Source organism: Adiantum capillus-veneris, chromosome 23 (assembly GCF_014529385.1).
Source record: "Adiantum capillus-veneris isolate H3 chromosome 23, ASM1452938v2, whole genome shotgun sequence".
In the NCBI taxonomy this organism is placed as follows: domain Eukaryota; kingdom Viridiplantae; phylum Streptophyta; class Polypodiopsida; order Polypodiales; family Pteridaceae; genus Adiantum; species Adiantum capillus-veneris.
Genome location: NC_140953.1, coordinates 73,215,447 through 73,287,535, shown reverse-complemented (window position 1 = coordinate 73,287,535; position 72,089 = coordinate 73,215,447). Strand labels below are relative to the sequence as shown.

Sequence of the window (72,089 nt, the reverse complement as noted above, 5' to 3'; positions counted from 1 at the left end):
ACCCAATATTTTTTTATAAAAAGGATGCCAAGAGTGTGGTACAGTTATTGGCTAGGGCCGCTGGATAATAAAAAACACTATCATTTCTTTGCTAAAATGGTATAAAGGATATAATCCAAAGGGTAAGAAAGCCTAAAAAATCCTTGTGCGGATCGGGGTTGACCTTCGTGACACTCTAGTTGAGTTCTACCCTTGAGTCAAACATGTTGGAGCTCAATTGGGAAGGGTTTTGATCCCATTGTCAACAATTTTTTTGTCATTTTTACTATATATAATAGGGCCTTCACCCTATGCAAAAAACAAGAGTGAGGTGGAAAAAATTGCAAGGAGTCTCAACAGGTTCATTTGAACCCGCCCTAATAATCACTCCATTTAGTCACACGTGCTCATGGACTACCAACATCCATAGTATCCACCAACAGAGATCCAAGAATGACTAGTAACTTTTGAAAGGGTCTCTTTAAGAATTTGGGTACAAAGTTGACTTTTTCCTCTACTTGTCACCCAAAAATGAATGACCAAAGTGAAATTGTGAATTCAACTATTATTGATCTACTCAAAGCCTATGTTATGGAAGTAGATCAAAGAGATCAATGGGAAAAATATTTTCCCTTAGTAGAGTATGTGTACAATAACACTATCCACACTTCTACATGAAAGACACCCTTCAAGGTAATTAAAGGAAGACCCAAACTCCCATCTATAGTAAAGACACTTGGGAAGATATTTGCTACTCATGAGTATAGTACAAACCTTAAAAGAATGGTTAATAAAATTAAGAAAAATATATCCATCATGCAATAGAAGCAAAGGCTACTATTAATAAGCATAGACGAGCCTTGACCTCCAAATAGAATAATTGGGTATTGCATAAGTTTCCCAAGGCATGCTCAAGCCATACTATGGGAAAAAGGACACAAGGACGTCCAATGGCTTTTAAAAATATTTATGCTAATCTAGTAAAAAGATATTATGGCCTTTACAAGATCATTTAGCCAATTAATAAATTGGCTTACAACTTAAGGTTACCTAGCACATGGGTCATTCATAACCCTTTTCATGTAAGCCTTTCGAATTCTTATAAGAGCGAGCCATCCAAAGACCTAGTGATTGAAGATCCACCCGAGTTTGAATGTCAAGAAGAGATCCTGCAGCCAAAGAGTATCCTATAACATGAAGACAAGGCATTAAGAAGTGGTAAGACTACCTGGTGATATCGCATTAAGTTTAAGAATTATCCTTTCGAAGATACAAGGTGCATGCAAGACATCCAATTAAAGGAGTATGCAAACCTTGGAAATGCTTACAATGACTCATGTCAAAGGTAAGAACCAAGTATGAACAAATATGTTTTATAAATTTTTTTGTCTTCTTTTGACTCTAAAATTTCTTTTAAATTTCATAATTTTTTAAGTCTATGCATACAATAAATGATGCTTATGATGGCAACATAGTCTCTCAAGCACCAAGTAGACTTTGCCAATCTACTCTCAAAGATGTAAGGACTAAGTAACAACATAACTATGACAACTAAGTCTTCCAGGCACCAAGTGGAATTAGTCTCTGTTGTGGAAGGATGTTGACATGTAAAAAGGATCCTCTACCCAAAGTAGACTAGCTATGAATTTAATTTCCCTACTCCATAGTCCAGAATGGCTATGAGTTCAAGGGAGAGATAAGGTCATGAAAATTAATTTCTAACTTTTCTAAAGTAATTTTCATCTCAATTTGGCCACTTACGTTCAAGGAAAATAAAAGATAATAAGAGGAAATGGTTCAAGTGCTTATAGACTAAGTTAGGTCAAAGCCTTGGGACCAAAGGAAAGAAGTCTATAATGGAGTAAGGATAATTGGAATTTAATTAACTCAGATCGAAGGTACAAATTAAGGAAGTAAAAATCTATCCCAAGCAACCTTGATCAAAGGTATAGGACAAAGGGGGTTAATTAGAGTAGTTATAGGAGTCAAAAAAATAGAAACTAACTATGTAAATATCAAGTAACAAGTTTACTCATTAAAATCCAACTATGAGCATGCAAAAGTCATTTTGAAACATTTCTTTTGTTGATAAATTTTTTCCCTTTAATTTGCTGATTTGTGTCGTGCTAGAGGCTTGCCTCTTCACACACAAAATTAGTTTGCAGGCATGTAGACCTATTTCAAGGTTGTGTAGACCTACAAATCATAGCCCTAGAAAGATAGAGACTAGCACTCATTCTTGTGGTTGTGTAGACCTATCTGTGACACTCCAAAGAGGGCTATAGGGAGTGTAAAATCCCACTCATGATGTGAAGAGGTTACTTCCTCGCACTTTAGATATGGGGTAGGGTTTGTCACTTTGTGTTGTGTATGAGAGCTCTCTCACACTTCAAAAGTTGACAAGAAATGTGCACATATCGAGCATTTCGCTACCAACTTTAGCTTGCTATACACATTAGCGACATAGAGCTAGACTATAGTGTAAATAAAGTATACACATTGACAAAGTTAAAGAGGGAAGAGTTGAGTTTACCTTTCTCTTTATTTGCTTCTTTTTTTATCATTGTCTGCTGCTTATAATAGGTGAGGAAATATACATATTCTCCTTGTGTTTATAGCTTCTCTAATATGTAGCTCTTTCTAGATGTGTTGATCAATGGGTTGACTACCGTGTTGTGTTAGAGGCTTGGTTCTAACACTTCAATAGTGACCATATTAATAGTTCAACCTTTCAATCATTTAATAGTAGTGTCCACTTTTGTGTTAGAGCTATTAGATCACATAGATGGGTGATGTTTACATGACGTAGTTTGAGTTCGAGAAATTTATCTCACACTCCATTAGAGATTTAATTGATTGTACATTTATTGATGATAATTTTTTATTATCAAGAATCACATTTTGCTGAAAATTGTACATTTCTTTTTTTTTTTGGTGCAACAAATCTTTAAACTTAAGGTTATCTATCATCTAAATGTGTCTAACTATTAAATACTGATATTAGGGAACATGTTGCATATTGGCAATGTGTGGATATAAGGGAACATGTCTGCATATTGGCAATGTGTAGATTATTTATCTTTTGTTAATATACTTTTATTTGTTTTAATAGACATGTCAAAAACAAAGTCATGACATGAGCGCATAAAAAATCCTCCACTAAAGCTATTGTTCATTGTCTACATGGTGCTAAGGAGTAAGGAGAAGTACTTATGCCGATGTTTGAGTCCGCAAAGCCTTTCATTTTCAATGATTTTGTCAATAATTTGAAAAAACATTGCTTTGAGCGATTGGAGCAATCATTCCCCAAAATATCATGTGGCATTGCAATTTCCACTAGAGCACAAATGTAGGGACTTGCCAATAAAACTTTGGGGAAAATATCGATTTCCTTTGATGATTTACAAAACCTTGATGTACACACACTCTCTCTAGTGTGCAAAAGGATTCAGATAATTCATCAATTGGACATATACTTGAAAGGAAAGAGCAATCTAGAAGGCCCTAGCAAAAGACAAAGGGTGGACAATGCTATCAATCTAGTCACTGAAGTAGAAGCAACAAGTACCACTCAAGCCTCCACCATTGCTATAGAGCCTAGTTGTGCAAAAGTAGGAGCACTAGACCAAAGATTTGATCCTCTAGTGTTACATCTTTTACAAGATCTCCATGTTTTCCATCGCAACTTCCCCTGCTTGAAGAAGGTAGGTGGGCGTACGCAAGTTCGTGTACTACATCTTGATTTCATAGAACTTGTGTACATAGCTAAGGTATTCAAGATCTAGCCATGTGGGCCAATTGTAGCACAACAAGCCATGGAAGAATTCATGACTTTAAATATCCAACATCAAGGCATGATTCTTCCACCTGGAATCGTGTGACACTCTCCTTGGCCAATGCTTATTTTTAAGTACTAGAATGGTGGCCATGTGGAGTAATGGAAACAAGCATGTCACTTGATGGAAGCAAGCTTTTCATTAAGGAGTTTTTGTAGATAATTGGTAGTATAGAGCATTTCCAAGAGAATATTTTACACATTGTCAATATGCTTATACAAACTTTGAAGTATCTACATAATCATTGTTTTGCACAATGACCTTCACACTCACAACATTATGTTGCATTTTTTTGACAAGGGTGTTTACTGCATGAAATTACATATTGCGGCACTTCTAGCTTGTTTCCAGCTAGAATTTTGAAACAATCAAATTTGAGACTATGTTCGGGCTCTCCAGTGCATCTCTAGCATGTTTGGAACAGAGAGCCTTTGTAAAAAAATACGTAGAACCTTAGATTTAGGAAAATTTTTTTTCCCAAAAACCGACTTTCTGCCTTTGATTTGTCGCTATGTATGAGACCGCATAGTTGGCTTGAATGTTTTAGCTTCCTATGTCAACAGCCAAAAGATGAATGAATACAAGCCTCTTTTTTTGAGTTGAAGTTGTGTTAATTTAAGTGTCACATCATCGTTTGATAGTTTAAGATATTGTCTTTAAGTTGGTTTTAGTGACATTTGTGTCATTTTGTTTAAATTGATTTAATTGACAATTTTAATTGTTTGAATGTTCACCATTGCGTTTACTTATGATAAATTTTGGTGGTTAGTTTGTAGATATGGCCGAAGACCTTGACTATGATGAGGCACAATGGATTGTCAGTGAGGAGAAAGTTTGATGTGCACAAATGGACTTTTTAGTCATTTTCAACATCCAAGAGGATGAAGCAATGCTAGAATGTGAACCCTTAAGTCACCAATAGTGCAAGGAATTTTGTACGAACTACTTTGTTTGACATACTCTCTTTAGATTTGCAACATGCTGGCTTGGTGAGAGTTCTTCGCGAGCGAGCGATTTATCTGCCAACAACAAGTTGTTCCCAACAATAACCAGGTTGTTATCTACTTCATTCAATAACGATATGTCCATTATATATTGGGCAAAAGGATTAGCAAGGATGATAAGCCTCCTAATGTGGGCATTGGACTTGGCAACATTGCCAACAAGATTTCATAACAGAACAAGCAAATGAGGGCACCATCACCAAAGCTTCCAATCTTACTTTTACCAAAAGAGCATGATATCATTGTGAAGATGGGAAGCTAGGAAGTTGACCTAGCAAACTAAGGTGAAACTCTTGTCATGCTTGAGACACAATTTAACACCACCAAAAGAGAGCTCGTCAAGCTCGCAAAGTAGAAAAAAAAGTTTGACCCTCTTCCAAAAGAAGACGTTGCAGCTGACACAGCCAACCTCAATACCTTTTTGACTACATCTTCAACTCTGCATCCCTTGGCCCTAATGAGTTTTGCTTGAATGAGACTTTGGTAGATCTCACTCAACATGTTGAGTAGTAGACACTTTTCTTTTATTGTTGTAATCATTCATGTAATCTTTTGAAATCATTCTACATAATCAACTCAAATCTTATTGCTTTGTTTCTTTTTCAACCATGTAAATGAATTGTACAAGATGTGTAACAAAAAGATGATAGCATAGCAAAGAGTGGCATAGAGAAAAGAGAGACATCATCATGACAAGAACTAGATCATAACACTTGGCTAGAAAAACAAAGGGGATTTTAACTACATTGTACCAAAAGTTATTTTAAACAATATCATCACAATCAAACACCGGAACCATGTCATCAATTCCTTCCATATCTAAACATCCTGAAGCAGCCTCCCACTCTAACTTACCATCACTTTGCAACAATAGCCTCATGTGTTTTCTTTATGCATGTATTTTGTGCAATATGAGAGTGAACAAAATGTAGATAGACACACTTAAAACACACAATTAGAACACCGGTACCATGTCGTCAATTCCTTCCACATCTAAACTTTCTAAAGCAGCCTCCCACTCTGACTTACCATCACTTTGTAACAATAACCTCATGTGTTTTCTTTATGCATGTGTTTTGTGCAATATGAGAGTGAACAATATGTAGTGAGACACAGTTAAACACACAGTTAGCACAAGAAACTTACCTTAAAGACATCAATATCCATTTAACACTTGGAAAGAACTAAGCCTAGTAGTAGCAATCTATTTTTAGTAGGTTGGTTTGAATGCCAAAAGCACTTGATAACTTCCTCTAAGCATGTTGTATCCAATACTATGCTCAAAATTTGATTTTTGTATGTGCTTTGTGCAATATGAGCCTGGACAAAATGTAGATAGACACACACAATAAGCACAAGAATCTTACATTAAATAGAAGAGCTTTCACCCACGAACATGTAGCAAGTTTTAGAATAAAAATTCCACAATTTATACGGGAGATACAAGCAAAAGAAGCAAGAGAGAAGACTCTATAGAAAGAACAATTTTATGCTCACTTCATTATTCAAAAATTCATTAGTTTCCTTCACAACAAGAATGCAAGAGTTGTTTGACAAGTGAGTGAGATAAGAATTTTTTTTGCCATAGTTCAATTCACATGGTCTTTGCTGCAAGAAAGAAGCACACCATCCTTCTTTTCCAAAATGCTACACGCCCACACACACATATTTTTATTGTTGCCATATTTATGTATGAAATGGTTTAGGGTTTTCAATTTTTACATCCTTGGATTAGGACAAGTTTTTTGTTTTGATTGTAAGTATTTTGAATTAACAACCAAAAGGTTCACTATCTTCTAGGATGGGGAGGACACCAATAGACTTACAAAAACCAGAGTATGCACCAAGTGTCATCAAAGAAATACCCCATCGGCTCAGAAGAAGTTTTTTTGCATTGTTTAGGACTTTCAAGATGAGCCTATCACTTCATGATGTTAATCCTCATAACCTACATACAAAGAATGACATCATTGACAAAAATTGGAGCAATGTATTTTGTTGTTTAGAGCTATCTGTGGGAAGCAATTAAAATTGCAGTGATGTATTTTTTTGTTTAGAGCCAGCTGTGGAAATTAATAAAAAAGTGAAGGCCTATCTTTTCAAATGTGAATTTACTGAACATTTTGTTCAATGAATTCAGCATTGGGATGTTTACTAGGAAGGCATATTCTTCTACAAGGTCACCCAATCTTTTGCCAAAGGTTTTGCATTAGAAAATTGTGCTACCACAAAAAGACCAGCAAAGAAAGACAACTACATATGAAGAGTAGCAGATACAAGCACCACTTGTAGAGCATACAATGAAGATCTATGGAGAGCACCACAACTTGGAAATAAGCACTAGAGGTGGGAGGAGATAATAATAAGGGGTGATGCCTAAAATTGGTTGGAATTCAAAAAGCTAGGGAGACTTGAGGATGTTTTCTATTCCAAATGACTATTTGACCCTTTCCATTTGTCAAAGGTGGTTGCATTATATCTAGAAGCCAAAACATAGTGATCATAGCTAGAAGATAGTTGAGAATTCAATGTTGGGTGTTAAAGATGGTACTAAGTATCTCCATAAGCTTTAAGGTCACCTTAAAACCCACTAATAGGAAGAGATCAAGACATTGAATGAGGAGTCTGATTGTCAACATAGGTTGGACTAGCTAGAAACATCATTGATCACAACAAAAATTTTGAATGGGCCATTAAAACAAGGAGCAAGTTTAACAAAAACATTAGTATCAACACTTTTGATCCTTCGTTTTCAATGCGAAGCATAACAAAATAACCTTCCTTAAATTAGTGTGCCTTGTAGTGTTTGTTAGCATGCTTAGTGTAAAGTTCTTTGAGTGTTTAATGGCAGCATGCACACTTGCATAAATATCATGAAAATTAGCAGTAAAATCATTAGCGACAGACACAACATTAGAAAGACGTGAAGCAGGAGTAGGCAGAGAATGACCATACACATTACTTATTGCATGACCCGCTTAGGGTGAGTTCTCACTGTCCTATTTACAAAGTAACCATAGTGACTTATTTATAAAAGATCTAAAATACTTTGCAAGAATAAAATGATCGAGAGGATTATTATTTGCTGGCACCTCTTCCTCAACTCCTAGAATTCCAATCTACAAATCATCATGCACTCACTGTTAGTAAAATCAAATAGAAAGCACATAATTAACCATTAAGCCAGCTATCCCAATTGCAGTTAACCACATGCAACAGGAAGGTGCCCAATCTCATAACATCTTTTGTTGCTAATTTTTTTTATTTGCTAATTTGTGTTGTGCTAGAGGCTTGCCTCACACACAAAATTATCTTGCAGGCATGTAGACCTATTTCAAGGTTGTGTAGACCTACAAATCACACTTCTAGAATAGATAGGAAATAGCACTAGTTCTTGTGGTTATGTAGACCTTTTGGTCACACTCCATAGAAGTCTATAGGGAGTGTAGAATCCCACTCATGATGTGTAGATGTTACTTCCTTGCACTTTAGATATGGGGTAAAGTTTGTCACTTTGTGTTGTGTATGAGAGTTCTCTCACACTTCAAAAGTTGACAAGAAATGCACATATCCAAAAATGTGTACATCTCTAGAATGTCGCTACCAACTTTAGTTTGCTATACACATTAGCGACATAGAACTAGACTATAGTGCATATAAAGTACACGCATTGACAAACTTGAAGAGTGAAGAGTTAGTTTCCATTTCTCTACATTTGCACTTGTGTTAATTTGTATATTTTATTTACACTATATTATCTATGCTTTAGTTCTACATATACAAATCACCTAGATAATAGCAACATATAGTGAGTAATAAGTTGAGGCTATTATTTTTATGATTACTCTTAGGACATGCTATGGTTAAGACTAGGTATACACCTACCATTTGGAGTTTGTGCAACTTGTTAATGAATCTCTACCTTGCATCTCAATTCTGATCATCTACTTATCCTACCTCAATTTCATAGATGGGCCATGTTTTCTTTCAGTTATCACAAAGATGATGGCACTTTATCAACAATTTTAAGTTACAATCTTGTTAGTCATTGGAATATATTTATTTAAATGCAATATTTAGTACTTTGCAAAGATTTGTTGCTGCCAGATATCTAAAATGTTGATTTTTTTAAATAAGTAGATAGTATGGTTGATTATTGAAAAATCTCCTCTCACACTGCAATATTGCAAGTTTGTGTGCTTATTCTGTGCAATTGTGAAACTCTTACATGGCACACATGCTGCACACTCTAATAGGGCATTAAAAATTATTTCTTCAGTTGCCTAGAAAGTTACATGGATGATGTTTGTACATAACTTGTTCCTGAGGTAGTATGTTTCACTCGTCCATTCATTCTTAATACTTCTGAAGATAAAATGGGTTGTTGACCTTGTCATTTCAAGTGTGTACCGAGAAAAAAATGACGCTAGCAAAAGGTGCTTGCAAGGATAGAATTTCAAGTAGTATGAGAGATACATTGCTAACCACATGAGTTGAGGTACTACAAGAGCCTCACGGTATGGATTTTGTTAACTTTTCTTCTAAACAAACTATTCTGTTCCTCATTAAATTTTTCTAATTCTCACTTTTGTTACTAATTGAATCCAATACTCCCTCTTCGTATACTTAAATGATTAGATGGTGCTTCCCATTTTTCTTCAAAATATTCTCATAGCTCGCAAAATTTTCATATGAACTACTTACTTGATCCTCAATTTCCATTGACCCAACGCTCTAAAACCCTTTATATTTTATGGTTATTGACATTCTAAGTCACTTATCACATTCACTTACTACTCTATAAAATTCTTGAATGAAATTAATTGTTTGCCAACTTACTCATCTTGGCTACCTTAAGCTTATTGTTTTGATTAATACCTATTTTAAGTACCAAATTTCCCAGCATAGTCTACACTTTAGGAAAATATTTACAGTTTCTTTGATGCGTCAATTTCTATTGCAAATTTATTTACCAGTATATTCAATCCTTTCATTATGTCATACATTGCGTTTAGAAAGGCAAGTCCTCCATGTGTAATTAAACTCACTATTTAGTCTTGACTCTCTTGTATACTAATATCGCTTTGTAGATTACATGACACTGCTACTCTATTTCAACACTTTTTGGATGTATAATGATTTCCATCTCACACCAGGGCATATTGTATTGCTCCCTACGTTGGTATATTCTAACATCATTACATACACTTTGGTGCAAGTTACTAACTACATATCTCTTTACCCCATATACGAATGTTGTTTGCGAGGACCCCTGATTCACCTTGTGTTTTTTTCCATTATAGCTCGGCACACACACAAAGGGTACCTACATTTTCATATGCAAAATATCCTTCAGGTTAACACATCAAATACGTCACTCCTCTTTTCATATTTCATTTCTTTGCATTGTCTTCTAGCTCAATACTCAAACACTGCTAAGGTCATGGCTTCCAACTATATTGAAAGGAATTTTCATTGAGATACTTTGCCATTAAGCTCTGTAGTTACTCAAATGAGCCAAGGTGCTTTGGAATAGTGAACAACAATTGTAAGTGTTTTTCTACTCAAACATATTCCAATTTGGTACCCGATAAATGTTTTGTAATTTTTGTTTCTTGTCTAGTCCATTGGTCACATGCACACATATTCACTTATTTAGAAAGTGTATAAATGATCATCTTCGTGTAGATTTTCCAATTTGGGTAACACCAATTGTGGGTACAAATCCACCGATTTAGTTAGCACGAGTGCAGATTTGCCGATTTACTTAGCACGCTAATATATAAGACATTTACTATTTCCAACAATATTAAGTTCAGATTTGTCGATTTAGGCAGCAATAGTACGTGTATATTTGCTGATTTAGGCAGCATGTCTCATTGGTGTAGATTTGTTGGTTGAGGCAACAAAAATCACAAAATCATGTTGTAGTGGCTGGCCACCACTGTCCTTAGTATGATTTTGTTACTCGGGTATATGTTGGCAGATATTTGCATTTGGATTTAGAATTGGGTTTGGAATCAGTATACGATGATTTTCTATCACAGAAGTGTTTAAAGAATTAAACTTGAAATTGATGAGAATTGGTTTATATAATGATGAGTGTGACCAACGATTTACTTAGCACGCTAATATATAAGACATTTACTATTTCCAACAATATTAAGTTCAAATTTGTCGATTTAGGCAGCAGTAGTACGTGTATATTTGCTGATTTAGGCAGCATGTCTCATTGGTGTAGATTTGTTGGTTGAGGCAACAAAAATCACAAAATCATGTTGTAGTGGCTGGCCACCACTGTCCTTAGTATGATTTTGTTACTCGGGTATATGTTGGCAGATATTTGCATTTGGATTTAGAATTGGGTTTGGAATCAGTATACGATGATTTTCTATCACAGAAGTGTTTAAAGAATTAAACTTGAAATTGATGAGAATTGGTTTATATAATGATGAGTGTGACCAATGATATCCTGAATCATCATGGTATGACATATAATGCTTATTCTAGTGGTATGGGACACTAGAATAGGTAGTATGTGGATGACGATGGACATAAGAAATGTTATTTAATTTTTAGATCTTTTCTTTATTATGTGATACTTCTGATGCCAAATACTAATTATTGTTTTTGAAAAGTATGGTTTTTTAGATTCTTCAGTTGCTTTGCAATGGAGATGTATATAATGGAAATGGTAAATCGTATTTATTGCAGCTGCCAGGTGGAAAATGCATAGTTGCTCTATGGAATGTGCAAAGGACAACATATTCGTTATCATTGTATTATAAAAGAACTCTTTGTGAGCTATAGTCACTTTATGTTTGGGCGGACAATGTGTATTCATTTTTGAGCATTCAAAAATCTATAAGTAAATAAGTGCAAGAGAAAAATCCTCACCTTTGGGGGAGATTTCACCCAGGTGTCTTTCCTCCTCGTGTCTTTCTTCTCTCCTCTCCTCTCCTCTCTCTTGTCGTACCGGTGTAGCACTCCGCTCTAGGAGGTGCACGTGCACATGATTTCTCGCTCTCTATCTCTCTGTGCTTGCATATAGCTTTGATTATGTGCTACAAGATTTTCCAGGTAATGTAAATTAGTCAATTTTATGGCGTGCAACATGTAAGTTTTTCTATTTTGCAAGATCTTCCATGCCTCCGTTTGTAGCAGCAAGGCTCTACGGCCATAGACGCCACACCTTGAGCCCTCTCCACCTCCTCGTTAATCACATGGTGCCCCATGATGTAGTACATATACCCCTCACTTCTTGGCACAATTTGTGCATATGGTTTCTACAACTGCCATGCGGCATGTCGTGGTCAATTGGACCCTCAAAGTCCCCCATAGCCTCATACAAATTCCAAAAAAAAAGTTTTTTTTCCTCCACCTTCCATTGCATGCCAACCTCTGCCTGGTGATCCAACTGTTGAGCTGCAAAATGCCACCAGAAGCTCCCTTAGTTGGCTACAAATTGTGTGAACCTTACTGCATTTTGGATTTTCCGTGCACTCAAATAGTGCACCTAAAAATGGCAAAAAATCATCTGATGCTGCCCCGGCTATCGCCATTTTCAAAATCTAGTATCTTGCCCGTCCGGACTTTGTTTGACACATTGTCACTTCGTATGGACTTCATACACCGTATAATTTGCATGCAACCCTGACAAGGCTCCAAAAACCTCAAATGGCACACTAACCAAGGCGACCCAACCGACTTAGGATTGGCCCCTAGCAAAACTTCATATGGAAATAACTCAACATCTAGGACTCCAATCATCGATTTGAAAAGATTGACATGCTCCAGATAATGAGCTCTTCACATCCATATGCTAAAACCTATTGTGACCACATGACATCACCTATACCATGTCCGTCTAAATTTTGCAATGCACTTTAGCTTTAAACATCCATATCTTCCCCCCTATAGCTCCATTTGATGAGCCGTCTGGACCATCTCATTTAGCTCCAAGCTCTTCATCTCTAAGTAAAATGTGCCCTTTTGACATCCTTCACATGCCATCCCATTTGGCCCTTTCTAGAGTCCTTTTGGCCTTAAAAACCACATAAATCATACATCTTTTCTGCCACTTGCCTGCCCAGGCCTTCCACATCTTCTTTGGCACTCTGCCATGCACTTGTTAGCATACACTTCATTGCTTGTGCCCTCTGCTAGGGTTGACAAACTTTGACTACACCAACGTAATAGATTTGGTGCAGATAGCTCATACAAAACCCGGGAAATTAACACCCTTGAAAATTATGTATATTTTCAAGATAAAGGAGAAGGGTGGAACAATGAGCCTTCGTGTACACCTCCTTAGGAATTTCTACAACAATAACTTTGTTATGATGACTCCAAAAGAGGTTGAACAAACCAAATGTCAGGGCTACATGATCATGTATATGGAACCTAACATGGACCAACAAATTGGACCAACAAAAATATCTGTTGGTGGCATGGCCAATCAACGTGGCAATGGAGCCCAAGAAACCCACATACATGATGAGAGGTGGGTGAGAGGGGTGGAAACCACCACAAACCAAGGAAGATCGCACCAGGACCTAAAGAGGACCAAATGAGTCACCATTACCTAAAAATTGTTTTGAAGGTCTAGACGAAGGATCACCAGCTAGAAGAGCATGTGTTGAGCATAACTAGAGAGTGAGATCGGCCACTTTTTAGAAATGGGTCAAAACATACAGTGAAATCTGGGGATCCATATGAACATTTAACAAGATTCATGAAAGTATTGAGATAAAAAAGGATAGTAGGCTTCCATACTGAGTTTGAAGGATTTGGAATGACCTTAAAAGATAAGGATTTGACATGGTTTGGTTCCACTACAAATCTACCAACATTGGCTAAAAGATCTGTTGTTGCTTTTGCAAATATGGGAATCAAGTATAGTACAATAGCACAAATCTATAACTTTAAACAAAAACAAGGGGAATCAGTAAGGGACTGCATATGTAGAATGAGACAATATATTGATAGATGATTAGAGTTGGAAGTTACAAACAAGAAGATGCTTGTCTCATTGTTCCCCGAAGGATTACTCAACACGGAGTTTCATGCTATACTATACAGCAAGAAACACACAACCCTAGAAGCATGCATCTTGGATGCTTTAGACTTGGGGAACAACTAAAAAAGTTTTAGTGAAGAAAGCACCGTGAACAAAACACAAAGCAAGCGAACCACATCTATAGTCCCAACACAAGTAGGACCTACTATGGCACTGCAATGATGCCATAGAGAATATGCTCAAACGTATGACATGATGAGCAATATGCAAAGGATGCTAGGACAAGATGCACCACAAAAAAAACCCATGGGACAAACCAGGCCATCTAAGTGGTGTTCCATTGAAGATAAATGGACAAATCATGAGACCAATGATATGCTATTATCAACCAAAGTACAATGAAAATGTCCAGTACATGCCTATGAGATAGGAGGGACAATGTATGTATATGTATCCACCTAACATGGGACAAGTACAAAAGCCACGCATGGCTATGGAGAGACCACAACTAGTGCTAGGTCATCACCCACCCCTGCCAAGAATTAATGCAATAACTATCAAGTACATGCATCCTGAAGGATAAGTAAAAGAACATGCAATAGTACCAATCACACCTTATAATGAGCTAATTCATCAACTCTGGTAGCTGAGGAAGAATGTGTTAGGCAATAGTTGTAGCATAGGATAACTCCAAAAAAATCATCAATCCAGAGAGCGCATCACCTGGCTACGGCATGGAAACATCACACAACTAAGTGTGAGAGTGTCATTGAACGAAATGAATAAGAGGATTAAAGAGAATTCCTCTCCAATGAAAGTAGAGATTAGCCATGGTGAGACTAACTCTAATCATACTCTAATCACTAATCAATCAACTCCTACTCACACCAAGTCCACAAAAGTCTGACTTGTCAATCTTATCGAGTCATGAGAGCACAATCAAAACAAGCATCCACGACCAAAGCGCACACTAATTGCGTTGAAGTTGGTCTCCCCAATCATCGCATGCCAACCAAGGTACTCTTATCATATCACATAGAAGTGGCATTAAGCTCAAGGCTCTTAAACCTCCACCCACATAAGCACACAAGTAGGCACGAACTCTTATCACATGACCAAGAGTGCGCACACACACTACACAAATCAAGAGAATTAGAGAAATCATCAACTAATTGAAAGGCTCATAGTAAAAGAGAGTTAGATCAAAGAAAAACTACTTTATGAAATTAAGAAAATGTAGAGAGAATACAAGATTCATGAGAAAAATAGAGATTAGATTAACCAAGAAGAGATACTTTAATTACAAAGTATTAGCACTATCCTTCTACGGATGGGCATTAAGATCAAGGCTAGGCCATCCATATGGTGAGCACACAAGAATGAGCTCTCAAGAATGACTACTCAAGAATGGAGCCTCTTTTCATAAAAGGGATTCTTATAAAGGCATACACTCCAAGCCCCTGAAGACCCTCCTCTTGCATAGCATATTGTTTTGCAATGCATTAACATCATCATAGACATAGCCAATCCGAGCTATGCATAGACACGACTTCTCAACCCATGCACTATATTATCTAGGATACACATTGTCATCTTGTAGGACTCCAATTTAAGGGGGGGGGGGGTGGCGCATTTTGAATGCAAATAGTTCAAGTAAGCCAAATAGAGTCTCATTCTCACTAGTGACTTTTGGGGGAGAGCTCTTGAGACTTCTTTTGGGGGTGTGCTATGGGACTTCTAGCAACCTCTATGCTACATAGTCTCGCACAAGACATGAGGAGTGAGTTCCTAGCCTACTAGCAAGCATGTTTGAACATGCATAAGATGTAGGATAGCTAAAAAAAACCATAGGTTAGCAGATACTTCCCGAGAGAAGATGAATGAAGAAATGACTATAGAGGCCGTCTTAACACACCAAAGTTGAACAAAATCAAAGAAATCCATAGCATAGGCATATAGAACAATCCCATAAGACTAGATGACTATTTCATCAGAGTCCAAAGGGGTCTATAGATAATTACTCAAATTTTTTCGTATCAAAATCAAGTTCTGACTTCACAAGAAGTTCCCACATGGGGTTATAACCAATGTACCTCGGTGGGAATGAAAGAAAACACCATTTGGGGCCAATGGAAATAGAAAACAACATGCAGGGCCACAGGTGTAAATTTTGATGTACGGCCATAAATATACTCCGAATGGAACCAAACTTGGTAGGGTAGATTCCTACAATCTGTGGGACATGCTCATAAACTCTGGCATGGAGATAATAACCACCACAAAAGGTCGGGGGTAAAATCACCCAAGTGAGAGGACCAAGTGGGGAGAAAAGCTCAAGGGGACCAATATAAATTCAAAAAGGGGCTAAGGGTTACTTATTAGGGCTATACAAAAATTGTATAGCTAGATAATAAGCATGCTTATTATATCCAAGATCGAAAATGACCCAAACTTGAAATTATATCCATCAGCTTTATCATGTTATCTCAAGCCTGCATCAATTTTGGAAGAAATTGGACCTCCCATGAATTTTCACCAATAATTAGAAGCCTCCAAGAAAAAAATAACCCTAACCTGGCATTTATGCATCCAAATCTCTCCAAAACCCAAATCTACTTATTTTCAATGCCTACAACCCATGTATAGAGCCAAAGTTCATTTTGTTGCCAAAATCAAGCCCTACATAATAAACGTGCTTATTATGTAGCACGCTTATTATGTAGGTCTTTCTTATTATCCTAGATGTATTTTTTGGTTAATGTACTTTGTTTTTATGTCTCTAAGTAGTAACTTTTTGGCGAAGAGTTCATTAGAGTGGCTAAGAAGACTTATGATACAAAGGCACAACTAGAAAAGCACAATATGGCCATATTCTATGGCAGATTCCAAAGTGCAGATACTCATATAGTGGAGTTATAGATGCTTTTGAAAGAAATATAAGATGTGGCTCAAACTTGAAAAGGAAAAGAATTGCACTGTAAACTTAGTCTACTACCTTTCTATCAAATGAAGCCCTACTAAGTTGATCTACAAAGATCTTATGAGCTACTTGGCTCTATTCAAGAGGATGGCATGACAAGAATCACAGATTCCATAGGCCAAACCACAACATCCAACATCACAAAAGATATAGTGAAAGAAGCACTAAAGCTACCCACAAAAGGGAATCTAAGAGATACAAAGAGAAAAATAGGACATACATTTTTACAAGGAACATTGTCACGACTACCTTTTAGGACATGATCCATAAGCTGAAAAATGATCCCACCTACCCCTTCCATCAACACTTCCACTTCTTAGTGAAGAATATCAAAGAGGCTTAATGTATCTCCACCTGTGATAATTGATGAGCCTACCCAAAGAGCCACAAGGCAAGAGAGAGAAAAAGAGGCTTTTGATAGAGAAAGAAGGCTATAAAGTGTCTTTGAGGAGTTTGGCAACCAATCCCTCACAAGATTCAAACCAAGAACCCTATGTATAGGCAAGGTGAAGAAACTCTTTTTGACCAACAAGTTTGAAGTTGAGGGCACCTCCATGGCTACACCTACTCCATAAACCACTACAAAACCTCTCTCTCCCATCCAAGAAGACTCATAGGAACACATGCAAGAAGAACCTACATAGAAGCTTACGACTACCAAGATGAATGTACCAAAAACTACATGAGATAGATCACAATCAAGTGTATTGTGATTAGGGTTAAAAGTCCTTATTGTTTTATGTAGAATGAATTGTCAATGTTAGTTCCTAGTTAGTATTTAGGCGCCCAACACTTAGGCACGGAACATTGGGCTTTAACGCCCCAACAACCTCCCACTTTAAAAGGTCAATTCAGAGTGACAATGTATATATACATACAATAGAGGTAGAAAATGACCATGATCATCTACACAATTCCCATGAGTGCCTGATATTGTGCACAAATTGCTCTAAAGGTAAGCCCTTTATTAGGAGCTCAGTAGGATTCTCACTAGTGTGAGACTTGGCAAGATACAATTGCTTGTCCTTGAGCACCTCATTCATGAAGTGATACTTCACATCCACATGCTTTGTCTTTGAATTAAGTACTGGGTCCTTTGCCAATTGTATAACATTTTGGCTATCACAATGTAACACATGAATCTCAACACTAATTCCCAAGTCTCCCACTAGACGAGCAATCCATATAACTTCCTTACAAGGTTCCCAAGAAGAAACATATTTAGCCTATGTAGTAGACAAGGTAATGCAATTTTGAAAATGAGATCTCCATGAAACTATACCTCAATTAATTTAAATACATAGCCTAAAGTGGACCTCCCCTTGTCCAAGTCTGCTACATGATTTGCATTCATGTAGCCCATTACACACGATTTCTTTCTTCTAACTTAAAAGCACATAAGTTTGTACCATCCAAATATCTAATAACCCCTTTCACTACCTTCCAATGTTTCTTGCCTAGATTTGACATATATCTACTTACTACTTCCATTACAAAAGCAATGACAAGACGTGTAGCAATCATAGAATACATCAAACTCCCAATTGCATATAATAAGGCACTCTATTCATTTCAGCATTTTCATGTTTAGAATTAGGGAGATCCTTGCTAGAAAGTTTCACATATGGAGTACTCAATGCCTTCAGCCTCTCCATATTGAAATGCTTGAGCACTTTATCAATGTAGTCTAACTAAGATAGAATACCAACTTCTTGTGTCTATTGTGCCTAATGCACATGCCAAGGATATGGCTTGCTTCACCCATGTCTTTCATTTCAAATTTCACATATGTAACTCTGACTTCAAGGATAAAATATCATCCATACCTTTACTGGAAATTAACATATCATCCACATAAAGGAACAAAATCAGCAAACTACCATCTTCAAGTTGCGTAGTGTAGAAAAAGTGGTCTATACTGCTTCATTTGTAGCCTTGAGAGAGCATAAATGAGTAGAATTTACAATACCACTTCCTTGATGATTGTTTTAGACCATAAAGGATATTTTTTAACTAGTGACACACCAAGTCTTCTTTGAACTTCTAAATAAAACCTTCTAGTTGCTGCATATAAACTTCCTCTTGAAGATCACCGAGCAAGAATGCTGTCTTGGTATCAATCTGGTCAAGTTCCATGTTCTCTTTAGCAACAAATGTAAGTACTCATTGCATAGTAGTCATCTTGACAACGGGAGAAAATCTCTCATCAAAGTCAATACCTTGTTGTTTCTTAAATCCTTTAGCAATAACAAGTTGTGCCTTGTATTGGGATTATTATCATGAGGTGTGATCTTCAGATTGTAGAGAAATTGTACATCTATTTTTATGGTAATGGCTTTTTACTTTTAGGAAATCAAACCAACTTCTAATTTTGATTCTTATGCAGCAAGTCCATTTCTAATTGCATAGCTTTCTCCCATTTCACCTTGTCTTCCACTAACATGGCTTCCTTATAGTGAGAGCTCTCTCTACAATCTGCCAACATAATGTAGTTTAATGAGGGAACATATCTATCAGGAGGCATTGAAATTGTGCATACCTTGTAATAATTGGTTGAGCTTGTTGTCCCTTAAAACAACATCTTATACTACATTAGGATTATGGCCTTGTTGTCAAACATTAGGCATTTCAACCCTATTGTAAAAAACTCCAAAGTTCTAGGAAGATAACTCTCTTGACCTCCACTGTAAGCACCAACTTCTTATGCACCTTCTTTTCATTGAAGTATACATCATTGTTGTTGAAAAGAATCCTTTTAGTTTCAAGATCCCATGTTCAATATCCCATCTCACCCAAGAATGCCATAGCCAAGAAATATGCATTTCTTTGACTTGGGAGATAGCTTGTTCCTAAAATCCTTTGGAACATGGAAATATGCTTCACAACTAAAGACTCTAAGATGCTTGTAAGTTGGTGGCTTGCTAGATCAAAGATCTTCAGGTACCTTCTCATCTAGATCCCTGTTGGGAGATCTATTAAGAAGATGGATGGTCTAGCACTTCTATCCAAAATCCATTAAGCAACATTCCATTAGACAACATAATACAAAGCTTCTCTTGTATGGTATGGTTCATGCTCTCACCAACACCATTTTGTGGAGGGTTATGTGGAACACTCAGCATACTAACATACTCACCACCATTGTCCATCCTTAAGCACTTGACTTTCATGCTAGACTCAATAAAACCTTACCACGACCCTCAACAATAGGCTCTGCATGATAATTTCTATCAATGTATAAATTTCATAAGATCTTACATCAACAATAGAAACTCTTTTCTTTAATTCACTGATGGAGACGGCTTTCGAAAGCTTCGGCCGTGGGCAGTAACCCCAAAGACGAGGAGCATTATGAAAATAAAAAATAAATGAAAAAACCGTTTCTTAATGTAGAGGTTTCCGCCACCACCCCCTCCCTTGTCCTTGTGTTCACAGAGGGGCCCCCACCCTTGGCACCACCCTCACTCTCTCCCTCTTGCTTAGCACCACCCTCTCTCTCTCTCTCTCTCTCTCTCTCTCTCTCTCTCTCGTTCGCCATCAGTCAAAACAGCATATCTCTCTCTCTCTCTCATCCATTATCCAAGGCGAAAAAAGTCTTTCTCTCTCCATCTCTTAACACACACACACACACACACCTCTCACCATCTCTCTCTCTCTCTATCTCTCTCTCTCTCTCTCTCTCTTTCTCTCTTTCTCTCTCTTTGTGTTGGCAAGGAGGAAATTCAACTCTCTCTCTCTCTCTCTCTCTCTCTCTCTTTCCACACACACACACACACACACACACACACACACACACACACACACACACACACACACACACACACACACACACACACACACACACACACACACACACACACACGTGCACACACACACATACACACACACACACGCGCGCACACAGAGACACAGACACACACACACACACACACACACACACACACACACACACACACACACACACACACACACACACACACTATTATACTCTTATGGTTATATAAAACAAACCACCTCCACACACACCCCTAATACCCACACAACCACCCCCCCCCCCCCCCCCCCCCCCCCCCCCCCTCCACCACTTGGATCTAGCCCGGATCTTACTAGGTCACTTTAGTGATAAATACTCAAAATGTGCCATTATGTGTTAAGACCATGGGGACTAGCCCTTGAATAAAATATGATATTCCAAAAACCCCCTGGAGAGCTGAGTGTGTTCAATGTTTTCTTTCCTCATTATGCCGTGAAGGCGGCCTTTCCTGCCTGGCTTTGGATCTCCCCATTCATGGGCATCTGCTTTGTGCAACCATACACTCACAAGGGAGTGCGGCCCGACTCACTCATTATTCCAACTCAGAGGACGTGCGGACCTTCCTCCTCCTGCTATTTAAACAGGTGAGGGCGCATCTCTGCCCCTCGCTTAGCTAGTGTGTTTCTGTTGTGATTTTCTGAGAAGTCTTACTGCCTGCTTTACAAAAAAGAGCTATGGAGCTCACCACTCAGGTGTCTCAAGTATTTTCCTCTACCCGAGTTCCCTTCGTTACTGGTTATATTGGAATTTTGTACTGTAAGCTTTCTTCTGACATTGTAAAGCTAACAATATATGTTTTAGCATAGTGAAGGTTGATTTACCTTAGGCATATTCGGCATACGTTCATAATGGGATTTTACAAATATCGAGGACTGTTGGATTTCACACTGTGTACAACTGGTGTTTTTATTTATTGTATCACTATACTCTGCATAGAAATTGTGGGTTAAAAACCTAGGGGATTCACTATTAGTAATGGGGGGATGTCACCTGTGTGCATCAAAATTAGAGAAACCCCCCTATGTACGGTATCTGACTTGCTAACCTACCCCCTACATACAGACAAGATACGGACGTTCTCGCAATGAGCCATCCCCCCTTATACGGATTTCGTACGGAATGTAATGACCCACTATTTTATGTATCCTAGTAACATAACATTTTTAGAAACACATGCTTTTGCAAAAATACATGTTGAACTGCAAATGAACAGAAGTGTACATTGTACTGTGTTTTCATTTGCAATAGATGTTAAGAGAACAAACCATGAAAAGCAACAAATATAATGAATACTAAATTAAAATAAACCAATTGTTTCAATGTAATTTGTCAAAAAAAAAAAAAGCATTTGCCTTGTAAACTGATACAAATCTCAATCTCAAAACATATGATACTAGCCACGTACTTAGGCTTCCCACATGGGATTTAAGGCACACATATGAAATAGATTGTTCTCTAAATATCAAATAATGCATACTCTTAAAGAACCATGAAAAACTTCACTCATCCAATCAAAACACATTACAAACAATCCATTAAAAGATTAATCTTTTTGAACAAAAACAATTATATGTGGTATGAATGCACGTCTATGCTTAAGCAAAATGCAACTTTTAAAAAGACACCATCTGTATTTAATTTTGAGTTTGTACATAAATATAAACCTTAAAAATTTCACCAGAGTCTCCTTTATACGGAGACCTCTTTCTCAAAAAAAATCAATATACCCTTTCTTGGGCTCTCACATGGGATTTCCATCACATAATTTCTTTTTCCATAAAAAACCTCCACCTCATCTTGGGCTCCCACTTGGGATTTAAGGATTATCTTACACATTAAAATCAAACATATTTTCAATAGAGTCAAAATAATCTAACTTCGAAGTGGTGGTATGACACATAGACCCAACTTCCAAGGTATGCTAGACGTGTCTTGGCAAGAAACTATAGCACACCTGGTCAAGACATATGACCATGTGGGAAATTGAGACTATAGAATTTGTAACTACATGTAAAAGAAACTAACGATCTTAAAATCTTTAACGCTTTTTATCATAAAAAGAGGCACAACTACACATTTGGTAAGAATGGATAGCTCAAGAGACCCGGTCAAGCTATATGTATAGCTAGAAGAACTGAAGGTAAAAATCGATAGCTCAGGATGGCACACCCGGTCAAGCCATATGACCATGTGACAAATTGAGACTATAGTTGTAATTATATACAAAATAAGGATATTGTATATGTGTGACACATAGACCCAAGGTATGCTAGACGTGTCTATATTTGTAATTATATACAAAATAAAAACATTGTGTATGTGTGACACATAGACCCAAGGTATGCTAGACGTGTCTTGGCAAGAAACTATAGCTCAAGATAACACACCCCGTCAAGCCATATGACCACGTGAGAAATTGAGACTATAGAATTTGTAACTTCATGTAAAAGAAACTAACGATCTTAAAATCTTTAATGCTATGATGTCACACATCCAGTTTGAGATTAAGTACATTCTTTATTGAGTTAATACAACACTACCACCCAAAATTGTGAGTATCACTAACTTGCAAAATCTAGGCTAGATTTTGAGCTTGCCTTGAAAAAATTTGACAAAATGTGACAAGATTTAGTGTAACTACCGGTAGATGCTTCAAACTATGATCTAAAAGCTGATTTAGTGCATCAGACAGGCAACGAGATGCTCAAGGAGTCAACAACGTTGGTGGCTGTAGTGGAAGAAGTCGGGACTCGGACGCCAGCTCCAGCAGGTCGGGACGTCAAGACTAAGTGTCACTGATCAGTAGATCAAGACTCGGACGACATAGCTAAAGCCTAAGGGCATTGAGCAGGCGAAAATAAGTCACGACTAAAGTGAACTGATAACTCACTCTACGTCTGGCAATCGCTTCGCTTGCAAGGTGATGGCCTCCCATCGTGAGTGTCAGCACAAACTCCTCTCCGCATCGTCATCATCCTTGCTGAAGAAGTCTGAAAAGAGGAAGCTTAATAAGATGAGGCCCAAGGAAGCCGTTGAGAATGCGAACTTGCTGCGGGAGGCACATCTCAAAACTACAAAACAACTACAAAACAAAGGCCTCAAAGCAAGCAATCACAGATTTAACTGATCAGTAGAGAAAAGCAAGATTTTTTATAAGATGTAGCTATAGCAGAAAGAAGAAAACCGCCATTCCAGGTATACAAGACACCATCAACCAATTCGGTAGGATTAATGACACAATGTTGAAGACACTACCACTACAGAAGCTTGCATCATAGTGTATAGACAAACATTTGAAGCATAGAAACAGTATACAGTTTACAGATCAACATTAATTGAAGAAAGATTTTGTGGAGAAGCCTTGCTAACTTGAAACAAATTTGGAATCAAGCACTGGCTGGGAGTGGTGAGCGTAGATCTAAAGCCAATGTCTACCGAGTGAGAGAGGATACAAGGAAGCTAGAGAAGTTAGAACAACAGCGCGGTGAAAATTTCACTTAAAGAAATCTGACAACCTTCACTGAAGACAGATCTGAATATTGTTTTCAAACCTTCATTGAGGACATATCTGAACATTGTTTTCAAACAAGATGATTGCACAGGCTAGCTACACTGTCAAATGTAAACAAAACTGACAACAAAATCATTATAACAGACATAAATGGAACTGTAACATCGGACAAATGGCAAAGAAGGCATGAAGAAACAGCATTTCACATAATAAAATAGAATAAAGAACGATAGAAGGAGATCTTAAAGGCACTCACCTTGAAGGAAGTCGCAGTTTTCAGCCTCTTTGTGGACAACGTCAAGGACAGAATCAATGAGCTCCGCGCCTTCCGTGTAGTGACCCTTGGCCCTGTTGTTGTTGCCAGCTCCGGACTGGCCAAAGATGAAGTTATCTGGGCGGAAGATCTGCCCATTGGGGCTTATTCAAACACTGTCCATAATACCTGGCTCCAGATCCATGAGCACGGCGCAAAGCACGTAGCACCCGCAACTTGCCTTGTTGTAGTACACATTCACTCTCTCCATCTACACGTTAGCATCACCGATGTATGACCCCGTGGGATCAATGCCGAGCTCTATGCATACCACCTCCCAAAACTTGGCGTCGATTTTGCTGCCTTTTGCACCTGTTTGTGCATTCACAACTTTTGTGACGAGGAGGTATCCACCTCATAAACTCAATCCAAGCAATGAGCCAACTGAAGTCGCTCGATTGCCTCCCCACATTATAGAGCGACTCTTCGCCCCATTGCCTTGTTGGTCGCGATACGAATATCGTTCATCTGCTGCCCCGCTGCACGGTGTCTAGTAATTCCATCTTAGCCAGAATCGGTTAATGTCACGTGACACATCCAACCCTATGTGTCCGTGGACAAACTACACCATAACAAGATTTCCATCAAGTCCATTCAGTCTAGATTAGAAGTGATCTGGCACTTTTGTGAGTCCTATTCATAGACCGTGCATGCCCAGTTACTTAGTGTAGATGCATATCCTCTGGTTGCACACCGCATAAGCATAAGCATTTCCATCAGATTCCATCAGAGTCAGTTTGGGGATTTTTCCAGTGACTTTATTCTATTTTCCCTATTTTTGACATTTTTCACTTATTAATTTGACTTCCCAACAAAAGTAGGTAGGGCAAATTGGGTAAGAAAATATATAAACAAACCCAAGCTAGCACTCTTGGGCAGATGAGCAAGGAGCACAACATGCCCCCAGGTAGCAGGTACTCCCCCTCTCTCAGCAAGACCCTCTCCAAGCATTCCTTGGCGAGCCCCTCCCCATTCAGCCCAACGTTTTTGTGGCGCCATCCTCTCTTGTAACCTGGCGTTTCCACAAGAAACACAGCAGTAGGAGAAGTCCCCAACCTAGCATTTTTGCTATCGTCATCCACCCCCAATCCCTAGCATTTTGGGATCGCCCTCAAGGGACTACAGCCAACTAGAGTTTTCAGCAATAAAGGGCTGTAGATATGAGCATTCTCAGCCAGCATTAGCAGCCTACAAAACGCAGCCATAGACCTGCAATTGGGCAGCGTTTTCAGCCTTCAGTTGCCGCATCAAACCAACGTTTTCGGAGTCAAGGACAGAGTCATTTTCAGCATTAAAAAAGCAGACAAACCTGCATTTTCAGTCGCACAAACAACCCCTAGTTTTGGTAGATTTCAGCCCTAAAGTCATCATCGTCGTCACCGACATAGACATGAGTTGCATAAGTCCATGCATCGTCATTGTACACCTTTGTGCAATCAGTAAGTAGACCACTCTCACCGACGAGAGTGGGGCCTTCGGAGGAGGGTTTGACAACGTCTCTGGTGTCGTATCTCTCTTCTCTCTTTCTCTCAGTCTCGTACACTTGCACACACAATATCCACTCACTTTGTTCGTGATCACAGTACTCTCCATAAAGAACGGAAGGCTCTCCCTTCCATAAGAAAAAAAGGAACCTTGAGCAAAATATGGATCACTCATCTTGAGAAAGAACAACATTCATTCCGCTGCACCTGACAGATAATGAGTAGGAACATGTGCATAATCACTTGCCAAGCAAAGCAACTCTAATGAAATGCGGGCTGGTGATTATCGAAGCCCGCCCTCTTGCAATGTGGTGCGTGTATCACATTTGCCATCTCTTCCTTCCATGCCTTCTTGAGCGCCATCGCACTTGGTTTGCAAAAACCACCGAAAATTATGCCACCCTTTTCATTGCATCGCCTTGTCGTAGTGATCTGGTCTCTACTACCCTGGCTATTCTCATGCGCACTCATGTTGCGCTCCCACTCGGTGGACAACCCACTTTGTCGAGGGGGAACCCATCAGCCATCCATAGACTGCCCCAACATGCTGTTCCACGCATGCCGACATATCTCACCACACGTTGTCAAGAGTTTTTTAGAGCAAGGGATTGCGCATATGTACATACACATGCATGGTGCATCAAATAAAGGATTGCCCATTTTCTAGAGCCAGGTGGTTACGTGGGGCCCACATGTGTACATGAATGACAACATGTACATAGTGCATCGATTTTCACTATTACCAATACCAGTGTGTTTTTTCTATAATAATGAGGAGTTGGTACCGCGTAAAACTTCTCAAGGAAGCTATCCGCGGGCCGATGACATGAGGTAGGCAGGTGCGTCAGATGGCATCTAGTGGCGTCAGGAGGTCGAATGGGGTCAATACTTGCACGTGGATAAGTACGGACACAACGTGGATGTTTTCTTGTGATAATTATGCAAAAAAGTCATCATGAGGACCATATTTTGGGGCCACTTCACGTGGTGGTGGGATGCATTATTGGGAAAAAGCTGAGTGCCAGGTGTGCGGATGATGCAAAAGGTGACAACTATGCACTGCGAGGTCAACTTTTGGCCTGTTCGGGGTCCGTTAGAGGTCAACTAAAAGGCCAAGGGTGCCCAATTAATAAAGCAAAGTGTGGGAGCTGAAAAAACAGAAAGAAGACAAAAAAAAAAACGTGGAGAGAAGAGGAGGAACAGCCGCCACTGTGTTTTTGCTCATTTTGGAGCCTGTTTTGGCCGTAAACTGCTCATCCAAGGTCGGATTTGAGCACTTTGACACTGTAGACTAGGGTTTTGGGCCGTTCCGGACGCAATGGCGCTGTCCATTTTGCCAAATTCCTCACTTTTTTTTTTCTGTTTTGGCTGTGTAAGTTTCTCCTATGAGCGAAGCTTCTTCTCCAATTTGTGATTGTATCTGGCATATTTTACCCATATTGTGTGAGTTATTTGCCCCATTGGTGTTGGCCCAAGCTCAATTGTATCTAAACATAAAAAATTCTCCTCTTTTGAGCTGAGTTTTTTGGGTGTGTGTGTGTGTGTATGTGTGTGTGGAGTGGGCAAGTGGGTAGTCTCTCTCCTCTCACTCCATCGATGTGTTCCCTGTCTCGGCCAGGTGGGTTGTGTAAGCCGAGTGGTGCCCCATAGTGTGTGTGTATATCATCCCAAGAGTGTGTGTCGGGTTGTTATAGAGGTGTTCTATCTGTTTCCATTCCGCTCACATTCTTTTGGCGTCCCCACGGAGGATCTTGGTCACCTTTTGCTTCGAGCTTCAAGCTTCGAGATTCGGGATTACAGGTTGCAGACTATAGGTTATAGGTTATAGGGACATGTACATGTAGCTGGAGTACAGTGATATAGTAGCAGTGGTGTCACTTGCAGTTGTTGTGGGTATGCATCATTTGGCACCTGTTTGAGCGCATTGTCTGCTGGATTGTACGTTACTTGTGGAAACTGCCATTGTACGCCTTTGTGGAGCCATATTTGGTTTTATTTGGTAGTCCCAGCCATTTCTGAGACTTGGTTTGGAAGATAGTCATTTCTGAGACTTGACTATAAGCGATTTGCATCAGCCTTCGTGAGAAGGTCGATACGTGAGGTTTTATTGAGCTGGGGGATTCTCAAATGTGGAGATCCTTTCGGTGATACAGGTAGCTGGACCACCCTTTTCATGACCTCGCCATAGGCTATGTACTAGTGGTTCCTACTTGACGCTCGGGTTCTATTGTTGGCAGTTTATGCATACATACACAGTCTATATTTGGGGTTCTTACTGCTCTACTTCTAGGGAAACTCTGCCAAAATTTTTCCAAGTTATGATGGTTGGTTTTTTAGTCTTTTAAGCCATTTATACTGTTATGCTGTTGAAATTTTGGCAAAACCAGAGGATAAGTGAGGTGTGCCTTCTTGGAAGCTTCATGGTTGGCTGTAATGGATGATCAAAATGGACCTCAATTCACTCCTTTTCATTTAACTCAAAGAATCCAGATAAATGTTCATGTGTCCAGGAAGATTTTTTTCCAGCAGCGCATAGTCTTTATGTTCGGGCCAAGAAGATTACGAGAGATCCTGGAATGTCCTTTGCCTGTTGTAATTCCGATGAAAACTCATTTGATGTGCATGTGTTTGTCCTTATCTAAAGTTGAGCTCCATTGAAGTTTCTGGGAATTCAGTCAGTCAAAAGTTTTTGGATTCTTGCGTGTGTTCGAAGGGGTTCTCAAAGCATTAAACTTGGGTCCCCATGGATTTCTCTTATCCGGAGTTTCATGGAAGAAGTGATGAAGATGTGGAAGACTTTTTGGAAAATATGGAGGTTGCCTGCATTAGCAACCAAATTCATGACCCAACGCAGATGTTACGTCTTCTCCAGATTTGTTTGAAGAGTGATGCACGAGTTTGGTCCAAAGCATTTGAAGAGGAGTCGCGTATGGTTGATCCACCTGTAAGATTGAGTTGGGACAATCTAAGGCATGGATTGGAAGTGGAGTTTGTGAAGATAGAAGATCCTGACAAAGTGTGGCAAGAAGTACAGGCTTTAGTGCAGAAGGAAGGTGAGCCAGTAGATGCGTACATACGTAAGTGTTCATTGGCATGGGAGCGGATGTGCAAGGCCTTAGCACCACAAGTACCCCCGCCTGACATGATGAAGAAGGACAGGTTCTTGGATGGTCTTTGGGAGAATATACATTGGAGAGTGGAGCTAAAGAAGCCTAGGACATATGAAGATGCACTAGAGGTAGCAAGGAAAGGAGTCTTTGCCCATGAGATCTGAATTTCAGCCTATGGACTCTTTACAAGGTCGCATGCCAGGGGTTCATCATGAACCAGTGGTTTCTGTTACTCCTCAGGTTATGCCAACAGTGGTCACTACAACAGTGCAAGATGATGGGCTAAGGCAAGACATGAGACAAGTGGTAGATTTAATAAGAATCTCAGCCTAAACATGCTAGGTCAAGTGGGAAATAATCGAGGTCGAGGGAGGTTTGCAAATCAGCCAGGAGGTGAGGAAAGACCCAAGAATGGTGGTGGACAAAGCAATGGTAGGTTCTGGAGGCAGACGCCCACATGTTATAATTGTGGAGAGTTGGGCCACATCAGCCCGCAATGTGATAAGCCACCAAGGATGGGGGGAGACATGTATCCATTGCCAAGATAGGTACTAACTAGGTCAAATGATTATGGCATTGAAATTAAGGGAGATGAAGGAACCAGTGGATTAACCTAGGAGGAAAAGGGAAAGACAAAAGTGATAAGTGTGGTTACCTTGGAGAAGGCATCAAAGCTAGAGGATACATTAGTGATGCCTATTGGGAAGAGGACCACAGAGGAAAATGAAGGAAGAAGTGCCCCAGGTCCTAGTAAGAAGAAGGGAAAGAGCCATGAAGGCGAGGATATCAAGGCCAAGAGGAAAAGTAGGGCTCGTCGCAAGTTTCATGTTTCAGATTTTCCACTAGGGGATGGGCAATTAAGATATGACTTGAAGGAGGATCTGAAAAGCAGGAAGGCAGACGTTACTTTTGGGCAGCATATAGAGATGGTGCCTAAGCTAAAGCGACAGTTGAAGAGGATGGTTAACCCAATGGAGAAAGAGCCAGAGAGAGGTTCAGTAAAGGTGTTGGCGATGGATGAGCTACCAGACATTTGTCCAATAGTAGATGTGTGGCACAAAAGAAAAAATATGGGACAAGGTTATGTGGATGGTGGAGCCCAAATATGTGTCATAACACACTCATGCGTTGAGAAGATGGGTCTTACAGTGACTGGGGTTCGGGGTTTCGGATCAGATTGGCCAACCATCAAAAAGTAAAATGTTTGGGTGTTGTAAAGAGCTTAGAAGTGGAGGCATATGATGCAAAGGCATTGGTTAATTTTCATGTGATGCCAGCGAGATTGGGAGCATATCCTATTATACTTGGTAGACCATGGTTACGTGCAGTGGGAGTTGTTCAAGATTGGCGACGTGGTACGATTAGCCTCTATGGAAAGACAGGTGCCAAGAAGCTTTATAATATGGACACAAGCAAAGTATTGGAAGAGATTTATGAAGATGAAGATGAGTCTAGTGATGAAGACTATTCCACAGTGACTGATGAGGACAGTGATAGTACTACCAGCAATGATGAGGATGCTGATGTTTCATTTCTTTTGATAGACAAGAAATCCATGAGTCTGGTTTAGTTGCATTTGCGAATGAAGTTGAAGATGAAAGTGAAGGGCCTTATGAAGTGATTGAAGGGCTGATGCAAACCAAGGTTGAATCGTCAAAGAAGAAAGAATTGATGACACAAATGATCATTGGAGACCTCTCAACTATGGAGAAGGAGATATTTTTGCACATGCATGTCTATGCCAAAGCAATTGATGGTTTTCTTGATGCAAAGTTGATATATGGCATCTCTACGGGTTCTCCTTGGGAACTAGGTGGAACCTTGATAAAGCTTTTGATGCAAGGAATGCCAAGTGTTTTTGTGTGGGATCCAAGTGGGATGAACATCTACTAGTGTTGTTGCTGCTGATCATGAATGATCTAGCAGGCTAGGGGATGGGCAAATTATGTCAGGAGTTTTTTGGAGTAAGGGATTGCGCATATGTACATACACATGCATGGTGCATCAAATAAAGGATTGCCCATTTTCGAGAGCCAGGTGGTTACGTGGGGCCCACATGTGTACAGGTAGGACAACATGTACATAGTGCATCCATTTTCACTATTACCAGTACCAGTGTGTTTTTTCTATAATAATGAGGAGTTGGTAGCACGTAAAACTTCTCAAGGAAGCTATCCGCGGGCCGAGGACGTGAGGTAAGCAGGTGCGTCATATGGCATCTAGTGGCGTCAGGAGATCGAATGGGGTCAATACTTGCATGTGGATAAGTACGGACACAACATGGATGTTTTCTTGTGATAATTATGCAAAAAGGTCATCATGAGGACCATATTTTGGGGCCACTTGACGTGGTGGTGGGATGCATTATTGGGAAAAAGCTGAGTGCCAGGTGTGCGGATGATGCAAAAAGGTGACAACTATGCACTGCGAGGTTAGTTTTTGGCCTGTTCGGGGTCCGTTTGAGGTCAACTAAAAGGCCAAGGGTGCCCAAGTAATAAAGAAAAGTGTGTGAGATGAAAAAACAGAGAGAAGACAAAAAAAAAACGTGGAGAGAAGAGGAGGAACAGCCGCCACTGTGTTTTTGCTCATTTTGGAGCCTGGTTTGGCCGTAAACTGCTCATCCGAGGTCGGATTTGAGCACTTTGACATTGTAGACTGGGGTTTTGGGCCGTTCCAGACGCGATGGCGCTGTCCATTTTGCCAAATTCCTCACTGTTTTTTCTGCTATTTTGGCTGTGTAAGTTTCTTCTATGAGCGAAGCTTCTTCTCCAATTTGTGATTGTATCTGACATATTTTACCCATATTGTGTGAGTTATTTGCCCCATTGGTGTTGGCCCAAGCTCAATTGTATCTAAACATCAGAAATTATCCTCTTTTGAGCCGATTTTTTTGGGTGTGTATGTGTGGGTGTCTCTCTCTCTGTGTGGAGTGGGCAAGTGGGTAGTCTCTCTCCTCTCACTCCATCGGTGTGTTCCCTGTCTCGGCCAGGTGGGTTGTATAAGTCGAGTGGTGCCCCATAGTATGTGTGTATATCATCCCAAGAGTGTGTGTCGGGTTGTTATAGAGGCGTTCTATGTTAAGAAATAAGACGTAGCTAAATAGATAATTGAGTAGATTACTTAATGGAGAGAGACAAATTTCACACACACGAGATTATAGAGTAGAGAGAGAGAGAGAGTACACACGATATACGTGGTTCACCCAATGTGGGCTACGTCCACGGGAAAGCAGCCACTCAATGGCTTTAGTACTTCAAAACAAGAAGTAGTTTACAAAGGGATTATACTTTTAATAGAGCTCCCGCCTTGCTTCACTCTCACCACCTCACACTGACCTTGTTGCATCAACTTCACACTATGAAATGTGTGTAGAAATGGCCTCCTTTTATAGGCCAAAAGGGCTGCCCTCTCTTATGAGAGGCAGCCATGTGTAGCCGCCCTTGTGCGAATAAGTCCAAATCGGACCCTCCAATCCGCTCATGTGTGGCCTCCCTTGAGAAGACAAGTCCACTTTTGAATTCGGCCACGGGCCACCGGCCATTGACTTCCGACCACCGGCCACCAGCCATTGACTACCGACCACCGGCCAACCGACGACTGTTGTCCGACCATTTTCCGGCCGCCGTCTGGCCATAATATTCCGGCGAAAAGAAAAAAGTATCGGGGGCTTCTGCCCCCGAGGCCCCTAAATTTGCCCTTGATTCTTGGCCATGAAAATTTTGGTTTCCGGTGAGTGATTTTCCTTCACGCACGATGGCTTCTCCTCATAATGGGGGCCTTACAAATGTGCGCTTTAACCATAGAAAATTACAAGGGTAAATCAGGTTCCATACTTAATAATCTCCCACTTGGAGACTGATCTCCAAACCAAACCTGTGACTGCTTTCCATTCTAGCTTCTTATCCTTGAATGCCAATTGAAGATGAGAAAAAGCTCAACTTCTCCTTGTTGACCACCTTTGTAAACATGTCTGCAGGATTTTCAGTTGTATGCACCTTTCCTAGCTTTAGCTGTCCCTCTTCCAAAAGAGTGCGTATGAAGTGATATCTCACCTCAATATGCTTTGTCCTTGAATGAAAGTCTGGTTCTTCGCAAGATGGATAGCGCTTTGGCTATCACTGTACAAGACACAATTGTCTTGTTTGAATCCAAGCTCTTCTAAGAATTTGTGAAGCCACAGAATTTCTTTGCTTGCCTCCGTCATTACTACATACTCTGCTTCTGTGGTAGAAAGTGAAACCACTTTCTGCAGCTTTGAAGCCCAGCTTACTGCTGTGCCTCCAACCATGAACACATAGCCAGTAGTGCTCCTTCGAGTATCTTTGTCACCTGCCATATCTGCATCAACATACCCTTCTAGAAAAATATCAATTCCTCCAAAATACAAAGCATTTGTTGTTGTCCCTTTTAGATACCTAAGTATCCACTTCACAACTTGCCAATGCTCTTTACCTGGGTTGTCCATGAACCTACTCACAACTCCCACTGCATGTGCAATGTCTGGCCTTGTCTAGACCATAGCATACATTAGAGAACCTACCGCTGCAGCATATGGAACTTTAGACATATAGGCTATCTCCTCTTGTGTCTTTGGACACATATCCTTCGTTAGTTTAAAATGACCAGCCAAAGGTGTAGAAACTGGTTTTGCATTTTGCATTGCAAACCTTTCTAGTACCTTCTTGATGTAATCTTCTTGAGATAGCTTTATTGTCTTCTTCGTCCCGTCCCTTGATATTTTCATACCAAGTATCCTCTTTGCAGCACCTAAATCTTTCATTGAAAAAGATTTAGACAGCTCCTCTTTTAGGTCTTTGATGTCTTGCATGTTAGCACTTGCAATCAGCATGTCATCAACATACAATATTAGGATGATGAACTTCCCATCTCCCAAATTCTTCGTGTAGACGCAGTGATCCGAGTTGCATCTTGTGAATCCATGATCCAACATCCATCGATCAAACTTCAAGTACCATTGTCTTGATGCTTGCTAAACCATACAAGCTCTTCTTTAATCTGCAAACCATTTTCTCCTTACCTTTTACTTCATACCCCTTTGGTTGAAGCATGTAGATTTCCTCCTCTAAGTCACCATGAGGAAATGCCGTATTTACATCCATTTGCTCGAGATTTAAATCATGAGCAGCCACAAGGCTTAAGAGAAGCCGAATTGAGTTCATTTTTACAACAGGAGAAAATATTTCATTGAAGTCAATACCTTTCTTTTGAGAAAACCCTTTTACCACAAGCCTAGACTTGTACCTTTTTTTTTCCACCTTCTTCTTCCTTCAGCTTGTACACCCATTTGTTTTGAAGTGCCCGCTTACCTTTAGGCAACTCAACCAACTCCCATGTTTGGTTGCGATGTAGTGAGTCTATCTCCACTTGCATGCTCTTCGTCCATTCTTCTTTGGATTCATGTTGCATAGCTTCTTCGTATGATTCTGGCTATCCAGAATCTGAGATCAAGAGATGGTTGAAGGAAGGAACAAACCTTTCTGGATGTCTACTTGCTCTTGTAGATCTTCTGGGAATAGGTTGAGGCTCCTCATTTGGTTGACGTTGTTGCACATTGTCACCGTTTGCAGTCCTTGAGTCTTCACCGTCCTCAAGCTCCATGTACTCATCACCTATTTCTTTTGTTTGTTTTCTTTCCAAGTAATCTTTGTACATATTTTGTTCGTTAAAAATTACATCCCTACTCCTTAAGATTTTACCATCTTCAGGATTCCATAGGCGATACCCAAAGTCACCTTCTCCATAGCCAATGAAGAAACACTTTTTGGACTTTGCATCTAGCTTTGATCTTAGGCTTCTATCTATGTGCATGAAAGCCTCACACCCAAACACTTTGAGAAATGCATAATTCACCGGTTTACCTGTCCATGCCTCTTCTGGAACTCCCCCATCCAATGCCGTTGAGGGTGACCGATTGATTAAGTACACAGACGTACTTACAGCTTCTGCCCAAAGCTCAAGCGGTAGGCCTGCATGTAGCCACATGCTTCGTGCTCGCTCCATGATTGTCCTGTTCATCCTTTCCGAAATCCCATTTTGTTTAGGTGTCCTTGGGGTTGTCCTCTGCCTCCGAATGCCATTGCTGGCACAAAAGCTTTCAAAATCTTGGCTGCAATATTCGCCTCCATTGTCGGATCTAAGGCATTTAACCTTGGTACATGTTTCATTCTCCACAAAGGCTTTCCACCTTTGAAATATGGAAAATACATCGGATTTATTCTTCATGACATAAACCCATGTTTTTCTAGTCGCATCGTCTATGAATGTTACATAGTACAATGAGCCACCAAGTGATGGTGTACTTGCAGGATCCCAAACATTAGAATGAACCAACTCAAGTTTTTTATTTTTTCTTTCATTTCCTGATTTTTCAAATTTTAACCTCTTTTGTTTACCATAAACACAATCTTCACAGAACTCTAAGTCCACTTCTTTCAAACCTGGTAGAAGCTTCTTTGTTTGAAGGATTTGCATTCCTTTGGCACTCATATGCCCAAGTTGGTAGTGCCACACCGCACTGTCAACTTCTGTAGTTGTTGCACAAGCTAAAGGTTGTGTGCTAACAGTACACAAGTAAAGTGTACCGACCTTTTCTCCCTTGGCAACCACCAAAGATCCCTTTGAGATCTTCCACCGTTTGTTTCCGAATGCAATGTTGTGACCTTCATCATCCAATTGTCTTGTAGAGATCAAATTTTTGCAAAGAGAAGGAACATGCCTAACATCTTTAAGCTTCCATTCATTTCCGTTAGCAGTTTTGACTGAAACTGTACCTTTGTCGACAATCTCACAAGCTTCATCATCTCCCAAGTATACATACCCAAAATTACCTTTGGTGTAGTCTTGGAAATGTTGCTTGTGTGGTGTCGCATGGAATGAACCCCCGGAATCTACTATCCAGGAATTAGACACATTGTCTAATGAGAGAATTAGAGCATCTTGCTCTACTTTACCTGCCACATTGGCCTCCGATGTTGGCTTGTTGTCTTGAGACTCAGTCTCCTTCTTCTTCTTGGACCAACAAACCTTCTTGACGTGGCCCTTCTTGCCGCAGTTCCAACATTCAAGAACTGACTTTGTGCTCCGTCTTGAGCGATCACGACCCTTTTGGCTTTTGAACCTCTCCTTCGGCCTTCCTCTTGTTTCCACTAACAATGCAGCACTTGATGATTCTCCTGTGCTTCTCCTTCGTATTTCCTCGCTTAGGAGAACACCCACAACATCATCAAACTTAAGAGTATTTGTACTAGAGATAGAATTACTTACAGCCATCACAAGGCTGTCCCAACTATCCGGTAGAGATGATAGTATAAGGAGAGCTCGCACTTCGTCATCGAAATTGATTTTCACCGATCAAAGTTGACTTATGTTTGTGTTAAAGTCATTTAGGTGTTCTGCAACTGAACCATTCTCTTCCATCTTTAGATTGAACAAGCGCTTCATAAGAAATACCTTATTGAATGCCGATGGTTTCTCGTAGAAGTCATCAAGTGACTTCATCAAGTCCTCCGTGGTCTTCATCTCCGAAACATTGAAGGCCACCGTTGATGCCAAGCTTAACCGGATTGTTCTTAGTGCCTTTCAATCAAGGACAATCCATGCTTCATCTGCCATCGTTGCGGGCTTCTTTGCAAGACCGCCTAGTGGCAGATAGAGATCCTTCTGGTAGAGATAGTCTTCAATCTGCATCTTCCAATGTTGGTAGTTTTTGCCGTTTAACTTCTCAATATTGAGCTTCCCTTCTATAAGGGCAAGGGAACTGACATGCTCATCACCACCCAGCCATTCCCTATATAGGCCCTTGGCCTTCTAAATATAGGGACCCCCTTGACTGCATGTCTGTCCTGGCCCTTGTCTCGGACTGGTCCTACCCTTGTCCTGACATTACTCCCCCCTTGGAGAAGCGTTTTCGTCCTCGAAAACACAAGTGGTAGCATCTTCATAAGAACACTAATGTTTTCCAACGTGGCATCCCTCATGGATCCAACGGCTCGTTGAATCGAAACCCGGTTCAGTAGGAGGTTCAATGAAACCAAGAGCAACATCTTGATTTTCTACATTGTTGTCCATTTGTAACCATCTGATGGTACCGGTCCCTATTCAAACGTAGTGTGTAGACTCCATTTAGAAAACTCATGAGCATGGTAAACGAGTTTATCACAACACAGGTGTACCAAAAAGAGTACCTCTTGTCACTTTCCATGAAAGTAGCACGCTGACATAACTTATCAGCCAATTTTAAGTCCTTGACTTTGTCTCAATTTTCATCATCAGTAAACAACCCCACCCTAACGAGTGTTCAAGGTTGAGAACCTGAGTTATACATGAAGAGACTACCTAGTCGCAACATGCGTTAACTGATAGTAAGTAAACTCCAAACCAGAAAGGTAACCGATCCAGTTGTTTCACTTCTTGCTAACGTATGCACTTAGCATATCCTTTAGCGTGGTTTACTAACGTATGCACTTTGCATATCCTTTAGTACTAAATATAATGCTTGTAAATTGCCCATCCTATGCGGGATGAATAGCAGCAGTAAGAGTGAGGTGCTGTCCCCCTACCACTTACAGACAATCGCCCACGACTGACGACAACTATGACTCAATCATTGAGTATCCAGCCATATACTCGATATGGAATGGAGACAACCAACTAGGTTGAAAGCAGATTGGAGTTTCAAGAAGCCAATCACAAACACCCATACTCAGCCATCACCTTGTATCGCAGGATGTAAACTCCTACTAAGTCTGCAAGAGAGATTGCACTGGCAGTGCAAAAAATTGCAGAAACAATAATGTCCATGAAGTTGCATGCTGCTCCGAATAAATTTGTGTTAAACACTAGGGCCCATAACACCTAGTGTGCATGCATTTAACACAAACATATCCGAACCGTAATTCCATGACGAGACTTTGGACCATAACAGAATGTGACAATCTGGTCACACCTAGGTACCAACCATGAGACATTCTCATGGACATAGCATACTTAGCTATATGTAGAAACAACCCTCCATTAAGGTGGTTTCACTAAACTTGTAATCGTAACAAGTTTGTACTTAGCACCCGACAATTTCTGGCCACTGAAATTGCTCCTGATACTGTGTGCTCAAAATGGTCAAATCCATGGATGCGTCCAGCACCTAGGGACTTCACCACGACACATTGTTAGCTAGTTGGCGCCAGTGTCAGTCCTAGAGACTCATATTCTCCACATGTGGAATATGTCTCAAACAAGGATATCAAGAAAAGAGACATCCATCAAGTACGAGCTGGTACTTGTGTGTGGAGGTAACTACAAACACTCTGCGACAAGAGTGAGAGGGACCCTCATTATCATGCTCCACACTGGCTAAACTGAACTCCTTGAGTTCCTAGACCATGTTGTATCCCATGTGACAACATGTGCCAAATCGAACCCTACAAGTAGGTTCATAACAACAAAAGACAGAAAGATAGATTGGACTCTTGGCCCAAAATACTTTGTGCCATCATGCCCTTGGCATGGCTCTGTAACATTCAAGCGTACGTATACCTCTTGAAAAAACCGAGCAAAGCATACTAAAAATGAAATAACACCAAATCAATAGATGCGTACCTAGAAATTTGAACGTAATGTTCACTTACCCGTCTTTAAGCATAGAGGAGCACGTCTCCTACCTGAAAAAACAAACAATATTGCACTGGAAACCGTGGGCGTTGCCTTCGCAATCCAACCCCTTTGGTTAAAATTTACGTAGTCAAACCCCTTGGTAAGACCCTTTGTAGAAATTGCTAAACTAGCAGGCAACAGCAACCAACATAGTTAACTGTGTAGATAATGATTGAAATCAACTTGAAAAGTTGAGTTTGTCCGCTACCGCGTGGTAGATTGCGGAATTCTTTCCTTGAAAGGCTAACTGGGAGAGATCAAACTGTGATCCTCAATGCAGATCAACTGTGATCCTCAATGCCTATGGGGTGATTTAGCAGTCACCCGCCGGGTCGTACCCCAAACAATATGTCCATAGACACTCCGTGGTGCTATAGAGAGAGCAGGGAATCCACACAAGTGAACTGCCTAGCTCTGATGGTCAGCCATGCTGTCGCAACTGATGGCTGCATCTATACTTCCTTGTAGAGATCGGCTGATGTGAGTTGAAGATTATCAAAAAACTCAAGTTGAGTGTCGCATTGAAAATATGTAGTGCAAAAATGACACCCTAAACATCCGTAATGACAAGACTCTTGCTTGTCCATTAATGTCGATGTGTACTTCCCTGGGTAGATCTGTTCAATCTTGAGAACAATCACCCAAAGAATGCCAATAGTTGGGTCTTACCCTTGGCCCGACAATGGCTCTTAGCCTGAGGGGCTCATAGCCCTTGTGAAAATTAGTGTTCAATGGACGAACCGATGAAGACTAATTTGAGTAGCATCTTAGCCACGTTTTAGCTGCGAGTTAGAGCACCTTGGCTCAGGCTGACTCATGAGCAAAACACGTATCAAAAACTTCTTAGAAGATTTTCATTTTTCCCTTAGAGAAAGAGAGAACGAGAGAAGAAGAGCATGCTAGGCTGAGGAACTTTACTTAAACGACTATGACTTGTATAGTTGATTGGCATGCTCTTGTGCATCTTATGCCTAACGTGCAGCTTATCCTATAAGCATGCAACAAGTTTCTGCTATGAGTCGCGCAACGAGAGAGGTAACAGAAAAAAACAACCACATTTTGACCTACCTTCCTTGCAGGGGTCGTGATTGTATGAAAATGACTGAGTATTGGCACATTGCCTGTGAAATAAGTGTTGTTGTATGTTGACAGCAACCCAAACTGGTAGGGATTGTGTGAGCGAATATTCCTTAATTTGCTAGTTTCCCAAACTTGTGTGCCAATGCCCTTGACTCCAAGTCATTGGGCAGTACCTAGTAGTTGTTGTTGCAAACCGGTTGTCATGAGATTCCAAAGGGAAATCTTGCGTAAAGGTGGCTCATAGCCAAATCTGCCGTGCGAGAAAGAATTGTCGCATATGGATATACGCCCTCTTGTATCCTATACATCCGTCATATACGGAATGAAATAATTTGTAAGCCGTTTGCCAAAGCCTTCCCAAGTTTGTATGCTCATAGCATATGCCAAACGTGGTGAGTCACTATGCAAGATGCATAAATAGAAGCCTTGCTTCACTTAAATATGGTAGTGCTAATAGCCAACGGATGTGGCTGCAAAACTGCATGACCAAAAGAATCGAACTTGTCGAGCAATTTCAAGTGAAATGAACCAGTATTGTGTGGCAAGCATCCTATGTCGGTTTGTAGAAACAGTGACAAGGAGTTTGTCATGCCTATCTCCTTGAGATACTGAAAATTTGGCCCTTGTCCTTGCCTTTGAAAATTTGGCCCTTTGTCCTTGCCTTTGCGCTATGAAAGTACTCAGAGAGAAGGCATGCTTCAAATAACTATGTCTGGCCTCATTGCCAATAAATGCTATTGATGACAGATGTCATAGGGAATAGAGTCAACTATGTCGACCATACATAGATAATGGACCTTGTCCAATTGCACCTTGTATGGAAGAGTAGAAAAATACTGATATGCATACCTGCATAACTGAATCACTGAAAGCAAAGAGACTCCTGTCTGTTTGGCAGGCTATGAAAAATGGTCGGCCATGCCGAGCACTTGTGCCTGCTGTGCCAAGAAAAGATAAGCAAATCATAGGCGTTGCCTACAGTTGCCATACGGTAACGAGAATTTGTCCGATGCACTCCCATGAAATGGGCATACCATATAGTTGTAAAAAAATTCCCAAAATGGATATGCTCCTAGCATACTCCAGATGCTAGCAGGACAAAAATGAAAGCTTTGTTTCAGACATTTCCCTTGTAAGTATATACATGCCATGCATGATAAAAAGTCGCAACGGTTAACTCTGGAGTGGTGTACTTAACACCACAGTGGTGTATGCACTTAATGAGCCTTGCTCAATGATTAGAACAACACGTTGAAGACCAAGTGATCCCTGCTCGAGCATACATTTAACAGCTACATATTGAGAACGAATTAAACAAGAAAAGTCCAACAATTATGCATACCTTGTCTTTGAAGGTTAGCGACGAATATTATAGACGCCATCATCGACGCCATCATCATCGCAGCTTCTTGATTGCAAGAACTGCATCACCATTGATGCTTCGGCAACTCGAAAAGCTTACAGAAGTTTCTAGAAAACACGACCTTGTCGTGCATAGTGTGCGTGCCGATCCTGTCCAGCGCATACCTTAGTTCCATGTCGTGCATGGTTTATTTGCCGATGGCAAGGCGAAGCTTGTACGAGATGCATGCGTGCCATACTTTCCCCATGTCGGTCGACCTCCATGACACGGGCAGGCCTTTCTTGAGGCGGCCCCCTTGGGTGGCCCCTTGGGCCAAGCAATGGTGGGGCGGCCCCCTAAGCTGGGGTGGCCCCCTTGGTTATTGGAGGGCGCCCATGACCATAGTAAAAAAAACTAAAAATACAAAAGCCGTCGAACCTGGCTATGGCAGCGAACAGAGCTGCGAGGAAGATATAAGGGAACCGGTCGACGCGTGATGCGCAAAAGCATGCCGTGCAGTGAAGACTTCGACTCCCTAGCCCAACGCAAACCCGATGATGGCATACATGCATGATTTGGTGCAGGTCGTCGTTCTTCCCCATCCCGACACACGGGTTGCTTCCCGCGCTGCTCCTTTCTTCCTCGGCTCTTGCACAGGAGTCGTTTCCTGCGGCCATGCCATTTTCGAGCTCCAATTCCTTTGCATGCATGTACCTTACATGCACGTTGCATATCTTGCACCGCCTGTTCCTCCCTGGCTCACTTCTTCTTCTTCTTCTTCTTCAAGATAGAGAGATTGAGAGAGAGATCTTCGAGAGAGAGAGAGAGATCGAGAGAGAGAACGAGAGAGAAGGCCCTGCCTCTTCCCCTCCTCCATGGCTACTCCTTCCCCTGAGCTCTGATACCAATATAAGGGCAAGGGAACTGACATGCTCATCACCACCCAGCCATGCCCTATATAGGCCCTTGGCCTTCTAAATATAGGGACCCCCTTGACTGCATGTCCGTCCTGGCCCTTGGCCCGGACTGGTCCTACCCTTGTCCCGACACCTTCCTCCGCCATAACTCCCACTCAATTCAAGGAATCCTTTCCTTGAGATAATTTAGCTACGAGCAAACCTTGCTCTGATACCAGTTGTTAGGAAATAAGACGTAGCTAAATAGATAATTGAGTATATTACTTAATGGAGAGAGACAAATTTCACACACACGAGATTATAGAGTAGAGAGAGAGAGAGAGAGAGAGAGAGAGAGAGAGAGAGAGAGAGAGAGTACACACAATATACGTGGTTCACCCAATGTGGGCTATGTCCATGGGAAAGCAGCCACTCAATGGCTTTAGTACTTCAAAACAAGAAGTAGTTTACAAAGGGATTATACCCTTAATGGAGCTCCCGCCTTGCTTCACTCTCACCACCTCACACTCATCTTGTTGCATCAACTTCACACTATGAAATGTGTGTAGAAATGGCCTCCTTTTATAGGCCAAAAGGGCTGCCCTCTCTTATGAGAGGCAGCCATGTGTAGCCGCCCTTGTGCGAATAAGTCCAAATCGGACCCTCCAATCCGCCCATGTGTGGCCGCCCTTGAGAAGACAAGTCCGCTTTTGAATTCGGCCACAAGCCACCGGCCATTGACTTTCGACCACTGGCCAACCGACGGTTGTTGTCCGACCACTTTCCGGCCGCCATCCGGCCATAATATTCGGGCGAGGGAAAAAAAAAGTCTCGGGGGCTTCCGCCCCCGAGGCCCCTAAAGTTGCCCCTGATTCTTGGCCGTGAAAATTTTGGTTTCCGGTGAGTGATTTTCCTTCACGCACGATGGCTTCTCCTCATAATGGGGTCCTTACAAATGTGCGCTTTTACCACATAAAATTACAAGGGTAAATCAGGTTCCATACTTAACATTCTATGTGTTTCCATCCTGCTCACAACGTCTTAGTTGTTCACTGGTCCCCTCGGCTCAGCCCGATATATCATGATTTGTTGTACATTCCCGACCATTTGATCATGTTCCTGGCTGTCTGGTATGGTATCGAGTACACTTTACCCGCTTCGCATCCTCTTGTAATCCGCCTCATCGAGGGGGAATCCAACGGCCATCTGTGGCCTACATTCGAACCAGCCCCTGTTGATCCATCTCTTCCTTCGCAATTGCTACCTCAATGGCCCACTTATCCTACATCATAGCCACCTTCTCAAAAAGCCAGGTTATCCCTTGCTCTTGCTGGCGGAGCTCGTCCTCCAACATTGCTTTCTTTTCTTCAAGTTCCTTCCTTGTTCTCTTACTTTCCAACCGCATCTAATCTACATCCCTGTGGTAAATCTCCATAGTCCTCGAGCGAGTTTGAGTCAAAGCATGCATAGAATCTTGCACCGCATCCGAGTCATATTCCGGTTCTTCTCTGCTCCATCCATCATAACGTTCAACTAAATGGTGCATCGCCCTTTCAAAGCATAAGGACACAACTTCCACATTGAACCAAGCCTTTAATGAGACCATCTCGACAAGCTCTGATACCAAATGTTAGGACCCAATTTCATACATAGCATAAGAGGGCGCAATACACTGAACACGGGCTCAACAAGAGCCCAATAGCAAACTAGGGCCAGATCTATAGTGGCCGGCAACACTCGTGGATCCAAAAACAATAATCAGGTAGCGAGTGAGGGACTGACTCTCATCGACTCGATCAGCCAACATGGCTTTACAATACAAATGATGGGGGTTCGGAGCAGTGTGGCTCACCCTTCACAACTGGCATACAAAACATGGGCTCGGGACCCACTCGAGTGACCTGCTGAGTTAAGAATGCAGACTTGGGACTTAGAATGTAGAGTGTTAAGAATGCAGACATGGGACTTAGACCTATGTAAGATTTACAAAACTGTCCTGGGCAAGTTGATATTCAGAGGAATCCATGATACCCACACCTGGAAAACTTTGTCTTGACAATGCATTTCATGTTAATTGATGAGACTATGTAAAATGCAAGTGAGAAACCTCCATTTCTAGACTAACTCTAGTGAGTATTGGAGCTGAGCATTGGTTGTTGTTGCACTGCCGACCAACACCCCCTCTTTCACACACTCCCACACCCCCAAAATCATCTTCAAAAGTGCAAGGAATCATCAACATATTTATAATTCTTTACCAGTTCACATTGACTGACATAATACAAACTCATATCTTATGCAGGTGAGATGTGCATTACTACTACTTCCACATCATGAATTCTGGCTTCTAGTAAGCATATCTTAAATCTCCGAGCCTAAACTTCTGCTACTTTACTCTGACAAGACAACAGCTAGAACAATCATTATGTAAATAGAATCAAGAAAAACATGGTGAAAAGACTTAGCTGCAGTCTAAAAGCTCCGTCAGCCAGCCATTACCTTTCTTGCTACTACCATGCCAACATGCTCTTGATCGCTTTCTAAATGTTGCTTGAGCTCATGGATAGCAGCCAAAGCCTGGTTAACTCGTCCAGCCTTCAAAACACACACACAATTCTCATACAAGTTTCTCTCTCTCTCTCTCTCTCTCTCTCTCTCTCTCTCTCTCTCTCTCTCTCTCTCTCTCTCTCTCTCTCTCTCTCTCTCTCTCTCTCTCTCTCTCTCTCTCTCTCTCTCTCGATCACTTCAGGCGCGCACACACACACACGCACACACACACACACACACATACACACACACACACACACACACACACACACACACACACACTTTTTGTGCTCTCTTGCCCTGTGTTTGCAAGGGAGGCTTGAAGCTAAGTGGAACACTGTTACATGGTAAAATGTAATCAGTCTTTGACTTAATACTGATACTGCGATGATGGATGCTGCGCACGAGCCAACGGTCCTTCTGGCCAAGGGAAGGGGTGCGCTCCACAGAAGGGGAATCACGAGCCAATTGAGAGGGTGTACAAGCTGTGCAAGCCCTTGGGGTTCTACGCAAACGTTGATGTTGTGATCGGCCGCTTGCAGAGGATGGCAGCTCCGTTGAGGACACCCACCATACACAGAGAAGAAGAGACGACAAGATGACAACAACCCATGAGAGAGAGAGAGAGAGAGAGAGAGAGAGAGAGAGAGAGAGAGAGAGAGAGAGAGAGAGAGAGAGAGAGAGAGAGAGAGAGAGACCCTGTTACTTGTCTGGAGTCTCTGAACGGCGGACGACCCCTGTACTGCCAGCGCTACAGATGCCACCCTAGACTGAGCCACCGAGGAAACCAGTGCAGTCAAATAGTCAAAGCAAAGACAACCTCTCTCTCTCTCTCTCTCTCTCTAGCTGTGTGCGCACCTATGCGATCGATGACTACAGAGTGCACTGCCGGAGCAAGCTCCTGTTGACGCGTGTCAGGGGGGGGGGGACCGGAATCCCTCCCCCTTTTATACTAGTATAGATGAGTGATGCAACGTAGCCATGGTGAATGTGAATGTATATGTATGTATGTACATATGTGTGTATTCGTATGTAATACTTTATTTGTACGATGTGTATGTATGTGTGAAAGACATACATATGTGTTACACACACATGGTGTGTATATGTACATTATATGTATGTATATATATATATTACACACACACACACACATAGTATGTGATACCCCTTCCCCCCCTGATGCCCCCTCCCTTATGTATACGATATGAGTATGAAATAATGAGGGGCTACCCCTATTGTATATGCTTATGTAAAAAATCCAAAAACCCCCCTCTTGTACACTCACGTGGTACCGTACGGAAAAACACAATGAATCCCTCGGGGTTAAAAATGGTTGGCATCTATTGCTTGATTTCATTGAAAAAAAGGGGTTTTTTCCTATTGCTTTTTGAAAGGAAACTGTGCGCAGTATGGCTAAAAAACTACTATATGATCATGTAACTTGGGATTTTTCAAAACCGCTGCAAAGTGTTACCGTCTACACACATCACTTGGTCTCGGCATAACTATTTTTTTTCAAAAAATGTGGTTAGATTTGGCCTCTATAGCATCTGAGGCGCTAGGTACTTTGTGATACTGTGCGTACTCACATTCTGAGTAAAGGGACATCATTTAAACTTGGCAATAAAGCTGGGTATAACCCACCGTTTTGGGGCTGCGAATGGTTGATAGAAATGGTTCTCTGTTCACCTTCTTTGAAGGTAAGTATATGGCAGTATTGGCTTAACGTTTATATGGAAAGAAACTGAGCAAGAGCTCTGAAAGGGTTGCACCTTGGATAAGGATGGATTCCTACTACTGATTCACTCGCTGGTACTAATGGATGGCATGTTGTCTACCACTTTTGTCACTTGGAAAAACCTTCCATATGGAGGGAGTGTTAAACTATTGTACCACTGTTTTCGGACCCGTGTACTAGTTTATGTTTCTTTTTTGGGAAGAAATATGATCCGCTACACTCTATGAAGGACCTGATCGTTATGATTTGGATTGTTTGCAACAATGCTTTACGGCATTTGCATTCAAAGTTTGTCCTTGTTTTTTTGGATGGGCTAGGCCTCTACCGCTTGGCTAGCTATAAGTTTGTAACTTATAAAGGATAGATAGCATTGGACCCCATTTGTAACATGAAAACAACATCGGTTCTATACTTAGAAGGAAATATCTTTGCTTGTTTACTGATATAACATCACTAATATGACAGATAAATAACTCATGAAGTTTGTTTTCTTAGGGGAATATACCACTGAGATTAGAAAGAGAAATCTGTCACTTAGATTAGAAGTGATAATTAAATCTTATAAACAAAAAGTTTTTACTATGGACATAGCTTGCTAAAGGTTAAAAGTTTTTGTAAGATGGACATGGATAACAACTGGTATGGTCCATTGATACCTGTAAAACACATCCAAGGCTAACTGAATTGTTGTCTTGTTTGGATGGATGCAGGTAAGGACTCTATCTTATCTTGGAAGGTTTTTTTACTTTGGCAAGCTACCCTACTCTGGATGAAACACTCACTGATGACTTGGGAAGTTCTTATACTTTCTGCATACTGAAAGGGGATCTCTTTCCTACAAACATTGTACTTAAGTGATTCTAATACTGAGTTGTTTTTGTACATATCTATTCCTTGTTCCATTGCCAGCTGTCTTTTGAATGTAGAAATTCAATTATGTCTTATTATCTAAGATTTAAGAGCTACACACACATCCTATACATAAGGTTTTTCTTTCCAAGAGAAACTGGGATGCTGGATTTGGAAACTCTTTGAAATTGAGTTGTAAGTTGGACCCACAGTCTGTAATCCCTTGACCAGTTGACTAGTGTTAGGTGGTCCCTTTTAGACTCTTTTTCTGGTTCCCTGCTCACCGCTACTATACTCTTTGACTTTGCCGGTTGAAGGTTTGCAGGCCCAAAAATGTTACAATTACTGTTTCTACCTCTATTTATGTTTACACTGTTCCCTTTTCAGGACTGCTTACCCTATAGAAAGACAGCTCGCATGAGCACTAATCACAACCCTGAGAATCATGCAAATATTCTCGAGCAGATTAATCTTTACCTTAAGGACCATAAACCAAAGAATGCCTTGGCAATTAGAACTAGACCCTTCCTTTCTAGGAAGGCCAAAGATTGTATTATGCACTATGGCAAGTATAAGTGAACCCCACCCCACTATTTTTGCAGACTCTTGCTCTCTCACAAGGATTGGAACTGACCTCGGAGCCCCTCTCAGTGGCCACTTCTCTTGTTCTCAGATGTATTAGCTGCTTGGATGCTTTGCAACTAATTTATGATTCGGATCTTACCTTTGACAAAAAAGTATCTGTCTTACATATGCTGTCTTTGAATGATTGGGTCAAGATATTAGCAACTTTGGATAAAGACCCCATGGAAGGAGTAAATTTAATTTCCCAATACATTGCCTAGCTTCATCTATTATCATCACAATATCAACAAGAGCTTGCTCTGTTCTCCTCCTTTGGTGCAGATCTTTCTAACTTTCTTAGGAAGTTATGTGGGCTTAGTCCCTCTTTTGTTTGTGCACCAGCCACTCCTTCTATTCCACAAAATGGTGGAATCTTCTGTCGGGATAGTGCAGCCCTTGAAGCAATTTAGGAATTTCAGAGTAATCTTTGCTCCCTCAATGACTCAAACCTCCTAGAGATAGTGCCCAAAATCTCTAAAGTTTTTCCTGTCTTGCCCATGAGACAAATCCCTCGGGGTTGACCATTAGCTTTGGGTCCTACCAACAAAGCTTTCTTAGCTCCTATTTTGAGTGAGACCTGGGTTTACCTTGCCAACCTCCCTACCTCTGTTGTGAAAGATTGCAGACTCAAGATTCTTAAACGAGGGCAATTCTTGGACAAAGGTGAGTTCATCAAAACACCCTTCAATCTCAATCTCATCGACCACTCCAAGTGCCCCTCAAATACAGGCCTGTACATCCGTACTAAAGGAAACATGGAATTCGCCAAGAGTAACCCTGATTTTTACACTGACTTCATCTGGAATGTCTTTAGTCCTTATGTGAAATGTGTTTGCATATTTCTTGACCCTAAAGCCTCTTATGAATCCAACATCATGTGGTTTGATCAAACCATCTGGTTCACTCTCAACCATTTGAACTTACTCATCTTTCCCTCATTTGCTCTTGGTTAGGTGGCCAAGCTAAGCAGATTGTGATTGCACAGATTGCCTTCAACATCTTTCGTGGACTTATGCTTGATATCTTGAAAGAGTTAAAAGCTGATGAGCCTGGCATTTACTTAACTACTTATGCTAACTTTACAGGTGTTAAGCTCATCACTAGTCTTCTTAAACGTTGTGTTGATGAGGATGACTCCCCTGTTCTCAGAAGCGCTAACTCTTTGATCACCCCTAGTTCATCCTCTAACCGAGGAAGAGTTCGTAGCTTTACAAGAGGAAGAGGCAGATCTCCCCCCATCAAGAACTTCCCTGAATTTTAAACCTTGGTTATATTGCAAGTTGCTACAAGCCCTTACGGAAGAAGAACTCTCAACAAAGTCGATCCGGAAAATGGTTTCATCTACATACACTGTCTCTTTCACAACATACTCCTCGATTGGATTCAACCAAAAAATCTTTTTTGTGAGTGCTTTAATCTATTTTTTGGTACTCACAAATTGCTCAACAATATACTCATAGGATGAAAATATCATCATCCCGTAAAAAGGTTGATCTATAATAATGACTTTGACAGGATTCTGTCCCTCATTGTACATGTGTTCAGTTTATCACTTTTTGCAAAAATTTTGAGGCTTTTGGTAACCATGTTTGCATTGTAATCTTAGCATTATTGAAAATACTAAAATACGTAGAATTTTGGCCAAAGGGCTCGATCATATACCTAACTTTCCTAAAAACCCATACCTTGCCTTATCAGCTATACTAAGTTGTTTCACTGAACTTGCCAGTGCTCTCCGACTGGAGATGACAGTCCTACCGGACTTAAGGGAAGTAGAAAAGGAATGCTTCCTTCATAAAATTTCACAACTTCCTAATAAATGGTTATCATATGAGGATTCTTGGCTTACTTCTCAGCTAACTCTTGATTTTCAAAAGATCTCTGATAAATGGTTTGTTGTCGGGCTTGACAAAAGCTCTAATTGTTTCACTATTATTTGCAAATACCTGGCTTGGAAAGCCGCTTGTAATCGAGTATCTGTGGTAAGGAATTCTGTCATATTAATGCTACACCTCAAAATATTTCTAGTAAAATTGCTAAACACTTAGGGCTGCTAGGCTACTTTGTACTGAACACTAAGTTATCATTACTTTTTCCCACTTATAAAATCCATAAGCATAAGTTCAGGTGGATATATGATGCCTCCAATTGTATCTTTACTGATATCACCAAGGATATTACTTTTTGCCTTGACCTTATTTTATCTGAATTTGAGCTTATTTGTGCCACTAAATAGAAAATCTGCCAGGACTTCTTACATGTTCAGTATAATCTCTTTTGGCTTGCAAAAAACTCTACAGAGGTATCGCTTAACCTTCCTCAGTAGATCTTCCACATCTTTACTGCTGACATCACACAATGTTACGAAAATATTCCCCTTGATGGGGATCTTGGCCTTAAGGATGTTCTTGCCAAGGTGATTAAATTGGCTTTCTCCAATGCTAGAAAGAAGAAGTTTTTCTACATCTCTCTATCCAAAAAACCTAGGTGGAGTCACTTATCTCACTCCTTACACTCCCTACACTTTAATGAAGCTAAGCTTTGCTCCTACATCTCTTGGCTGCTGAACAACTGCACTATAGTTTCAAGTGGTCTTTGTTTTAACCAATGCCTAGGCATCCCCATGGGTTTTTCATGCTCTCCACTTATGTGTAATATTTACCTTGCTTTCTTTGAATACAAGTGGTGTCTCAAGACCATGGAAACTTACAAGAATAAGATTCCACAGTTCAGACATACTTATAGACACATGGATGACCTACTTAGTGTCAACAATAGGGACTTCCCCAAGGAAATTTGTCTGATTTGTCCTCACTGCCTAAAAATTGAACCTACCTCTCTCCATGAGATCATCACACCCAATGGGGCTTTCTACACATCTATCGAATTTCTTAACCTCTCTATTTCCCTTCATACCCCATCTGTTGGTGGGTATCATCTAAGGTTTCTATGGAAAAGGGATCTCCTGAAACTGCCACTCATAGAATTCATAAAAAGGAATAGCAATAGGCCCTACAAGATTTCTATTAGCTCTAGTTTCTGCCTGCTACACTTAATTTGCTATTCTTCCTCTAACCCTTCTCTTGCTTGGGAGAAGGTCTTTTTACTAATTAAAAAGTATTGGCTTAACGGATTTAATAGAAATCAGATCTGTAATACTATCATACAAGCTCTCAGCCAACATATCTGGTTTGAGTTACATTTTAAACAAGAGAATCTCATTTATCTTATTAGGTAGTAGGCCCATACTACACAATGGGCCTACTACCGACCCATTGTGTATGGCGCCTGGGATAGGGCGGGTACACACACACACACACACACACACACACACACACACACACACACACACACACACACACACACACACACACACACACACACACACACACACACACACACTATTATACTCTTATTGTTATATAAAACAAACCACCTCCACACACCCCCCAATACCCACACAACCAACCCCCCCCCCCCCCACCACCACCACTTGGATCTAGCGCGGATCTTATTGGGTCACTTTAGTGATAGATACTCAAAATGTGCCATTACCTGTTAAGACCATGGGGACTAGACCTTAAATAAAATATGATATTCCAAAAACCCCCTGGAGAGCCGAGAATGTTCAATGTTTTCTTTCCTCATTACACTGTGAACGCGGCCTCTCCTCCCTGGCTTTGGATCTCCCCATTCATGGGTATTTGCGTGCCGCTTTGTGCAACCATACACTCACAAGGGAGTGCGGCCTAACTCACTCATTATTCCAACTCAGAGGACGTGCGGAACTTCCTCCTCCTGCTATTTAAACAGGTGAGGGTGCATCTCTGCCCCTCACTTAGCCATTGTAGTTTTGTTGTGATTTTCTGATAAGTCTTACTGCCTGCTTCACAAAAAAGAGCTATGGAGCTCACCACTCAGGTGCCTTAGGTTTTTTCTCTACCCGAGCTCGCTTCGTTATTGGTCATATTGGAATTTTGTACTGTAAGCTTTCTTTTGACATTGTAAAGCTAACAATATATGTTTTAGCATAGTGAAGGTTGTGCCTTAGGCATATTCTGCATACATTCATAATGGGCTTTTACAGATGTTGAGGACTATTGGATTTCACACTATGTACAACTGGTGTTTTTATTTGTTGTATCAGTATACTCAACATGGAAATTGTGGGTTAAAAATGGTTGGCATCTACTGCCTGATTTCATCGAAAAAAGGGGTTTTTTTCCTATTGCTTTTTGAAAGGAAATTATGCGCAGCATGGCTAAAAAACTACTATATGATCATGTAACTTGGGATTTTTCAAAACCGTTGCAAAGTGTTACCATCTGTAGATATCACCTGGTCTCGGCATAACTGATTTTTTTAATAAAATGTGGTTAGGTTTGGCCTCTATAGCATTTGAGGGCTGGGTACTTTGTGATACTGTGCGTACTCACATTTTGAGTAAAGGGACATCATTTACACTTGGCAATAAAGCTGGGTATAACCCACCGTTTTGGGGTTGCTAATGGTTGATGAAATGGTTCTCTGTTCACTTTCTTTGAAGGTAAGTATATGATAGTATTGGCTTAACATTTATATGGAAAGAAACTGAGCAAGAGCTCTAAAAAGGTTGCACCTTGGATAAGGATGGATTCATAATACTGATTTAGTCGCGCTGGTACTAATGGATGGCATGTTGTCTACCACTTTTGTCAGTCGGAAAAACCTTCCGTATGGAGGGAGTGTTAAACTATTGTACCACTGTTTTTAGACCCATGTACTAGTTTATGTTGCTTTTTTGGGAAGGAATATGATCCGTTACACTCTATGAAAGACCTGATCGTTATGATTTGGATTGTTTGCAACAATGCTTTACGGCATTTGCATTCAAAGTTTGTCCTTGTTTTTTTGGACGGTGTCGTGCTGTGACACGTACATAGTGGGAACGCATGCTACAAGATCTATCTTGTATTTTTTTAGATACATAATTATATTTCCTATAGTGTACATATGCATATTTAAGTATAATAATAAGCCTTCTATCTCATCCTATTATTTTTCTCAAGGGTAAACCTATCCTTACTTTACCATCAGAAAATACTATGGGAAAAGCATCAATAGCTTCGCCTTTTTAACTTGGGGCAAAAAGCATTGATTCTTTATTTCTACTATTTCATTATCATCTCACACCCTAGCTAGATCCTATATCTAGGGTAAACTCCAATATATATATATATTCTATGTATTTTTTATACTTTTCTTATATTTCTTTTTAAATAGCTACTAGGAGAGAATCAAATCCTAGTGGGACACTTGGTGGCATGATTTCAAAGATACACTTATTTTAATGCATTACTGCAAGCATGATTACAAAACTTTGTTAAGGAGCAATGTCATGCTTTCATATGACATGAGGTGTCCTTGTGAATTAAATGAAAGTCTAAGCTAAGGAGACCACATGAAGACTTTTGCTGCCATAAATGGACCCTATTTTGATGAATTTTTTACACAAGGTTCCAATCCGAATTGGAAAACAATTTTAAAATGAAAATCGTAGCTAATGAGCTGAAGTTTTTGCCCATATTTTTAATTTTTTATTTGGAGCCACGGTTGAGGAGATATGATCAAAATATTGGACCCCAGTCTGCGCACACCATGCAAGGACAACTCATTTCCAACTTTTCCAATTCATGTTCACACTGGCTCCTCTCTTCTTGTGTAAACCCTTGGGGGTTCCCTTCACCTATAAAAGGGGACCTCTTCTTCCTTGGAAAGAAATCAAGCATTCAAGCCATTGATGAGAGGAATTCTTGAGGGAGTGAGTAGTAATGCCTAATTGTACTTAGCCATTAACATAAGCCCAAGCCTACACTTTCTCCTAGAGGGAGACTAGCCATTCTTGCAGCAAGCTATCCTTGGAAGATCAACTCTAATCAAAGAAGGTGTTGTACTTGGCGTATCAATCAACATTGAATTCTCCCCTCTTCTTCTCTCTCCCATCAATAATGGTGCCGAAGGGTTTCAAGTAAGATGTGTTCTACATTGATGTTTTCTTGATTTCTTGTTGTTTTCATTTTCATCTCTAATCCAACATATATATATGTATCTAATCTCATCTCCTTAACCAAACCTATCTCTCTCATTCTTAGTAATTCATCCTCTCTAGGTTCTCTTTGCTACAGGTACATCTCTCCCCGCAGTATCCTTATTGCCTACGTGCAAGAATAGGGCTTGGGAGGGAAACTTCTCATCTCTTCACTTCTCTCATATCTACATTTCTCACATACTATCCTAGATGAATAACCCACATGATGATCATTTCTATCGATTTCACTCTGTACGATCTATTAGAATCAAGGTATGGATTAGCCGAAAAATACACTTTCAACAACGTATAGTGTTTCTCTTTGGCCCAGAAAGGCTTAATGAAATACTTCTATCACCGGATCCCATCATACTACCTCTCATAGACTATAACTTTTCTTTTGAAGTAAGCGTAGTTATCTTGCTATGAACCAAGAGGATTTGTACACACAATTAATCCCAATCACTAGACAAAATATATATATTATGGTAAGCACAAAACTACAATTCCAAAGAACAATTCGTAGCCTGTTTGGTCAGTCAAGATTGGATGCCATTAACTTATCTATTAACCCTTTCATATTACCCATGATACGATATAACCATAGCCTTGATGTTTTCATTTTCGTATTGTTTTGACATTCTCTTTTGTGTTCTTTCTTTGTGTGTGTGAGCGCAAGAGAGAAAGAGTGAATCTTCTTTGATTGCACTTCTTTCCAAACCCTAGTCTTCATGGCATCTATGGTTTAACTCCTTCATATAGTTTTTGTTGAGTTCTCTCACAAACTCTCACAGCCATAAGCCCGGTGCTTTCCTTGCAAGACCGTAAATTTCTAGACATATTTTTGGTGAACCCGATGCGAATCTGCTAGGATGAGAGTTTGTGGGTAACCATGGGTGATCATGTTGAGCAACAGGGTATGCATTTTGACCCAGCAACAATGCAAATGTTTCAAGCTGCATCGCGTGTCAGAAGGTGAGATGATTCAAAGCTTTGAGCTAGTTGTTGCTCCAGAAATTAGGGAGCATGTTAGGGCAATTAAAGATGGGCATGGGAGAAATTGGGAAGAAGTCAAAGTAGCTTTAAAGGAGGAATATTTCATGGAGGATTCGAAGAGAGTGACCAAAAGGGAATTCTTAGAATGGGTAGTCAAGCCAAAGCAAGGACTATCAATAACAGATCTACTTAGGGAATTTGAGTGGCGCTATGCACAACTCACTAGGACAGAAAGGGACACACTAAATGCAGAGAAGACAGATCTTTTCTTACAAGCTGCAGGTAAAGAGTTTCAAGAAAATTTGGAGCTTTTTCTTGAAGATAAAGATGCTGAGCAAGGACTAAAGACCGACTGGAATGAGGTTGAAGGTGCTGTCTCACTGCTTGCCAAACGACAAAGAAGAAGGGACAAGATGGTAGTAAACACTACAAGTCCTTCCACCTCAACTTCTGACAAAATGGTAAAACCTACTTTTATCAATCCTAAGTTTGATGAGTCCATGCTAGATGAGCTTGTGAAGGGAATGCGTGACTTGAAGGTGAAGTTTGCAAAGCTTGAAGAAAAAGGCCAACCATCAGGGCCACTTCCTAGGCAAAGACAACAGCCCAAAGAAGGGTTTGTTAATAGATGTATTTGGTGTGATAGTACAGACCATGTAAGAAGGGATTGTGATGATTTTAGTGATGCTTTGTCAAAAGATGTTGTCTTTTTTAAGGATGGTAAAATCCACTTAAGAGAGACAGGTCTACTCTTGAGAACTAACTTTGGGAAGGGGGGAATGCAAACCTTAGTTGAAGATATGGCAACCAAGCATGCCACCTCTTCAGTTGAGGCAGCTACTTATGGAGTAAAAATTGAACATTTTTGTGATGAAGAGGTGAGTGACCATCATGGTCAAATTTGGCCAAATGTCATGCAATTAGCTAAAAAGGGAAAGCTTACAAAAGAGATTCTACATGAAGCAGGTGATTGCATACGTCTAGAAACAGGATGGAATGATCCAGTGGACTCATTGTCAGTGCATGCCTACATTACAAAATGCCAACAAAATGAGGCAATTGTAGAAGAGAAGCGCAGGCGTGAGAATGCTGATGAAGGACCATCAAAAAGAGCTTCTAGAAGTGGGGGAAGAAGCGACTCAATGCCTTCTCAAACACCCTCAACACAAGGAGCATCTCCACCTGAAGTACTCATGGAGGAGTCTACAACAGGAAAGAAGAAAGAGCCAACGAAAGGTAAGACAAAAGGCCCAACTTATAAACTACAATCTGATATTGAGGTTGCTACAGATTTAAAGAAAGTCTTGGAGGAAAGGATCTTGAATAGCAAGATTGAGTTTACTCTGGGAGAAGTTCTTGGCATTGCAAAGCGTGAATTCCATGAGGAGATCATTGACATCATCAAGAGAAAGAGGCAAACCCTTGCTGAAGTTTCTCGTCCACAGGTTGAAGGGGAAACCTCAAAGACACAAGGGATGCAACTGCAAAATAAGGAGAATGATGGAGCTGTGGTAGGATGCTACCAATCTAGTGGGAGAGTGAAGCAAGTGTATTTCTCAAATGATGATAAAGAAGTTGAAGATATTCCTAGGAGTTACTATTCACGAAGTCATTGGGCAAGGGCTACTACAGAAACTTTGGTCAAGGTAGGTGATCTTGAAGAGCCATTTGTTGCCTTGATTGACCATGGTTCAGAAATAAACATAATGTCAAAGAGTCTCTACAACAAGTGCAAATGGCCGATGGACACAGATCATGGCTGGATGGTAAAAGTGGCAAACAATTCATCCGGTGAATTGTATGCAGCATGTCCAGGTGTGAAGGTAACAATAGGTGATGTAAAGATTGACCAAAACTTCTTTGTACAGGATACATCTTCATATCATCTCATCCTTGGACAACCCTACATTGTGGGAGTTCGAATGGAAACAAAGGTAATGGACGATGGTTCAGCATATGCTAGAATACGTAGCAAAGATGGTAAACGAGCTGTCCAATTTCTCACAGTCTGTGTAAACCATGAAAGAAATCGTGACAACCTCAGAGAACATCCTCTACCAAAGGTAAGCAAAGAGTTTCATGATCATAGAGAAATGATGGGTTTTGGCCAAGTACCATTGTAAAGCGGGATTGCAGTGGTACAGAAAGAAAAAGGGTCTCGCTTGATCCAAAAATAGGTGAAACTTTCTCGATGAGCTCCTTGGTAACAAGGAATGGATCAGTATGTTTTACAAAACTTGAATATTTGAAGAGATGTGGTTGTAGAAACAGATTGTCTACCACTTCTTGGGATGATTACAAGCTGCTCAACACTAGACATTGCTATATTGCGGTGGATTGCCTACATTAAGTCCTTAAATCCCGAGTTTAAGCACATTGCAGGTAAAGACAATACAGTGGCAGATATGCTATCAAGGGCAAGGTATGAAGATGAGTCACAAATGATTGATGAGGGAGATGGTGTAGGCACAAAATTCTATTCTATCTCTCATGTCAAAGATAACAATGTCTGCATGACTAATTCACTTGAATTGTTCTTGAAAGATATTTATGAAGGTGATTGGCTTTCTATTGAAAGGTACTTGAGTACTCTAACAAAACAGGATGATTGGTCTGAACACGAATTCAAGAGGATACGCAGGAAAGCATATGGGTACTTTTTAATGGATGGTTACTTGTGGAAGCATCCTAAACAAAAGGGTGCTACACCACAACGGGTTATATGTAAAAAAGAGACCCAAGTAAAGCTCATGCAAGAGTTTCATGAGAGTCTATGGGCTGGACACAGGGGTGGGTGGGCAACCTTCTCCAAGTTGAAAGAAAAATACTGGTGGAAGGGTATGTATAAAGATGTATCTCAGTTTGTAGAGTCATGTGTAACTTGTCAAATGTATTCAAATGTTCGACATCGTGATGGATTGCACCCTACATATCCACTAGCCATGCACTATAAATGGGTTGTGGATCTAGTCACGATGCCTTTAGGACTTTGGCAGATGAGATACTTGGTTCTTGCACGAGAGGACCTAACTAACCAGGTTGAAGGAAGAGCATTAAGAGCTAAGACCACAGAAGCTGTGTGTAAATTCCTTCTTGATGAGGTGATTTGCCGTTATGGTTGTGTGGGAAAAATCACTGCAGATCGAGGTGAACCGGATGCCGAAGAAGCAAGGGAGTTCTTTTCTAGATTAGGGATCAAGCTTTCTCTTACTACAGCTTACAACCCTGAAGGCAATGGAAAGAGTGAAAGAGGGCATCCTCCTATCATCAAAGCTTTGGCCAAGACTCGCGAAGGAAGAGTTGGTGAGTGGCCAAAATTGTTACCATATGCTTTATGGGCTGATCGTACAACACATAGCTCAGTAACTGGCTACATGCCTGCAGAGCTAATGCATGGTCAAAAGCCAGTGATGCCGATTGAGGATACAATTCCCACATGGAATGTACTACCTTGGCAAGAGGGGCTTAGTAGGGAAGATCTCCTTGCACTGCGTATAAAGCAGCTAGAGAGAAGACCTGGAGACATTGAAGCTGCAAAAGAACAACTCAAAAATGCAAGGTTGAAAAACAAGGACTATTTTGATAAGCGACATCGACTCAGGAGCAAAGCAATTGACAAAGGTGACTGGGTTTTAGTGTAATATAGTAGCCTTGATAACCAGCACACAGTCATGCGTAAGTTCTCAAAAAGATGGTTTGGACTGTATGTTGTAAAGCATGTGCATGAAAATGCTACTTACAGCTTGTCTGAACTAGATGGTACAGAACTAAAGATTCCCATTGCAGGAAAAAGGATTAAAATATTTAAGAGAAGAGAAGACAATGATCTAGAAGATATTGATGAGGAAGAAGATAAAAACACAGGTGAAGATCAAAGTGAACATGAAGCTCTGGAATCATCCAGTGAAGAAGAAGACAAGGAAGATGTACAAAGAGACAATGTGGCACATACCGGAGGATGTGCAGGTTTAGAGGGGGTGGATGTCGTGCTGTGACACGTACATAGTGGGAACGCATGCTACAAGATCTATCTTGTATTTTTTTAGATACATAATTATATTATTCCTATAGTGTACATATGCATATTTAAGTATAATAATAAGCCTTCTATCTCATCCTATTATTTTTCTCAAGGGTAACCTATCCTTACTTTACCATCAGAAAATACTATGGAAAAAGCATCAATAGCTTCGCCTTTTTAACTTGGGGCAAAAATCATTGATTCTTTATTTCTACTATTTCATTATCATCTCACACCCTATCTAGATCCTATATCTAGGGTAAACTCCAATATATATATATTCTATGTATTTTTTATACTTTTCTTATATTTCTTTTTAAATGCTACTACGAGAGAATCAAATCCTAGTGGGACACTAGGTGGCATGATTTCAAAGATACACTTATTTTAATGCATTACTGCAAGCATGATGACAAAACTTTGTCAAGGAGCAATGTCATACTTTCATATGACATGAGGTGTCCTTGTGAATTAAATGAAAGTCTAGGCTAAGGAGACCACATGAAGACTTTTGCTGCCATAAATGGACACTATTTTGATGAATTTTTTACACAAGGTTCCAATCCGAATTGGAAAATGATTTTAAAATGAAAATCGTAGCTAATGAGCTGAAGTTTTTGCCCATATTTTTACTTTTTTATTTGGAGCCACGGTTGAGGAGATATGATCAAAATACTGGACCCCAGTCTGCCCACATCATGCAAGGACAGCTCATTTCCAACTTTTCCAATTCATGTTCACACTGGCTCCTCTCTTCTTATGTAAACCCTTGGGGGTTCCCTTCACCTATAAAAGGGGACCTCTTCTTCCTTGGAAAGAACTCAAGCATTCAAGCCATTGATGAGAGGAATTCTTGAGGGAGTGAGTAGTAATGCCTAATTGTACTTAGCCATTAACATAAGCCCAAGCCTACACTTTCTCCTAGAGGGAGACTAGCCATTCTTGCAGCAAGCTATCCTTGGAAGATCAACTCTAATCAAAGAAGGTGTTGTACTTGGCGTATCAATCAACATTGAATTCTCCCCTCTTCTTCTCTCTCCCATCAATAATGGTGCCGAAGGGTTTCAAGTAAGATGTGTTCTACATTGATGTTTTCTTGATTTCTTGTTGTTTTCATTTTCATCTCTAATCCAACATATATATATGTATCTAATCTCATCTCCTTAACCAAACCTATCTCTCTCATTCTTAGTAATTCATCCTCTCTAGGTTCTCTTTGCTACAGGTACATCTCTCCCCGCAGTATCCTTATTGTCTACGTGCAAGAATAGGGCTTGGGAGGGAAACTTCTCATCTCTTCACTTCTCTCATATCTACATTTCTCACATACTATCCTAGATGAATAACCCACATGATGATCATTTCTATCGCTTTCACTCTGTACGATCTATTAGAATTAAGGTATGGATTAGCCGAAAAATACACTTTCAACAACGTATAGTGTTTCTCTTTGGCCCAGAAAGGCTTAATGAAATACTTCTATCACCGGATCCCATCATACTACCTCTCATAGACTATAACTTTTCTTTTGACGTAAGCGTAGTTATCTTGCTATGAACCAAGAGGATTTGTACACACAATTAATCCCAATCACTAGACAAAATATATATATTATGGTAAGCACAAAACTACAATTCCAAAGAACAATTCGTAGCCTATTTGGTCAGTCAAGATTGGATGCCATTAACTCATCTATTAACCCTTTCATATTACCCATGATACGATATGACCATAGCCTTGATGTTTTCATTTTCATATTGTTTTGACATTCTCTTTTGTGTTCTTTCTTTGTGTGTGTGAGCGCAAGAGAGAAAGAGTGAATCTTCTTTGATTGCACTTCTTTCCAAACCCTAGTCTTCATGGCATCTATGGTTTAACTCCTTCATATAGTTTTTGTTGAGTTCTCTCACAAACTCTCATAGCCATAAGCCCGGTGCTTTCCTGGCAAGACTGCAAATTTCTCGACAACGGGCTAGGCCTCTACCGCTTGGCTAGCTATAAGTTTGTAACTTATAAAGGATATATTTCATTGGACCCCGTTTGTAACATGAAAACAACATCGGTTCTATACTTAGAAGGAAATATCTTTGCTTGTTTACTGATAGAACATCACTAATATGACAGATAAATAACTCATGAAGTTTGTTCTCTTAGGGAAATATACCACTGAGATTAGAAAGAGAAATCTGTCACTTAGATTAGAAGTGATAAAAAAATCTTATAAACAAAAAGGTTTTACTATGGACATAGCTTGCTAAAGGTTAAAAAGTTTTGTAAGATGGACATGGATAACAATTGTATGGTCCATTGATACCTGTAAAACACATCCAAGGCTAACTAAATTGTTTTCTTGTTTGGATGGATGCAAGTAAGGACTCTATCTTATCTTGAAAGGTTTTTTTACTTTGGCAAGCTACCCTACTCTGGATGAAACACTCACTAATGACTTGGTAAGTTCTTTTACTTTCTGCATACTAAAAGGGGATCTCTTTCCTACAAACATTGTACTTAAAATGATTCTAATACTGAGTTGTTTTTGTACATATCTATTCCTTGTTCCATTGCCAGCTATCTTTGGAATGTTAAAATTCAATTATGTCTTATTATCTAAGATTTAATAGCTACACACACTCATAGACACATACATACACACACACACACACACAATCATTCGCACCAACAACGCACACACACGGCACGCACAAGAAGGAAGAAGCAAAAGAAAATGGACATCGATGCATCAACAAATGAAGAAGGATCAAAAACATGCGATGGCGATAACAAATCAAAGAATGACGTTGAAGGCATGCCCCAGCCGCCACCGAAATTGACGAGCGCGCTACACCAATGCACTAGTAAAGCTTGCGATTTTCCGGCATCCCTTCCACAACGCACTTCCTTGGTAAAAATCCATAGGGTAATTCACTTTCCGTTTTCCAAGGAAAACTTTGTAAAAAAAACCATTTGTATATTCCATCTCTCTCTAGGTGATGGTCACAAAGGCCCACCTAGTGAGGCGGTCCGGGGCGGGCAACAAGAGAGGCGACCTCTAAACACTCCTCAAGGCTCCCATGCTGCTCAATTGGGGCTAGGGGAAACCACAAGCACAACACAACAACCAACCCACAGCCAAACCCAAACAAGATAGTTAGAGAGCGAACTAGGATGCAAAAGAGGAGAATCCCTTAGCAATACAAGTGAGAAGGAAGGGTACACTATCACTAATTTAAATGCTACAAATACACACACCAAATACACACACTCACACACACACACACACACACACACACACACACACACACACACACACACACACAAAAGAGAGATCTTTGTGCAAGAATTTAGCTTCAATTTGGAAGATTGACATGGGTGTATGAACAGCTTGGAGGAGAGTCAAGAGACACGATTAAGTTTGATGATGTTGCAATCTCCACATTATCTTAGGGTTATGGGAGACCTCTCACCATACAACCCTCTTATAATGTTTTCCCAAGCAAAGAAAACAAACACAAGAGCTCTTGAGTCACATACAAGCAGATACTACAAAAAGAATCTCAAAATGAAAACGCGTCACCTTAAACCAAACAAGCTAAGGTTGCCAAGCGTGAATTGGAGAGATTCAAGAGAGTTTTGACCCGCGATTTGCACCAAACTTATTGATTAAATTGATGCGCAAGAGTAGGTAAAACTTTGACTGGAAGTTATGAATCACTCACTCCCTTGCAATGTTACAACTAGCTCAAAGAAGCTTTCCTATACACCACATGTAATGGTGCATAGAGAGCTCACTCTCACTCCCTAAAACTAAGATGGTGAATGGCACGCTCAAAGTAGTGAGCAATAGTGTAGGGATCTTGCCATTTACAAAGGGATAAGGGCTCTATTTAGAGGTGAGGAGAGCCCTAATTAGGATTATACCTAATCAACATTTTCATAGAAAGCCATGTTTATGAAATTTTTTATATGTTCTTATGAGAGTGGAGCTCTCTTGTCTCTTGAGTCACATGGATGTGGGCTCAAGAGGAGAGAATTATTGAGGTGAAATAGAGAAGATTCTAGAGAGGTGAGTGATTTTTTGTGTGAGGTTGCCTACTCCACGGTAGAGTAGAGTGGGTGCAATTTACAAAAAAAGGGTTAGCAGTTAGTGTTAGTAGTTTGAAGTTAGTAGGATGGGGTAAAATTACATGGCATATGCACTCAAGGTGCATTATATGATTTATACAATGATAAAAAGTAAGAGAAGGATGAGAATATACACAATTTGGTGGAAACCACAAGATGTAAATGAAATTTTTCACCTTCTCCTCCAGTGAATGAAGCGGTTGTAGAACTTTGTCGGTGCAGTTCTTGTGACCATGGGGAAGTTGAATTCTCCATGATCAAACTCCTCCTTTTGCAGGGCTTGAGCTTGGTTATTTTGCTGATTTTTTCTCTTTTTATGAAAGGATGAAGAGGTTATGGTAATATGAATTTGATTCTAGAGAGAGAAATTGAGCTATATGTGTGTAGAGATGATAATCTTTTGAGCTATGGAGTAAGGAGAGATGAAAATGGTGAAGAAGATGAAATAAGCCATGAAAGTTGTAGGTTTGAGTGATTGGAAGCCTCTCCTAGGTCGTGGATCTCGCTCTTCAGACTTCTTGGCTTGTCCCTTTGGACCTAAATCTTGTGCAAGGTGAATTGACAGGATGCTTAAAGATTCATTTAACTTCTCAATCACTTCCGCCGTTACCTCAGGAAGCTCCTTAGATGTTGATGCTTGTGACTTACCTTTGGGTCTAAGACCTTCTATTGGAAGCTCCCCCTTTAAGCACTCGAGTTTCCTATATTTCTCAGCAGCCCTAGTTTCAACTGCATCAAAGGTAGCAGGTGCACCCGTCTCAACCTTTACCTTGAGGTTAGGAAAGAGTCCGGCTATGAACCTCCACTTCTTTAGAAATTCTGCACCATCACCAGGGTTAGCATCATTTCATATCCATAGAGCCCAAAGACGTAGAAACTCTTGCTTGTACAAGTAGTAGTCATCTAAGTCTTTTTGCTTATGAGAAACAATGTCTTGCCATAGTTTTTGAGTGTTTTGGGGATCAAAGAAGTATTTCTTGAAATGATTCAAAACTTCTATGTAATGCCCCTTAACTTCCTCAGGCAAAGAGTCAAACCAAGTGCTAACATCTTTCCTAAGGACCACCTCAAACATTTCTACACGTTCTTGATCAGTTACTATCCTCTTAATACGGCAAGACATCTTGAAATTCGCTAAAAAAAATTCTGCATCCTCTCGAGGCTCTCCAAAGAAAAGAGGATATCCAGACATTTGGCGTTGGCTCTCCATTGAACTGATTTCAAAGTGACGCACGTTTTTGTTTTTTCAATATTTTCTAAATTGCAATCTATTTTACAACAAATTAAAAAATATTCACATCAAATGACCTATGATAATCAATAAGAGGTAGAATGACAGGGTTTGGTGACGGGAGAATTTCTCCTACTCTTTGGGCACAAAACATGAACACCATACATTGTTGAAAATGGATTTTTCTACTAATTGCAATGTTTACTTAATGTGTGGAGTGAAATGGAAGGGGAAAACCTCTATTCCTGGGCCATTATCCATGGTCTATGCATGACCTAATTCTTAAAACAAAACAAAAATATAGACGTCCAAACTAAGGTCGTATCTAATAAGAGGCAAAATAAAAGGATTTACTGAAGTGTTTATCTCGGCCAACCTACGAGGGCCCAAAATTCTACGAATTACTCGTTGAAATTATAACTTAGTACTAACAATTATGTGCACATTTTGCCTTGCAATGGGAATAAAAGGATCATACAAATTCTTGTGATTCATGCAAACTACTTGACTATGCTAAAGGTTGATTCTACACAAAAATACACAAGCCGTCCTTAGTGGGGGCACCAAAATTGAGGCGGTCCGGGGCGGGCAACAAGATAGGTGACCTCTAAACACTCCTCAAGTCTCCCGTGCTGCTCAATTGGGGCTGGGGGCAACCACAAGCACAACACAATAGCCAACCCACAGCCAAACCCAAACAAGATAGGGGCACCACCTAGTTAGAGAGTGAACTAGGATGCAAAAGAGGAGAATCCCTTAGAAATATAAGCGAGAAGGAAGGGTACACTATCACTAATTTAAATGCTACAAATACACACACACACACACACACACACACACACACACGCGCGCGCACAAAAGAGAGAGATCTTTGTGCAAGAATTTAGATTCAATTTTAATGATTGACGTGGGTGTATGAACAGCTTGGAGGAGAGTCAAGAGACACGATTAAGTTTGATGATGTTGCAATCTACACATTATCTTAGGGTTATGGGAGACCTCTCACCATACAACCCTCTTATAATGTTTTCCCAAGCAAAGAAAACAAACACAAGAGCTCTTGAGTCACATACAAGCAGATACTACAAAAAGAATCTCAAAATGAAAACACGTCACTTTAAACCAAACGAGATGAGGTTACCAAGCGTGAATTGGAGAGACTCAAGAGAGTTTTGACCCGCGATTTGTACCCAACTTATTGATTAAATTGATGCACAAGAGTAGGTACAACTTTGATTGGAAGTTATGAATCACTCACTCCCTTGCAATGTTACAACTAGCTCAAAGAAGCTTTCCTATACACCACATGTAATGGTGCATAGAGAGCTCACTCTCACTCCCTAAAACTAAGATGATGAATGGCACGCTCAAAGTAATGAGCAATAGTGTAGGGATCCTGCCATTTACAAAGGGAGAAGGGCTCTATTTATAGGTGAGGAGAGCCCTAATTAGGATTATACCTAATCAACATTTTCATAGAAAACTATTTTTATGAAATTTTTTATATGTTCTTATGAGAGTTGGGCTCTCTTGTCTCTTGAGTCACATGGATGTGGGCTCAAGAGGAGAGAATTATTGAGATGAAATAGAGAAGATTCTAGAGAGGTGAGTGATTTCTTGTGTGAGGTTGCCTACTCCACGTTAGAGTAGAGTGGGTGCAATTTACAAAAAAAGGGTTAGCAGTTAGTGTTAGTAGTTTGAAGTTAGTAGGATGAGGTAAAATTACATGGCATATGCACTCAAGGTGCATTATATGATTTATACAATGATAAAAAGTAAGAGAAGGATGAGAATATACACAATTTGGTGGAAACTACAAGATGTAAATGAAATTTTCCACCTTCTCCTCCAGTGAATGATCCGGTTGTAGAACTTTGTCGGTGCAGTTCTTGTGACCATGGGGAAGTTGAATTCTCCATGATCCAAACTCCTCCTTTTGCAGGGCTTGAGCTTGGTTATTTGATGATTTTTTCTCTTTTTATGAAAGGATGAAGAGGTTATGGTAATATAAATTTGATTCTAGAGAGAGAAATTGAGCTATATGTGTGTAGAGATGATAATCTTTTGAGTTATAGAGTAAGGAGAGATGGAAATGGTGAAGAAGATGAAGTAAGCCATGAAAGTTGCAGGTGTGAGTGAGGGATGGAGAGGAATGAGTGTATGTGTGTGGAAGTGGGAAAGGAGGTGAGAGAAGACTATGGGTTACTTTGTGAGAAAAGTGGGCAGACTGGGGTCCACTCAAAATATCCTATCTCACCGCCGCTGGTAGCTCCAAAATCCATGAAAAACTTTGAGGTGATAATTCAGATCGTGGGCTACATTTTCTCTGTTGATTACTTCTTCAAATTCCGAGCAGAGATAGGTGCCAAAATTCTCACCAAAAGCCTGTTTTTTATGCCTGCAAAAGTCTTTTAGTGGCCCCCTCCTTTGTTGAATTTGTACAATGTATCCAAGAGTGAGCCCCTCCTTTGTCATATCATAATACAAAGCATCCAAGTTGCCCTTTACACATGCATGGAGGAGGATTATTGGTGAATAAAGCAATATATACATGGTGGGACTAGTGTATGGACTATGCATGGATTTTAGCTCAATGAGCACATGGTGTTAAAATAATGAGTTTTAAAAAAAAAAAAAATGGAGGAATTATGGATATGAAAAGATATTGGAATCATATTGTGGCGTAGCCCAACAATAGCCCATTAGCCCAACAGTCCAAGTGGCCCAACAGCCAACTAACCGACTAGTTCTTGCCTTTGTACTAGTTCTTGCCTTGGTACAGACCACAGATAAATAGGAGAAGAGTGACCTCACCAGCAGGGGGTTTACGAGTTAACTTTCTAGTCTCTGCGTATTCCACATTGGTGGAGTTGACGGGCTCTTTTCTTCTTAGATCTGCCCTCGCCCCTCTTGCATTACAGTCCCTCTTAGTCCCTCTTGCATTACAGCCATGAGCCACCCAACTTCTCCATACCAAACCCCTCAATCTCCAGTATACGAGGATGCATATATGCAACCTAAGTACACTGCACAGCCTTTTCAGATAGAACCTCTGTTCCAGGCGATGTCCAACATGCTCTTACAAATCAATCACACTAACCAATCGCTTCTAAATTTTCTATCATCTAGCGCATCACAGACTCACCGGCCAGATCCTAAAATTCGTCCTAAGCCATTTGCAGGATTACCAACAGAAGACATATTGATGTGGCTAAATCATTTCGAAAATGTCTCCAGCTACCATACTTGGTATGAGGAACGCAAGGCCATGGAGGTCCGCACATTGCTGGAGGGTGTCGCTGCAACCTGGTTCATCCATCAGCAAGAAGATATTAAAGGTAATTGGCAAGTTTTAAAAGCGTTGCTCATTCAAAATTTTGCACATCAAAACATTACTCAGACAGCACTACAGAAACTCAATGCTTTGAAACAACAACCGCTTGAACCAGTCGCACAATTTGCGGTCAAACTGAATCAGTTGCTGCTGAGGGCAGATCCTACAATGTCTGAAGACATGAAACTATTTTTCCTCTGGCCTTGCCTCCATCATGACATCTCCAGACGAGTTCGAGATCAAGGTCCAACCTCTTTCCACGCTGCAGTCCAAATCGCACAGCGGATTGAAGCCTCTGCAAACCCCGATGCTCCAATAACCTTAGTCCCTCAGCCGATTACACACCGCCACCCAGTGGAGTCCAATCCCATCAATCCCATGCCCATGGACATTGACATTCAGAATTCTCAAGTGACTTCTCGCAGAGCATTGCCTCCACGGGATGCACAGGGCATACCAAAATGTTTCTATTGTAACACTTATGGTCATGTTCGATGGCATTGCAGACAACTTCAAGCACGACAACATCACCAAAATGCCCAAGTACAACTTGCAGATGCTGCTTCTCTCGCCGAGCTACCGGGAAACATCTAGGTGGGACGCTGGTGGAAGAGCATCGCCCGTAGATTCAAGCCGTCGCATCTTCCAGCCGCACGGTGTGTTCCACATTAGCCCATATAGAAAACACACCCCAAGAAATACTTTTAGATTCAGGCAGCAGTATTTCCTCTATTAGTGAACATTTAGTCCAAGCATTAGGGTTATACACATCCATAGCATCGCCCATCAAAGTTTTGTTTGGCGATAATCAAAAGATCTACCACTCACATACACAAGCCCATTGTACTTTCTTTATGGCTCATCAACAGTTCACTCATTCCTTTTATGTTTTAAGCAACCAACTGTTTCCCATGACTCTAGGCTACGATTGGTTTCTGAAAGCCAGGGCCCGCTTACACTTCGACTCACAACAGTTGATTTTACCCAACTCTCTGCCGATACCAATGCTTCTATGTTCCCAACAAAACCTCACTGTCGTACACACCCAATGCACTTTGGAAAACTCTCACATCCGTTTGCATGAGGTCCGTAAAGTCTTGAATAGATTCACAAAATTGTTTCAACCAACTTCTCAAACCTCACAGACCAAATTTCCCACTTAGCACGTCATAAACACATGGGATGCTCTTACAGTCCGCATGGCAACCCGATGTAGGTCTCCCTTGGAGAAGGAAAGGATCGATCAGGCAGTCCAAGATATGCTGAAGAAGGGAATCATCATTCCTTCTAGTAGTGACTGGGTGTCTGAGCCTCACCTAGTACGCAAGGACTATGGTACTTATCGTTTTTGCATTGATTTCAGACCACTCAATAAGGTGACTATCCATGATCTTTATCCACTTCCCAGAATTGAGGACCTATTAGACCAGTTAGGGAAGTCCAGGTACTTCACCTCTCTTGACTTAGCATCTGGCTATTGGCAGATACCTCTTCATCTGAAAGATGCACATAAGACAGCTTTTCGTACTCAAAGGGGATTGTTTCAATTCACTCGTATGCCATTTGGTTTGTCAGATGCTGGTAGCACTTTTCAAAGAATGGCCAATACAATTTTTCATGACCTGATAGCTCAAGGGGTAGTACTGGTATATTTGGATGATATTTTAATACACACACAAACATGGCAACAGCACCTACAGGTTCTAGAGCAGGTACTCAAAAGGCTCCAAGATACTAACCTACAACTGCAATTTAAGAAATGTCGATGGGGTAGTACGAAGCTCAAGTTTTTGGGATTCATCATCTCTACAGATGGTATTCAGATGGATCCATCCAAAGTTACAGCTATTCAGAACTACCCTCCTCCTTCCTCAGTCAAAACCCTCCAAAGCTTCCTCGGAATGGCTAATTTTTCACTCTGATTTGTCCCGAATCTGGCCGCTATAACTTATCCTCTCCGTCAACTTCTCAATAAAGGTAACCGATACACCTAGACCTCAGCATGTCACCAGAGCTTCATCAAACTAAAGCAAGTAATCCAAGATGCTGCTCTTTTAGCTCACCCCAACTTCTCGAAACCTTTCAAGTTACAAACCGAATCAAGGTCTGGGGGCCATCGTGACTGCAACAAGATGACCTTCAACGTTGGCAGCCTATCTCATTCATCGGTCGCTCCCTCACCAAGGTAGAAGAGAATTATTCAATAACTGAGAAAGAACTGTTAGCAATTGTCTGGGCCTTCCATCGATTTCATCCCTATCTCCACGGCACCACAGTACAGGAAGAAATTGATCATCAACCACTAGTCTCCCTCATCCACAAACATCACCCACCCAGCGATTACTTCGATGGGCACTTGCCCTGGAGGAATACAACTTTACATTAGTCTATTGCAAGGGATCAGATAACCTCATCGTAGATGGTCTCTCTCGGTACGAACATCAAGCCATGCAGTTCCTCCCTCAAACCTCAGACCTTCCGGTTCACGTAGCTCAGATGACTGCATTACAGCAAAGTGACCCCGTCATCAAGCAGATAATTTTGCAGTTGAAGTCCCCCCAACCACAAGAGCCCCAACGCAGATTTATGGTAATCAACAATGTCTTGCATTGATGGGGGATTTTCACAAGCCAAGCTCCCATACCCCTCTTCTCTCGTCCCCACCCCATGGAAACCTCCTCTTAGGGAGGGAGTGATAAAAGGCATTGGAAAAGTAAGAAAAAAAATAAAGTATGATTATGTAAATATATGAGAAAGGTAAAATAGGCCACCTCATGCCTGCGGGGCAGCCCATCCCCACCTTGCCTCCTTTTTCTTCACTGATGCCCCGCCGTGTGTCCCTTTTCCTCTCCTCCACTCAAAAGGTCAACCCCCTCTCTCTTCCCCTTGTCCTTTCTCCTTTCTATCTCCCCTCAAGGTACCCCACCTCTCACCAATAATGCATTCTAACTCACCAATAATGCACCCTAACTCACATGCAACTTATCCTATCTTCCAAAATAGTATACCCCACCCCCCGTTTCTCTCTTCTATCATATCCCATGACCCAAATACCCCCCTCTCTCTCTCTCTAAAGGGCGCCATATCTCTTGTCTTGTAGCTAAATAACCTTCCCCACACTCACACACACTCAGTTTCACTGAAAAAGGTGCCCACAGACCCATCCCCACCCGGTGGTTACCTGATTTTTCTTGTGTTCACACACATCTGCACACAGATACACCTCTGAACACACTCCCCTCTCTCCCCTCTTGTAATTACTTTATTCTCCATGTCACCTCTCACTTTTTTTCATCAACCCATCTCTCTCTCTTAGTCTCTCTCTCATGAGACTGCTGTTTTGGCACATATACACACAGCCAAACAAGTGGGGCCCACAGTCACATGGCCTATGTAGATAATGATTTCTTCATTTCTAAATTCTAGAATTCCTCCCCCCTCCTCCCCTATATAAAGAGGGGTCACCATCACACTAAATACACACACAACATCACCAAAGAACACACTATGCACTGTGTGTGCCTAGTGCACACACACACACACACACACACACACACACACACACACACACACACACACACACACACACACCCACACCATCACCATCACCGCAATCACCATGCTTGTCTTGAGCATGACCTCTACACCCTTGGCTATGGAAGATGAAGGGAAACTAAATGAAGGATGATGGCCATAACCCTCGTGCGAGTCTTTGACATCAACTCCCACCTATCCGCCATGTGCTCTACCACTCTCTCCCTTCTCATTCCCCTACCCTATGCTCCCAATTTCATCACCTTATTCTCTAAATAAAGCTTGAGGTTTTGTGAGTATGTTTTCTTGCAATGTTTTGCCCATGTCAGGTGTGCGGAATCGCCACCTAGTCTTGTGCTTGGAGTGAGCTTGTGTATGTGTGAAGGGTGTGCGGATTCGTCATCCTTTTGTGGTGCCTAAGTACTAAGCCGCTATACCCCCTCCCTCACTCTCTCTCTCTCTCTCTCTCTCTCTCTCTCTCTCACTTGATCTCATTCCCTTTCTCTCTCTCTCTCTCTCTCTCTCTCTCTCTCTCTCTCTCTCTCTCTCACTTGATCTCATTCCCTTTCCTCTTCATCACTACTCCCAAGCATCCATCTATCTTGGATGAAAACTTTGTTATGGTGGTGTGTTGTTTGCGTCCTAGCCGCTGAAGCTAGGTGGTGCCCCCTATTTGCTTTACCGTGACAGGCTCGAGGCGCGCCATTCGGTCCCCGGTGTTTGAGAGGCCGTTGGGGGTTCGGGGTTTGCTTTCCTCCCGGAATTTGGTGCCCCCACTGAGGAGGGCTTTCTAAGACCCTTCAATTTACAATGCTGAAAGTGACGCCCACTATCAATCATGGACGAATGGCTAAAGGAATTTTTTAACTGGAGGTCGGAAGAAGAAGAGACGAAGGAGGCACTAGCCGCCTTCATTGAGGTGCTACTGCCAGGCTGCAGTGTCGTCAGCATTCAAGAGGTAAATTCTCCATCTCGTGTCGCTCGTT

General features: G+C 40.7%; 1 protein-coding gene and 2 pseudogenes across 1 annotated transcript; 2 read left to right on the top strand and 1 right to left on the bottom strand.

The window, feature by feature from the left end:
* Window positions 1-24,385: 24,385 nt before the first annotated feature.
* LOC147427974 (uncharacterized) lies at window positions 24,386-43,643 on the bottom strand (annotated as a pseudogene).
* A 23,542-nt stretch (window positions 43,644-67,185) lies between these two features.
* LOC147427973 (uncharacterized) lies at window positions 67,186-68,163 on the top strand. Its single transcript, XM_086496790.1, has one exon. It carries the CDS (start codon window positions 67,186-67,188, stop codon window positions 68,161-68,163), a length of 978 nt encoding a protein of 325 aa, XP_086352916.1.
* A 605-nt stretch (window positions 68,164-68,768) lies between these two features.
* Window positions 68,769-72,089, top strand: part of LOC147427972 (uncharacterized) — a 9,726-nt pseudogene continuing 6,405 nt past the window's right edge.

Excerpts from the sequence above, each read along its gene's own strand:
- LOC147427973 (XM_086496790.1), top strand. The coding sequence starts at position 67,186 with ATGAGCCACCCAACTTCTCCATACCAAACCCCTCAATCTCCAGTATAC.